At 43.4% G+C, this 72089-nt stretch overlaps 1 long non-coding RNA gene across 1 annotated transcript; it reads left to right on the forward strand.

The window, feature by feature from the left end:
- The first annotated feature begins 28622 nt into the window (after nt 1–28622).
- LOC308458982 lies at nt 28623–57095 on the forward strand. The gene is made up of 3 exons (XR_013977803.1): nt 28623–28661; nt 32775–32821; nt 56764–57095. It is a non-coding gene; the product is annotated as an uncharacterized lncRNA (long non-coding RNA).
- The last annotated feature ends 14994 nt before the right edge of the window (nt 57096–72089 follow it).

The raw sequence follows: 72089 nt of genomic DNA on the forward strand, positions 1-72089 counted from the left end.
AACTGGATTTTTAAAATGCATCAATGAATTCTACCTCATCTCTCTACATCAATCTACCCAATGCCATGTTAAAGTATACCCTGTCCATTTTATCAGGCTAGTAATTTTGGGATCACCAGATTATCACTGTTCTCATGAACTAAGGCACAGCATACGTTACCTTCCGGAATATAAAAAATGGTGCAATGTGGTTGATGCCGCAGTGCTGCTGGTAATGCGTAGAAGATGATGACCATATAAGTAGGGCTGAAGCACTTCTGATGACGCAGCAAACTAAACATTAAGAAAAAGCTATAGACAAGTGTCTGTGAAAACACAAACAATGCTTTAAACTTAACCATTATCACCAAGACTTGAGAGCAAAAGCCCATGGCCCAATCAGAAGCACCCCCAAATGCAGTGGGAGGGCCATATTTTGAAATAAGTAAAATAATTTAACATTGAAAAGGAGGGCCTTTGTGGCACCATTCAGTCCAGAATGTCAAATCACCAGTGGAACGCTGATCCATTGGGCAAGTCTATCCTCAGTTGGTCTGTTACAGAGGGTGGAACTGTCTGTCGACTTCCTCCTACTTAGTCTCAGTGTTCCCTTTGTAGATCTCAATAGAGAGGAGGATGGGGACAACCCTAGAATTAGTTGGAACTGCCTATCATTGGCTCTGGCGCCACCAACTGTTGACCTCCCTACCTGTCCCCATCAGTTCCAATGAGCACCATTCATCACTGCAAATTATCTAAGTGCACCAGTACCAAAAGGACCTTGAAATACTTTCTGCGAACTTTGTACTTTTGTTGACCTGGAAAGTTGCATTATTTAACACTTTTTTTAAACCCCTGTATACATTTCTTACACCTTTTAACAGCGCATTGCCAAGGTCTTGTCAAGCCTGAGCAAATGAGATGTGCCCAGACAGTGTGCTAGGTTCAAACAAATCTAAACCTAACCTGGAAGGAATTAAAGTCTTTTTTTTTCTCCTGTGGAAAAAAAACACAGGGCCAAGAAAGAAAGCAAAAGATAGATTAATCCTGTTCCATAGAATAGCTAGCGGCATCTAGGTACTTGGCAAGCACTCTAAAAGAATATAAAGAATTAATGCTACTGCGTTATTGACAGGTTATACACTCTGTTCGCCTTAAATATATGAGTGGATAAAAATACACAGCTAATTAGTGGTCCAAATCCCTATCATCTGTTATTTCAAATTCAATCTGGTGCATTTGCTTTGCTAAAAGCACTGCAGAGGCCCCCCCTCCCCCTCCCTCCCTCCCTCTGTGTTAGTGGTTTAAAGTGGCCACACACATAAGGAAGATGCTACATGATCTTCCTGGCTGCTACCATTGTCAATAAGCTTGTATCTGCTTCTCTGTGGTGTGCTATACTACAAAATGTGTGATTCAGCCACTAGCGCTATGCCTAAAATGTCCCCTACAGGTGCCTGTACTGTATACTCTTGAGTACCCCATCCCCCAAAAAAGGAACTGTAACCATCTTCCATCAATCAATGAGAAAAGAAATAACACTGAGAAACCATGAAAGAGAAGAGAAAAATCTGATGAAATCCATATAGGTAGGATTCAAACTCCTGTTGCTGTTGCACTTGACTTACTTTGGAGATGGTCAAGGGGTGTTTGAGAGGGTCCTGTCTTTCATGCTACAAAGCATCTCTACAGAGGTCAGCATTCTGCAGCCTGCCTAGGTGCCCAATTGATCCATCACTCTATTATGGTCACTCTATTATGGTGTCCTTAGCTGGGTTTTCCTGTAAGCACGAGTAGGTGGAGAGACTACCTCTTATGTGTCTGAGGCTTTTCACCATTTTTTAAAGGTGAAGTCTTTTTATTTTTAAATAGAACAATTAATAAAAGTTTTAGGAATAACGACTTCTCCCCACCAAATAATTATGGACAACACCAACCTCAAGTGTTCTCCAGCCAGCTTCCATGGATTCCCCATGCTTTGATGAAAACTCTGAGGAAGATGTAACAAGGCAACTTCTCCCATGGGCCTTTTTCAGATCAGGAAGTGTGGACAGCCAGGGAGGCTGCATAGTAGTGGTGAAATATTGACTGGAAAGGAAAACACACACCACCTGCAGCCACCCAGGTGGCTCAACTCCATGCCCCCAATTTATTATTATTATTATCATAATTATTACAATTGATATATTAAATGCCTTCTAAACCACAGTCTCCAGGCAATCAACACATAAGATAATTACAACAGCTGAAAATGCAAAAACAGCAAATACATTTAAAACAAGGCTAAAACCCTAACAAGCACTCAAAGACCCATTGATCCAGCTGGGAATAAAAGTATCTCCGACTGTTTCCAGAAAGTGCCGATAGTAGATGCTTGTCATATTTTGTAATAATGCTCTTCTGCAGAACAGGGGCAGCCCTGCTCTGAGATCTTTGGAACTTGCAGAAGAATGTCTCCCACAACCTGCGGCAATATACTGGGTATATAAGAGATAAGGCAGTTTCTCAAGTAACCTGGTCCTGAGCTGTATAGGACCTTATATTTCAGTACCAAGAGCTTGAATTTGGCGAATTGGCAGCCAGTGCAAATCCTGAAAGCAAGGTGTTACATACTGGCAGGAGTTTGTTCCCATGAGCAGCTTAGCCACTGCATTCTGCGCCGCTCCAGCCTCTGAACCAACCACAAGGGTAGGCCCACAAAGAGTGTATTGCATGACCAGGTGGTGACAGCTCCAGCCCCCAGGGATCTTAAGAAAGGACTAAAGACCCTGACAACGTGTTATGGAATTAAATTAGGCCACAACTTTATTAAATTTCTGAATGTAGGAAGACCTTGGCTTAGGCCTTGGGCATGTATCCCTCCCAGCCCCCCAGCCAGGGGAACTGGGACTCATCAGGGTAAATGGGGGTGCTCTGCAAGAATTAAGCGTAGCAGGCAGCCCAGCCCATATCCCCACACGCAGGGTAGTTCACTGACAGCTTTTCGGTGGAAGGCCAGTGACACCCATTATATAACCCCTTTTAAGAGGGGACCCTGGAATCAACACCGCAGGGGGGTGAGTCACCACTTCATGCCCCCCCCCCCAATTATAGGGAAGAAAGGACTAAAGGATTTCACCCAAGGCCATAAATTGTGATGAATGGCTATGGGGAAGACAAAACCTGCCAATGCAGGAAAATTTCTTCCCGGTCCTTCAACAGCAACCAGTCAAAGACCGCAGCAGTGCCCGTTAAACAGGAAGAAAAAGTTAACCTGCAAAAAGAAAACATTAAACTAAGGGAGGGGAGGGTGGGTGAATCTCCTGTGCTGACTGCCTGACTACTGCCGGCTCCATCCCCTATATATAATTGGGACTGGGTGTGAACCTCCAAATAATAACACTGAGAGGCAGGCCAGTCCCTGTTTGCCATTAATTTCCCTGGGAACTGTAGCAGCACGCATGATCCCGCAAAGGGCACCCACAATGTAAAGTGTGAGTGCTCATTACAGTAAGCCAACTGTGCAGCAAATTCAGAATTCTAAGGAAATTCTGAAGTGCTTTAAGGAAGTGGAAGAAATCTTTTGAGAAACTGGAGGAGAGGTTTAGGTACAGCACTGATGTCCAACATTATAAAAGGAAACTGATGAAGTGTAGTTCCAGCAATCAATACTGGTTTTTGGGTTTGTTTGTTTTTTAAGCATTTATATTATTTATTTAGCTACTATCTCAAATATGTGTTTTTCTTTTATGGCAATACATTTTATTCATCCGTTCATTTATATCCTGAGGGCAGGCCTCCAAGGCAACTGACAGTATGCGAAACTGGCACATAATATTAGGACAATAAGAGTTTTTTGCACGGCAATGGTTACTTATGAAGGCTCTCAGTGGGCAATGATGGGGAATGTCTTCTCTGCAAGCCCAAGATGTTGCTACTGCTGGTGGTGTGGCTCTTCAAAGGGGACAATACAAATCTCTCACCTCCATCCCCTGTCCCCAGTGTGGGCTCAGGACCAGGTAGTTCCAGATGTTTTAATCCCCAGAAAGACAGCACATCTTTGCACATGGAAAGCTGAGGAGCCCGATCAAGTTGACAATGGTGGCAAATGTCCACTATCCATGATTTCAGTTGGCAATGTGGCCCTCCAAACATTGTTAGATTCCAACTCTCACCAGTCTCATCTTCTATGGCCGGTGGCTAGGGATTATGGGAGTTGTATTCCACTAACATCTAGAGGACCCTGCCTTAGGTGTTGATGCTTCTGGGGGTGGTGTGGCCATTTTAGCTCCCTTAATTTGAATAAGGAGCATTCAGAATATTGGGTTATATGGGACTGAACGATTGAGAACCTCTTTAGCACTTTAACTTACAATGCAATCCTATGGCATGGTTAGGAAGGGAAGCTACCATCTCTCAGCCTTGCACACACTGTAACATGGACATAATAATAATAACATAACTTCCTTGACCTGTATGTACTACTGAGATAATAGATGTGATGGGCTTTGAACACCCTAAAAGTGCTATACCAATGCTAATTTTTATGGTGATGACTGAGGATCCACAGAAGGGTTTTGGATAACTGAGCTATAGATAATCAGATCATTGCAAATTAATTTTTGTGTTAATACCATGCGGATAATATTGGCCATATGGCTCAGAGATGGCAGGTTTCCAGAGCAATTATATATCAAAATGAAACAGCAAAAGCAACAGAGCTGCACTGAAGATTCCTGAAGAGTAACAACAATGTTAGGTATAATATATATATATATATGAAAGAAAGAGCTGGTAATTGGTTTGACTACATCCATGTCCTTCATTCCCTGCAATGCTATAGACTAATTGTCAATTATAGGTGATATGGCACAGAAATCAGAAACCAAAACACTACTGCCATCTTCTGGCCTGACAATTCTTTCTCTCTTCTTTATTAGAAGGAAGAACTAAGTCTGTATTTAAGGATTGATACTGGGATCAATAATATGGTGGCCAGATGTAAAGGGTGCCTAAGCTTTTGAATATGTGCATAGAATTTGGCTAGGGATGCTTCTGGCAGTATCCTCATTCCTCCACAGATGTTGGCTGGTCCTGTTTCTAAGGTAGAACTGTCTTATTAGGAATTCTCCACTGCTCTCTGTTTTGTTTTGTTTTTAATTTCCAGGATTTTGTGCACGGCATCATGCAGCTATTTGCTGCAGATTTCCTTTCCTTCAGTACATTTTCATCCCCCCCCAAAAAAATGACCTTTGTATTGCCAGTGCATATATGTGTATTGATAACACATGTGAGCACACACAAAACAGTCTTAATGTGATGGTACACACACTATTGCATTAGGATGGGGTTGTTTTGCAACAGTGTTTCAGCATTGTGAGTCCACTTGTGAAACACTGCACCAAAAGAATCAAGATGCAGTCATAGACACAATCACACTAAGGCTGCTTTTCTCCCAGTGTTGTATCAATGTGTATGCACAGACAGCAGTGGGACATGAAGAAACTAGAGGGACTGAATCCTGCAGCCAAGAAGCAGCCAAACAGAACATCCTCCAGTTCAGGTTTTCATTTTAGAAATCCTCCTGATTCATCTAGATTTCAGAAGGACTTGGAATGCAGGGCAGAAAATAATCACATTCTGAATAACAGGGGATGGAACAGATGAATTGTCTCCTACCTAATTATGTAACCGTACCTACTGAAATTCTGTCTTACAAATGCTGTTATTAATGGTACAGGAGCTGTGTCCTCTTGATCCTCTGGCTTTCATATTTCAAGACATGCACTACCATTAGGCACAGTGAAGCAATTGCCTCAGGCGGCAAATGTTGGACGGCAACACTGTCAGCTCCCTAATCATTCCTTCTGAACATCCTGGCCATTCCCTTCTGCCGACAGAAGCTTGGTATATAATACATGGTCTCTCCTGCACCACCACCCCAAGCTGCCAAAAGAAGGACAGATCCCGTTGCTATTGCTGAAGGAGGATTGAACAACCAACTCAGACAGCTTCTGTATGTGGAAGTGAAGGAGGGATGCTCTTGCCCTTTGCTCCAGGCAGAAGCTGTCTTGGTTTGGTCCTTCATGGACATCTTAAGGGAGGCCATGAAGTTTCAAAGAAGGGTGGGATCCTGATGCAGGTGGGGACTTCCTCCTGCCACTATCCAATATCCTGAGTGGCCTGAATGCTCTAGAGAAGAGGACCCTCTTCAAACAACATTGGATATGTCACTCACTCCAACCTTCCTGCCATCATCCCAAAGTGATTTGGTGCTTTGTTCTCTGCTCTCCTGATCAAAGATCCTTTTCACTCGAGAGGCTATGGGTTCAGGGTGGGGTCTTCAGCATGGAAGACATCTGCTCTTGTACTGCTCATTATCCCCTAAGTCAGAACAGCACAGGGCAACTAGTTTTGGAGTACCATTAAATACCCATACCAAATAATAAGTTATTTAACTTGTTCATACTCTGTTATTTGCATGTCTGGCAACAACCTGGATTGAGCTATCTCTGCCTCAGAGGCTATCAGACATTGCATGACCTAACACGGGACTGGATAAATTAAATAATCAATCTGTTGTTGTTTTTCATGAAAACCTCATCATGAGAAGCCACTAGCCAGAGGGCAGTGATAGGGCAGCTACATTAAGTTGTCTTCTTTAGCATTATCACCATTCTCACCTGAGTCTCAGCAGATCAAGTCATATTTACAGACTGTTAATGTATACTGATGGGTGTTTAGGCCAAATAAAAGTGTACTCTGTGAAGCTCAGTGGTTTATGGGTTGTCCATTCTGTGACTGCGCTGTAATTAGTGCGAGCATATCTAAATGTCTGTTGTTAGGGGAGAATTCCATTTGCAGAATTGTGTGTGTGTGTGTGTGTGTGTGTGTGTGTGTGTATGTCCCCCCCCCCCCCCGATTCAATCCATCCTGGGTTTATTTGTTCCTGTGAGAGGATGACAGCAAAAAGGATTGAAGGCACTCACCTCCTTGGGTTGATTTGGGGTGAGTACTTTTGTGCAATTGCAAAGCACTGGGGAAGGGTAACGTTTTTCAGTCGGAGGTCCACATTCCTTTCCAAAGGCCACATGCCAGAGGCAAAGGCGGATGTACATAATGAATGCAAAGAATGCCTTTGTGCAGTAGGCCAGCTCCTACACACACCCATTTCTACCCTCCATTCAGGCAGTATCAAAGTTCGATGGCGGAATGGACTCCCTCGGAAGGTGGTGGTCTCTCCTTTCTTGAAGGTTTTTAAACAGAGGTTGGATGGCCGTCTGTCAGGGATTCATTAGCGGTGATTTCTGCATTGCAGAGGGTTGGAATAGATTACCCCTGGGGTCTCTTACAACTGTACAATTCTGTACAGTTCAAGAGTTCTGTGGAAGTTCAAGATCACATTAAAGACAGGCAAACACACTTGAGGGAGGTGCAAAGCAGGGCTTGGGAGGGGTGTGTTCTAGGGAGAGTCCCAAGGGCCAGAGGCATTCAGACCCCAGGCCTGAGGTTCCCCACCCCTGACTTAGGGAACAGACACATCACACATTCACTAATACAAGTCAACATTTACACAGTGTTTCAGAGGGGTCAAAGCACTTCTCATATCTGAGTAGTCCCTTTAACAACCCTATTATTGCTGTGATTGGCACTTTTCTGTATAAATTGAGAGCTAATGCTTGTCTTCCTTGATATATTTTCTTTAATAACATCTGAAAATTGGAGAATATGTTCTTGTTGCCCATTCATGCTTCGTGTGACAGATGCCTGGAAATCAAGAGCAACTTATCACCAGGCAGACGGAGAGCACAGACTGTACACTGCTCTTGAGAAGAGCAGAGAAGACGGTTCCAAGAGAGAGGGGGTGGGGAGATCGCTTTTTAAAACAATGTTGGCATACATATTTAAAGAAGGTCATTGGAAAACATTTTCACAGCCTCTCTCTTGGAGCCTTGAGAACTCTGGAAAAGGAGAAAGGAAAAATACACCATGGGTACATTTCGGGTTTGAAGTCACATTGAAGGTGGGGTGTGCGCAAGGGTACAACCTACGGTTTTACCAAAAACATGCCCGTAGCATTTTTGCTCACGATTTTCTCCTCATTGTTCCTGATGTGGCAACACAAAGTTACAAAGAACAACCAGTTTGTGTGTCAGATCAATGGTCTACAAATTCAGAGGCCTTCAGCTTTCTCAGAATGAGGACCCAACCACTTTAATTTCAGGTACTAGCTTGCCTACTAATTTATACCTGCAAATGCCCCCCCCCAAAAACACACACACCTATTCCTCCCTTTAAAATTACAAGACAAGCATAGACAACAAAGAGTACTGTGCCGCTATAAAGATTAACACATCTGCTGTGGCATCAGGGGCAGAGGAAGGGGGGTGCGGTGGGTGTGGGTCACTGAGGGGGATGACAAAATGCTGGGCAGCACTCACCACAGGGCCCGCAGCACGCCCCAGCCACACGTCTCTCCTGGGAGAGACGCGGTGGCTTGGACGCGTGCAGGCTTCGTGCTACCCAAACGGTCCTCCTGCTGCCTCCCCCCCCCCAGCTGTAGGGCGGCTGAGTGGGAAGAGGCAGGCAGACTTGCCCCACCCTCACCTCACCCCTATGGGGCACTGCCCCAGGCACCCAAGCAGTTTCCTCCGCCGCTGTGTGGCATAAGCTTTCTTGAACTAGTGTCTAGCCATGGCTTAAAGGTAAAGGTAAAGGGACCCCTGACCATTGGGTCCAGTCATGGCCGACTCTGGGGTTGCGGCGCTCATCTCGCTTTATTGGCCGAGGGAGCCGACGTACAGCTTCCGGGTCATGTGGCCAGCATGACTAAGCTGCTTCTGGCGAACCAGAGCAGCGCATGGAAACGCCGTTTACCTTCCTGCCGGAGCGGTACCTATTTATCTACTTGCGCTTTGACATGCTTTTGAACTGCTAGGTTGGCAGGAGCAGGAACCGAGCAATGTTAGCTCACCCCATCGCAGGGATTTGAACCGCCAACTTTCTGATCAGCAAGCCCTAGGCTCTGCGGTTTAACCCACAGTGCCACCCACAGTAAATGTGTGAGGTCTTTGAAGCACTCCAAGACTCTTGCTTTAGCTCCAAGACAGCTACCCCACTGGGAACTAGGGACAGGGAATGAAATCTGCAGTTTAATGAGCAGCTGCTTAAGTTGCACTTCTTTAACCAATATACCCACCAAAATACAACTATGCTTTGAAATTTGCACATCCCTGAATTTTGCAGTGCAATTCTCCAACCAAAGAGTGTGCACAAAAAGCATATTATATTGATGAAAATTGCTTGCAAAAATGTATAGGCTAGTCGAAACTGCATACAAAAGAAATTTGCACTAAAGCACTGGCAAATATTTGTGAGGGTGCCCCCCCCCCCATCACAAGCTACTGCAGAATTGTGAAGAACTGAATTTCAGAATGGAAAAGTGAGAAATGGAGAGAAACTGAAACTGAGAGATTCATCCACTCCTGCTGGAAACTTAGAGAAGCTCAGTGCTGGGAGCCCCATCTTTAACATGTACTGTGCCATCCTGCCTCAATATAGCTTGTTAATGTGGACATAAGAAAAGTAGTCAAATTGTCTGTTCTACCGTTTCCTGCATTATTCAATTGAAAAAAGTACCACAATTTACTTTTTTTTCTTTTAGTGTGTGGAAAGTCTAGGATGAACCATAGCTCAGTGGTAGAACATATACATGTTACACTGTCAACCTATAGTTTGGTGTGAATGCTCAAACATGTGACCACTTCACTCCTCTCTAGTAATTCTACAGCTGAGCCACAGTTTGGCTCAACATTTAATCTAAACCCGGGCTCATGATTTGGCTTAGTCATCCCTTATAGACAGTCTGGGGAAAGCTAAAACAGCAGCCTGGATTGAGACGTTGTGCTAAGTGAACCCGTGGTTTCGCTCAATGTTGAAACAGCCAGGGAGAGGTGTAGTGGCCATACTCTGCTCTCCAGGAACCTGCATGCTCTTGTATTTTTGTTAAGCGATGGCTTGGCCTAGCATGATCTATGAACTAGGCTTCTGTATGAGGAGGTCTCAAGTCCCATCCACAGCATCTTCAGTTTAAAAATGATAAGGTAGCAAGCGATGGTGAGAGATGTGGAGGCCCTGGAGAGCCACTGCCACTATCCATTGACAATACTGGTCCAGATGCACAAAGAGTCTGACCTAGTATAAGGTTCCCTCCTAGATTAATAGCACTGCAATGCACTGAGGAGTTTTCTTTTTGGCAGTTATCATTGGCTGCAGCAGTGCTGGGGACTCTCTGGTACTGACGAGTGCTTTTTTTCCTGGGGGGACACAGGGGGACACATACTCCTAAACATTTTGTGGATCTTTGTACTTTTGTTCATTTACTGTATTTATTTACCCGATTTGAACTAGAAAATGGTGATTTTCTTGAGTCAAAATGAGAGTACCCCTAAACATTTTTTTAGAAAAAAAGCACTGGTAATGACTCTCAAAAAGATACAAACAGTGTGATCCTGAAGAAGGCTATCAAGGTATGCACCAAGTCTGACCTATTTTGGACTGTAGCCCGGAAAGAGAAACGGAAGGAAAGGAAAGTGCGACCTAGCTCAGACCTTCCTTTCCTTCCATTCTTCTTTCCGGGCTACAGTCCATAGTTGTAACTTTGGACTCTGAGTGAACAGCAATACTCACCGTTCTCATATCATCTCAGTGTTATGTTTTTATCTCAGTTGTAGACCTTTCAGCATCTGACCACACTACTAAGCTATTTCCTCTGAGCAACGCTGGCTCCTCCGTTGTTATCCATTTTTCATTTCCAAAATACCAAGAGGAAAAACTTGCACAGAAGGGCTGACATTTCCCATTCTCCAAATCTTCCTTCTGCAAAAGCTTGTCTTTGCGCCAAGATACATAGGAAATCTGTAGATCCCGTCATGGTTTGGTCTGATTTGTTTATTTATCTTGGCATAGGGAAGGTGTCTCCATTTAAATGGTTGGCATGGGCTGCCCCGAGGCAACAGTCTCAACGTATGCAGATGCCGATAGCTCTTCTTGTTGGCTTGACTTCAGAATTACACTTAATTATTTGCTTTTCTATTCATAGGGCGCTTTTGCATTCTTGCCTTCCTTATTTACCATGCCAGTTACTGCAATAAGTAGGCTAAGCTATGACATACTCAGTTGTAAAAATATAAAAATATAAGAATCAGTCCTGATGGACACAGACCCAAGATTTATTGAGTCGATGATATAAAATCATGCATGAGGGGAGAAAGTGAACAGAAATAAGTGTTTCTCCCCTCTCTTCCCGTGAAGATGAACCGTGGAAGATTCAGAACAGCCAAAAATAGCTACATCTTCACACAGTACATAACAATGAAATTAGAGCCCAGAAGATGCAATGATGATCACCAGCTTGGACACCATTTATTCACAGAGAATAAGACTATCAATGGCTACTAGCCATGTATACCTTCACTGTTGGAAACAGTATACTCCTGAATGCCAATTGCTGGGGAACAAGCATGAGAGAGTGATGTTGAAATCATATCTGAGTTGTGGGCTTCCTATAAACATCTAGTAGACATCTAGTGAAAACTGAACTTTGGGGCATTCGGCCTACATTCAGCAGGGCCACATGCAGCTGCTCTCATTTCGCTGATTAGAGTGAAGTGTTTTAGGGAGAGAAAATCAGTTCTAAAGGGAAATGAGGAAATAAAAAGGAATATACTGTACCTCCTATCTCTGGCAAAATAAATAAATCCCACTGTCTCCGAACTGGAATACACCCTACGCTTTAGTCCTGCATAACAACAGAAGAAAATGCAGGCACTTATCAGTTAAGCAAAAAATGAGTACTCACAGTTCCAGACAGGTAAAATTGGATGCAATTCTTTTATACGAGTGTGAGTCTTTCATTGTGAAAGTATATTGTTCAGAGGAGCTGTACGATCTGTGGATTGGCTCCAGGTTTAATGGCATAATCTATATTGGCTCTGTCTAACACAGGAGAAAGTCGGGAAGGGATGCATTCCGAAGAGTGCTAGAAACATTAACATGTTATTGGTCCAGCACATTGCTTCTTTTGGCGCAGTAAAAAGCATAATACTGTGATCTCTAGTATGCTCCAGGTTAGGAAAGGGGAGCCTCTGGCCCTCCAGATGTTGTTGGACTGTAGATTCCATCATCCCTAACCGTTGGTCATACCTGCTGGGGCTGATGGGATTTTGAATCCAAGTTCATCTAGGTCAGGGGTAGACAACCTAGGGCCTGGGGGCTGGACGCAGCCGATTGCCTTCTCAATCCAGCCCACAGACGGTTAGGGAATCAGCAAGTTTTTACACAAGTAGAATGTGTCCTTTTATTTAAAATGCATCTCTGGGTTATTTGTGGGGCGTAGGAATTCGTTCATTCTCCCCCCCCCAAAAAAAAATTATAGTCCGGCCCACCACATGCATCTAGCTGAAAGATAATATGTGGTAGGGTTGCTATATGTCCAGAATTTCCTGGACATAGTTGAGACTTGGCTATCTGTAGCAAGGCCTGGGCGGAAATCGCTTAAATCCAGATATATGGCAACACATGTCAGAAGTGTAAATTTTGGTGAATTTCCTTTGAAATAGCTCAAAAACTTTGGGCCAAACTGAAAATAGACCAACAGCGTTGGTGTCTGGATTTTCACCTTTTTAAACATGTGGAGATCTGCATTGATCGTTGCACTGCATTCTTCATTATTATTGCTGTAAGATGATTGTATAATCTTAGAAGGTTGTGGAATTTTAGAAGGCTGTGGAATTTTAGAAGGCTGTGTCTCTCATGAAGGGAGCCTGCACATCTGAGTTTGCCACTACGCTACTGATCCAAAGGGGTCAATAGCAGATTAGCTTCTATAGAACAGAGGTGGCAAAAAGACATGAACAGGAAAAGTAATATAGCTGGAGGAGGAGAGGTAGAAAACTCATACTCCTGGGACAAATACAGCAACAGCTGTCTAAAGCAAACATTACATTTCTGTCATTGATATCGATGACAAGAAGCTGTCAAAAAGGCGACAGAGCATACACATCTACTCATCCCATTGTTTAAAAGCTGACAAACATTCAACAGCTACAAAAGGCAAGAGTCCCCATTGTTTGTTAGGAGCAGCAAGCATAAATCTGTCTTGGGCTGACTTTAACTTGATCTGAGCAGATGACTAATGGATTGGAATTATTGAACTGCTGCGTTCGGTTAATAAATAACAGGCTTTCCTTTAAAACAACCCACATTTCTCTGCTGTTACGTAAAAAATAAAAATGCAGAAAGATGGTACATTAAAATGCCAGAACCGGCCAGAACCGGCCTCAGGGCAGCTAACATAAAAAAATATATGATACGTTAAGACATAAAATTCAGCGATCGACTGAAATACAGCTTAAAATCGGATTAAAATCAAAAAAAGATCAGATGGTACCGGCAAATTATAACTATAACTATAACTATAGGGGTTGGGAACCTTAAGTACTCACCAGGCTCAGCTATTTGTATGAGCCGGTGAGAAGAGTTAGAGAAGCCATTTATATTCAGGGTCTTGTAAAAGGAGAGGGGTCAGACTGAGCCCCGACCAAAGGCGTGGCGGAACAGCTCTGTCTTGCAGGCCCTGTGGAAAGATGTCAAGTCCTGAAGCCCTAGTCTCTTGTGACAGAGCGTTCCACCAGACTGGGGCCAGGGCCAAAAAGGCCCTGGCTCTGGTCGAAGCCAGTCTAACCTCCTTGAGGCCTGGGACCTCCCAAGAATATCGGATAACATTCTTAGTAAATGCATTTAGTAGTTAATGAAACTAATGGGGGATTTTATTGGTATTAGGCTGTTTTCCTATATATACACTTATGTGGGCTTAAGTTCCATTGAACTCAGAAGGACTCACAGAGCAATCCAGGCCTATTCATTCTTCCACTGGGCTTGAGGGGTTGGAGTGAGTGAAGGTGTCCCTCCAACCAGTTCTCCTGGCTAGGGCAGTTGCCTGCCTTTCACTGACAGAATGATGCAAGCAATGCTTCATTGCCACTGCTTCACCATTCCACCAGCTGAATATGTGAGTGGGTGAGTGCAGAGCCAGACCACCAATTAGGAGGGTTGAAGCACCTGCCTCAGGTAGTGGAAGCACAAGAGGTAGCTCCCGTTTCATTGCTGCTCTTCTTACCAACCCTTGGGTGGAGAAGACCACCTATGAAGCATCTATGCCTTGTGGAACACCCCAGATCTCACTGAGTTAGGGGGGCATTTTGTTGGTGGAAGGGGTGGAGGTGGGGTGCAGAGGTGGGGGGATTAATGTCCCCCTAACACATATGAAGGGACGCAGGTGGCGCTGTGGGTTAAACCACAGAGCCTAGGACTTGCCGATCAGAAGTCGGCGGTTTGAATCCCCACGACGGGGTGAGTTCCCGTTGCTCGGTCCCTGCTCCTGCCAACCTAGCAGTTTGAAAGCACATCAAAGTGCAAGTAGATAAATAGGTACCGCTCTGGTGGGAAGGTAAACGACGTTTCCGTGCACTGCTCTGGTTCGCCACATGACCCGGAAGCTGTATGCCAGCTCCCTCAGCCAATAAAGCAAGATGAGTGCCGCAACCCCAGAGTTGGTCACGACTGGACCTAATGGTCAGGGGTCCCTTTACTTTTAACACATAGGAAGCTCAGCCTTGTCTACCATGACTGACATAGATCTTGCAAGTGTCTCATTTTAAATGGGAAATCCTGGATCAAAGAAGTTAATCCCAGCTTCTGCCTGGATCACAGAATGTCCTGTTTATCCTTCCAGTGCTCTGGGATGACCCTGCAGAGATGATCGCCTGAGCATCAGACCAGAAAGCATGCCCCTCCTGATGTCCAAGTCCTGGGGATGAAAATGTTGGAAGGTGTGCTGGCAGAAGCTCTTCGAAGTTTCAGAAAGGTCTCTTCCCCAGCCCTGCCTAGAGATGTTAGGGGCTGAATGTGGAGTCTTTGGCCCTTATATAGCAAGTTTTGTATGAGGAACTCACTTGACGATGGCTGCTCACAACATTCCAAGCTCAGGCCTGCTTCCAATCCTTGCCTCATCCCTAGCCTGAAGTGGTATAGCCCAGACATAGATTTATTACCTCAGTGGGAACTAAGCTGCATTTAAGCTGGCGTGGTGCGGATTTAGGTGTCTGGTGTCTGTCATATGCAACCAAAAACGATCTGGTGAATCTACAAGCTGTTTATTGCAGTGTAAACAAAGTGGTGAAGGCCAGGCCACAAGTCCCCGATACAGTCTGTCCCAAAACCTCCTCCTGTCTCCTCAAATCCATCATGATTACTTAGAACAGAAAGTAATTCCCCCCAAAATGTCGACATTCCATGCGAGAGCAGAGGCTTTGGGCCCAGGTCCTTGGGGCATTTCTCAGCCTTCATTCTCCATATTCCATAAGAATAGTAACAACTTGCGGCAAGGCTTTCCACTTACTCACAGCGGCCAAGGAAAATATTTTGCAGCAGCTGCAAGGCCTATTAGTGCTTCACCTTTTTGCCCACACTCATTTCTACAGGAAACTAAAACACAATGATACAGCTGAAGCTTAAGTGTATTCAGAAAAGAGCAAGTCAGGTGAGCTGGAAAAAGCAATATAATACACTCTGGTGTCAACGCTGAGGTATCTAGCCTTATTTTCTTCACAGCCCTACCTAGAAGACTCCAGAAGCGGGTTAGGGCAACTTGAGGGGAATCAGGAGAAAAGCCGAAATGGAGTGTGTCACTCCATCCAATTCAGTGCAATGGGTCATTACTCTGAGAAAATGGCTGGCTTCTTACTATGTCAGCTGAGCCCCTAGACCAACTGCCCAGTTTCTAGTCAGCACTCTGAAAATAGCCCAGCGATACGTATCTTGATGGAAACAAGACTGGCAGCAGAATTCTATGGATGTTCAGTTATGGCCTAAGATCTTCAGCCTATTGTCTGAATATTTTTCATTATATTTTATTTTAGAAAATTGGGAGTAATCCTGATCATGTTCAGAAGAAAAGAGTGTCAATGGGCAATAATCACCCCTCCCGTGTGCATTTGGAGGCACATGTATTCCCATAGGTTCTCAATCTGGAAAGTAGTATATACCCAAGGGCTGACATCTGCATGCAAATTTCCTTAGACAAATAAAGGCAAATGTGTTATAATTCCCCTCACAGAGCCACAATTCCAAGAGTTTCCTGTGAAGAGAAATTGATGGTTAACCCACTTTGGGAATGACAGCTCTGTGAGGGGAATAGGGGGTGTCCTATCAACTCCCAGCATCCTTCACAAACTAGAGTTTCCAGGAAGCTTTGGGGAAAACCATGACTGCAATTGCTCTAAATGTATGGTCTGGATGTGACCTAACTCGCTACCTAATCAATCTTACTTGTTATGAGCATAAAGTGTGTGTGTGTGTGTGTGTGTGTGTGTGTGTTGGAGGCAGGGAACCATGTGTACTGCTTTGAGGTCATTGGAGCAAAGGTGTGCTTAATGTGACTTAGTGTGGGGATCGTGGGCAATTCGATTGATGGCAGTTCAAAGAAAAGGTAAGGGAGAAATCTGATGCAGTTCACATATGAAGTCAAGTCTATTCAATTTGCACTTTCTGAAACAATATGAAAACTGGAACACAGACACTTTTCTGAATTTTGCAGTTCTCTTCTCCAACCAACCAACATTTACAAAAAAAATTGCATATATTTGGGGAAAGCTTGCATAAAAATGGAGATATTGATGAAAATGAAGATAGGAACGTGCATTATATATGGGTAAAATTGCTTGCAAAAACAGGTGCATTAGTTGAAACTACATACAAAGAAACACTGGTGTGCTTTTTAATGAGGGCTTAAAAAAAATCAACATGAATCGCTGCAGAGATGTGGAAGACTGAATTTAAGACGGAAAAAAATGAGAAATCTGAAGAACCAAACCTCATAGACCCTTCCATCCCTAGCACCAGGCATCCTGCCTGATCACTGTACTACTGCTATGGGCCACATAAGCCCAACAGGGCTCATTGATGTAGCATGGATCCATAGGACACCACCTCAGGGCTTCCTCAAATGTGGCTGGCTGTGTATTTGTCTGCATGGATGAGTTGTCTAATCCTAGAGAGTCAAGGCAGGTAGAAGGTCCCAGAAACATAGCTATAGCTATAGCTATAGCTATAGATATAGATATAGCTATAGATATAGATATAGAAAGATGGGCCTAGGGGTCTCAACTTTGATCCCAGGCATTTCAAAGCACAGTTGGAAATGTCCATTGTCTGAAAGTCTGGAGAGCCTCTGGTGCTGTTAATCACTGTAGAGAGTACTGAACTAGACAAATCAATGGTTTAAGGCAGGCTTCCTCAACCTTGGCCCTCCAAATGTTTTGAGACTACAGTTGTCATCATCCCTGACCACTGGTCCTGCTAGCTGAGGATCATGGGAGTTGTAGGCCAAAAACATCTGGAGGGCCAAGGTTGAGGAAGCCTGGTTTAAGGCATCTTCCCAAGGAACTGAGAAGGTAGCAGACCAATGGGAACTTGAGGTCCTGGTTCAAGATTGAGAAAGGTAGTAGTCCGGGGGAATGAAAGGAAGAGGCCGATGGGAGGAGTTTGAGAAGAAAAGGAAAGGAGCAGCCAAGGAGAAGCTTCTTTGCAGAGAGGTGATCAATCACCTTTCGATTTGGAAACAGCCAGACATATCATTGGGTAGAGGCCTCAAGTTGTTTGGAAAGTGTGAGTTTGCCTCTGAAGGATTCTGGGGTCACCACAGAGAGGAAGCTACTCCTTCACGGTATCTGACTTGTCAAACTAAAAATACAGAAACACCACATGGAAACTCAAGGCTTCCATGCTAGGTTTTTTTCCTCCTCCTTTTTTTTTTCTTTTCATGCTTCCCTTGGCAGTTTTGTTCCTTGGTTTCACTCCAATGTTTCAATCCGCAACCGGCTTGCCAGAGCAAATGACAAGAGGCTTGGTGGGAAGACAAACAAGTTTGTTCGAGCCTTTTCGACATGTTTCTTTTTTTAAGCTTCCTGTTGGCTTAAGCACATTGTGTTCCTCTGTATCACGGCCCTTCAGAGCCATATGTGGAAGTAATAAAGTGTCGCCCTGCTTCCCAAGATATGGGAGCGTTTGTTTAGCCAAACCGACGAAAGAAAATACTATGGGCCCAATTAACAAATATGGTTATACGCAGCCACTCAGGGAGCAAGCTGCAGCCCCAAAGCTCAGGAAATATTAGTCAGCACAGGCAATGAATAACCGTCCGTTACAGATTGTCAGGGTTCCTTGCCAAGACAAGGCCAGCAACAGGTTAGATGGAAAGCAGAGGAAGCTTGCCAGCAGTTTTTCTTCCCCTCTTTCCACTAGGATTAGATTTCCAGCTGCAGAAAACGTATGCGTACAGACCAAACGGTCACTGGCTCCGAGCACAAAAGACCCTGTTTTGTCTTCAGCGCAGAACCTATGGCATGCTTCAGCTGGCACCCCAGTGGAAAGGAAACAAAGCAAGATGCTTCCAAGCGATGTGTTTTACGTCCAGCGGGCCTGTTCTCCAAATTCAGCATTACATAAAACTTTTGCCTTCCATTTACTTTGAGGGCATAGTGCCATCTAAAGGCTGTAGGAAATAATGTATTTGGTGTGTTGGAGGAATCTTCTGGGGGAACTGCTGCCATTTCACTCTTCCCATGTTTTTAGCGCACACCAGTCTGGGCAAATGTGTGTTTCTATATTTGGGGAGGGGAGGGGAGCGGGGGTTTTTGGCAGCCAGTGTCAATGCCTCAAACATTTCACTGCTAAATTCCTGGAGATCTTCAGGAGAGGCTGTTCTCTGCATCCCAGCAAAACCAGAGTTGTATTGGGCAAATCGTCCAGCCCCCTGCAATGCAGGAGTTCTTGAGAATGGAAGCACCCAAACTCTGGAATGCTCTTCCTGGAGAAAGCCACCCAGCCTTCTCTCCAGCAGTTTGTCACTAGCAGATGCAAACCCTTTTTGTGTGCAGGTCTTTGGTTTCCCAAGTTAATCATATCCCCCTGAAGTAGGTTGGTGGTTTCAGCTTAGTTCGCTGATGTTCTTCCCTGATCTTATTTTTATCTGCTTATTTTATATTGTCTGTTATAGCTGTTGTTAACTTTTTAAAAGACTCTGTTTTATTATAATGCAATTGCATATTTTTGTGGTTGTTAAGTGGCTGGGCTGCTCAGAGGATTCCAATGAAAATGGAAACAGGAGCAGAAATTGTTGATGCTCATATATTTGTCCCATGTCCAGAACGGAAATCAATTCAGCCGATGATTGATTATATTCCCACCACCATCTGCATTGTGGTTCCTTTGCATTGAAATGAATGGGGTGGAATAATGTAATGACAAGATAATGATGTAATTTATGCAATTAGTCATGTAAACTATGTAATCTTATCACAGTGGACCACAGCAAGACAGATAATGTAGTTTTTAGCAGAAGATGAACTGGAGGGGAACAGAAACAGCCCTGCATGTGACAAATAAGGGTGAAATGGTAAGCGATGCCACCTTATTTTTAAGAAGTTATGAGTCAAACGCTATCTGATTTTAAAATCTTCACACAGAGAAAACTATGCGGTTTTCTCCCACAAAATGCCATGAATGCCAAGAACTTGGGTGGTTTTAAAGGAGGACGGGACAAATTCATGGTAGATAAGGCTTATCAGCTGCTACTAGTCACAGTGGCTGTGTGATGGAATACCAGATTCTGGGAACCACAGGTGGGGAGAGAACTTTTGCACTCATGTCCTGCTCAGGGGCTTCCCATGGGTATCTGGTTGGCCCTTGTAAGAACAGGATGCTTGACCAGATGGGCATTGGGTCCGATCCAGACTCTTTTAATTTCTTAAGAAATATAAGCTCCATTTTGCTTGCAGCTGCTTCAAAACGTATCCATTTCCAAAACTACTTTGAGTACTATTGCCTGCACCACAGAACTAGAAAGTCTGTGGCACTAGATTTTGCTCATTGCTCCCTGCTGATGACCTATAACTTTCCCGTGTTTCAGCTTCTTAGCTTGTATGCATGGTGGAAGGAATGCTATTTTTATATGACAGAGAATTGCCCTGAAATGTTATAATTATGGTGATGGATGCTGAAATGTTTGCAATTGTTTTGCACTTATATCCTCAGTCTTACAACTGGGACGTTCTAATATTCAGTGAAGAGGTGTTGGAAACTATCATTATTTAAGCCCACAGGAATTTTTCCAATCTTGCTAGTTAAGCTGAAGGTTACTATGACAACTACATTCCTGGTTTTTTCCCCTTCTTCTTCTTTAAGTGCTCTTTCAACCATCTCTGTTTGGCTTCTTTGTCCATATGCATTATAAGATCCACTGTTTCATGGCTTGACTGTAATACAGCTTTTTCCTTTTGTTAGTCACTGCACAAGATGGACATGAGACCAAAGAGTGACTCACCACTGGTATGAGACTGCTTTGATCTGAATAACGGTTGGAAGTCATCCTCTGCTTGCAGGATAATTATATATTTGGGTATGGGAGAAAGTTGCCATCTCCCTGATCAGCCCTAGAAGTTGATATGTGTGTGTGTGTGTGTGTGTGTGTGTGTGTGTGTGTTCCCCCTTGTCTATTCTGCTGCTGTGTGCCTCCTCTGATCCACTACTTCAGAAGCAAAAGTGTCTGTCGCTGATGATGTTAATAATAGCATTTGACACAACTGGGGTCTGCAACAAAGTGTTGCAGTGCGGCATGCTGCCATTTGGGATTCCAGCCCAGCCAACAATAAGCCAACATTCCATAGCCACTGAGCATGTTCAGTCCTCAATGGGGAGGTTCTTGATTTACAACCAATTTGGTTTCCCCACCACTACAATAAAAAAGTGTTTGTGTTCCAACAAATCTTGATGTTTCTCCAAATCCGCTGATATCCTTCCTCCTGTGCATAGGTAGTAGACCTTGTTGGCTACATCAGCAGCAGCACTCACAGCCTGAGAATTGGTAAAATGTTGGAATTTTGGGTGCAGCTCAGCTTGCAGAAAGGGGTTTGCATGGAGCTTAAACAGATAAGAGTGAAGGAACCTCCAGATTCCCAGACCACCTTTCACCTCCATGTTGACCTTTCCCTATCCTTTGAAGTTTAGACTGATACATCTTAAGTTGCATCCTGTTTAAAACCTCCTCCTCCTCATACTTTCTCTGAACCTTGAGGGACAAGGTCTTCTTGGATGCATCTTCTAAGAACAAGCATGGCTTCTTTGTTTGTCCAACTAGTTAGTTAGTTAGGACTACAGATCTCCTCCCTGTCGAGAACGCATTTCCTTCAATAAACATAAGCTCTCTTATTTTATACTAAGTCTCAGTCTGCATACCTCTCGACTAAATGTGTACTCCAAGCAAGGATTCATTTGTCTACAATTAACTTCTGCTGTATATACAAACAAATAATGGGAACGATCTGTGCATTTTATCTATTGATTTCCTCCCTGAGTTGCTTCCTATTAAGCAACCCAACGCTAATTAACAAGAAAAGCATCAGCAGTAGAAACATACCTAAAACTGTTTCATATGGAGAGGCAATTTCAAGTCTGATGTAGATACAGATTGGGCTAAAAAGTGTTGATTTAAGAGGCTAGTTGAAACAAGGAAGGTTCTGAAAACCTTCAATAGGTGCTGAAAATGGAGGAGGTGTTGTTGTTGTTTAGTCATTTAGTCGTGTCCGACTCTTCGTGACCCCATGGACCAGAGCACGCCAGGCACTCCTATCTTTCACTGTCTCCCGCAGTTAGGTCAAACTCATGCTGGTAGCTTCGAGAACACTGTCCAACCATCTCATCCTCTGTCTTCCCCTTCTCCTTGTGCCCTCCACCTTTCCCAGCATCAGGATCTTTTCCAGGGCGTCTTCTCTTCTCATGAGGTGGCCAAAGTATTAGAGCCTCAGCTTCAGGATCTGTCCTTCCAGTGAGCACTCAGGGCTGATTTCCTTAAGAATGGAGAGGTTTGATCTTGCAGTCCATGGGACTCTCAAGAGTCTCCTCCAACACCATAATTCAAAAGCATCAATTCTTCGGCGATCAGCCTTCTTTATGGTCCAGCTCTCACTTCCATACATCACTACTGGGAAAACCATAGCTTTAACTATACGGACCTTTGTTGGCAAGGTGATGTCTCTGCTTTTTAAGATGCTGCCTAAGTTTGTCATTGATTTTCTCCCAAGAAGCAGGCGTCTTTTAATTTCATGGCTGCTGTCACCATCTGCAGTGATCATGGAGCCCAAGAAAGTAAAATCTCTCACTGCCTCCATTTCTTCCCCTTCTAATTGCCAGGAGGTGATGGGCCCAGTGGCCATGATCTTAGTTTTTTTGATGTTGAGCTTCAGACCATATTTTGCGCTCTCCTTTTTCACCCTCATTAAGAGGTTCTTTAATTCCTCCTCACTTTCTGTCATCAAGGTTGTGTCATCTGCAAATCTGAGGTTGTTGATATTTCTCCTGGCAATCTTCATTCCGGCGTGGGATTCATCCAGCCCAGCCTTTCGCATGATGAATTCTGCATATAAGTTAAATAAGCAGGGAGACAATATACAGCCTTGTCATACTCCTTTCCCAATTTTGAACCAATTTTGTAATGAGAGGGAGTTCCAAACAGTAGATGCCACCACAATAAAGGCCAAATTCCAACAGGTGGCATCTCCTGCTGAGCTCAGTGTTCAGATATGTAGGAAGTGTTCCTATACTGTATAGTGCTTTCAAGAGTTCATTGTACTTGTATGTGCATTATCTAGTTGTAACCCCTACAACAACCTATAAGAAGCCAGCATTACTATCACCCCATTGTGCAGGTGGGGAAACCGAGACTGAGAGATCATGGTTTATCTTAGGCTGACAGCTCATTCCCTTAAACACACTGCAGCTCCCACTCAGATTGGGAAGCTCAGACACCTTCCAAACACAGTGCAGACAGTGACTTGCCTCTTAAAATTGCATAAGGATAGCTTTTACCAAACTATTTAAATTTTTCAGCTCATTAATCCGTAATGAGGACTAATGCTGTTTAACATAGACATGTCAAAGTTACACAAGAGCTGTATTTATTTATTTTAATTAAAATCTCATTTATATTCCAAGTCAAATTATATATGCTGGAAGTAATGTTTCTATATAAATGGTTTTAATGCTCACTAGCTGCTACTTTCTTTAGCAGAAGAAATCCAAATGTATATTTTGAATGGTCGTAGGAAAAATGTAAAAAGTTCAAAATGCCAAAACATGAAGAAATGTCAGCATAAGAATGCCCAGAACTGGCATTCAAGATAAATAACCGTCAAATGGCTGGGATAAGAATGAAGTATTTGCCTGGCACCAGGTGGGTCTCACTGGAGAGAGCATTCCACAAACACAACTGAAAAGGCTGTCTCTTGTGTTTCTACCCCCAGACAACTCTCAGAAGAGGCCCATAAAGAAGGGCCTCAGATAATGAATTCAGGCTCTGGGTAGTCTCATGTCAGAAGAGGCCTTCTGCAATGTAATGGGATCCTGAGCCACATATAGCTTTATAGGATAAAATTAGCCCTTTGAACTGGGCTCAGAAACTTATGGGTAGCTAGTGTGGCAGTGCCAGAATTGAAGACTTCAGCAGGTATCCCATCAGGTCCACTGGCTTTGTTGTTTTTCATTTGGTCAACAACTCTCCCAGATTTGGAGATACTGCAAGCTCATCTCTAACTTGTTTTTGTGGAATTTGTGAGAGGACCTCAGCAGCTAGGGGGAGAGTTGTGGTTAAGGAGATGCTGGTAATGTTCTTTCCAGCGCAATGAAATAGCTTCTTTATCTTTTAGAAGTGTTGTACCATCTGTTGAGCGTAGGGGGCGTATGTCATGATTTATTGGCTCATAGATGGTCTTTGTAGCTTTAAAGAAACTGTGCATCATGAGTGTCAGCTAAGCGCTGAATCTCTTGAGCTTTATTTATCCACCAGGTGTTCTTTAGTTCTCTGGTTCTTCTTTGAATGAGTTTCTATCTCTTTGCCAGATCTGAAAGGCTTTCCTTTTCTTGTCAATAATGCATTCAGTCTCACTGTCATTCTCATCAAACCACTCACTTACGGACTCACTGTTAAACTGTGTTTATGGAAGACAATCTTACTCGGCTACAAGTGATCGCTAAAGAAGAAGAAGCCAGAACTGATGTAATAAGGTCAAACTAACTGATCCCTCTTAACTGTCTGGCTGCTGCATTCAAAGGCTAACCATTGCAGTAATCTAACCAGAAGCCTACCAGAGCATAGACTGGTAGAGCTGAAACTGGTAGGAGGCTCCAGAACCCACAAGCTACAAACCTGCTCCTTCAGGGAAAATGTGACCTGACCAGACAAGTTGAAATCTTCTTTTCCAAGCAGTGCAGCTTGCTGTCATTGACAGCTTGGTATCTCATGACGAACTTTCATGTGATTTCTATCCCAGGACATTAGCAATTATTCTGAAGGTTACTTTAGCTCACAGAGAGACTCTTGATCAAGAAAGATGTTATTTTTAGCTTTAATGCCAGAAAATTATAGCGAGATTGCATGCTATCATGCCAGTGTGGTGTAGTGGTTAATCATTTTAAAGCTTTGTAGTTATATCATCTCTGCATTTCACAGTGATATTAATAATGTGCTTTATTTTATTATTATAGTTGACCTTGTATTAAATCTCTGCTTTGGTTTTAATTGGTTGCTTTCATAGATCATAGACTTTTGGAAGGGACCCTGATGGTCATCTAGTCCAACCCCCTGCAATGCAGGGATCTCAACTAAAGCATCCATGACAGATGGTTCCCCCACTGTTTTTCTTTACAGTTGCGGTCCTCTTTCCTGATTATTGTTTTTTTAAAGTTGTGACTTTAGATTATTTAAGTGTGGGAGCCAGTGTGGTGTAGTGGTTAAGAGCGGAAGTCTCGTAATCTGGTGAACCAGGTTCGCTTCCCTGCTCCTCCACATGCAGCTGCTGGGTGACCTTGGGCTAGTCACACTTCTTTGAAGTCTCTCAGCCCCACTCACCTCACAGAGTGTTTGTTGTGGGAGAGGAAGGGAAAGGAGAATGTTAGCCGCTTTGAGACTCCCTAGGGTAGTGATAAAGCGGGATATCAAATCCAAACTCTTCTTATCAGAGCCTTTTATGTTAAAGAGGTCCAAAGTATCTAAGGATTTCCTATAGACCCGTGCCAGCCGTCTCAAGGAGCTCATTGGCATAAATGTGTACAACAGTTAAATGTGATATACTTGGAAGTGAGTGCTTACCCTGACAGAGCCAACTCCTTGACCAGTTTCTTTTCTCAAGGTTTTTCAATATAAACAAGACCTTCTAAATCTTTCATTTTTTGTGGCAGGATTGTCGATATAGCATGCATAATCTGTGCCTGGCATATCTCAAAGATACAAACAGATCCTTGAAAAAAGCTGCCAGCCTGTAATGTGTTGATATAAATTACTTTTTATTCCCCTCCCCTCCAAAAAAAAAGATTGTTGTGAGTGCGGGCGCGAAGGTTGCTGGCTTTTGTAATGAAGAAAAAGATTCTAGGATTTGGCCAGGGTCTTTGGGCAAAGCCATTCAAACAGCGGGTAGAGCCCAGGGTGAGTGTATGTGTGGGATTTTGGTGCACTCAGGAGCCTAATTCTTTATGAAGATCCTGGTCAGGAGGCAAGCCAGCTAAACTGTGAAAAGCGGGAGGCTTGCAGCTAATAGAATAATGTCAATAACAGTATTGACCAGGGATACAGGAAACAACATTGCTTTAAGCAGCGGATCATTTTACACCCTGAGGGCCACATTTCTTCACAGACTACCTTCCAGGGGCCACATGGTGGGCAGAGGGCAAGAAGTGGGTGGGACTCTTAGCACTGTACAACAGATTATGTTCCAGCCATGCAGAGTCAGAGGTTTCTGCCAGCCCACAGACACACCTCGATCCAGGCAAGGAAGAGCCACAATTATATTGAAGGACACCTTCCAGCCAGGCTCAAGCCATACAAAAGCACTTAAAGAGATAATGGAGCAGGGCCAGTCAGGGATGTTTCCTGAGGTGTGTGTGTGTCTTTGTGTGTATCCTGGAGAGAAGATGCAGCTTGGGAAGAGTCCTGGGGGATGGGTGGAAAAGCCTGTTCCTGCATTTGACCTACATCTCTATTGTAGAGGCTGGGCAATGGATATATAGACACTGCCCCCCACCCCCTTTCCTCATGAGCTTTGGATGCTGCGGTTTTGGTAAGCACATTTCACACATCTCCAATCTTCTCTACACTGACATGAGGCTGAGCGATCTACTCTTCAGCTGAGAAAGGAAACCTTAATCCAGCCTCAACAGTGACGGTTCACTAGGATTCGACATCAAGTCATGCAGTTTCCAGATGGCACATTGTGCATGTGGTATAACAGATGTGTAGGGCTCAATTGCACTGATAAAACCCATTGCACACATAGCTGTGCCCATGCAGTATCTACATTTTTATACAGAAAAAGGTGAATAAAAATGTGCAAATATTATTATTAATAATTATTTCAGTTGTAATAATAATAATAATAATAATAATAATAATAATAATAACAATAACAATAATTTCATTGTCAAAATAAAAAAATCCTTCCAGTAGCAGCTTTAAGACCAACTAAGTTAGTTCTTGGTATGAGCTTTCGTGTGCATGCACACTTCTTCAGATACTTCTTCAGATTCTTCAGATACTTCTTCAGGTATCTGAAGAAGTGTGCTTGCACACAAAAGCTCATACCAAGAACTAACTTAGTTGGTCTTAAAGGTGCTACTGGAAGGATTTTTTTATTTTGACTATGGCAGACCAACACGGCTACCTATCTGTAACTGAAATAATTTCATTGTAAAGGGGGAAAGACTAAAGTATCGGCTCACCTGAAAAAAACCAATGTGTGACAAAGCGTCCCAAGCATATGAGCTAACAGGGAAATACGATGTAACCACAGGATGGCTGAATCTTGGCTATATTAGGAGAGCGAGCCGATTATGTAAATACTCTTCTCCCAAAGCTGTGCAGTGTATCTAAAGGGCAGTTTATAGCGTAATAAATATTTATAGGCTTGGAGCTATTATTTATACTTCCAAGGACAGGGTAAGAAATATTGCATATGTATGCTTTCTCTCACTGTCCTCGCCAAGGCGACTAGGAGTTTTGCCTAAATGCATGCTTGAATGGGTTAGGATGCAGGCGCTGGTTACAAGAGCCTTCCCCAACCTGGTGCCCTCTGGAAGTTTTGGACCACAACTCCCATCAGCCCCAGCCAGGGTGGAAGTTGTAGTCCAAAACATTCAGAGGGCATCAGGTTGGAGAACACGGGCTTACAGGAGCATTGATCCGAAGTGTCAGGGTGTTGTGTATCCTTTTCAGCACTACTGACATCCTTTTCAGATTTTTTTGAAATCATGATTAATCAAGGCAAGTAGGAGGGAGTGGTATTTCATCTAGTTTCTCCACTTGCAATTCCTTTACATCGTATCCAACCATAATTCTACTTTGGACAGACCTACTGCTTAGCTGACTATAACCCTCTGTGTTGATTGTTCCACGTGTAACTTAACTTAGTTGAATTTATCTCCTAAAGGACTTGGGTCATAGTTAGCCTTTCCCATTGATTTCTATGGGACCTAAGTATGTCTCACTCACAGCATAATCCTATGCATGTCTAGTCAGAAGCTTGTTGTGTCTTGTTGTTTCCAATGGAGCTTACTCCTAGCTGCATGTTTTATAGGACTGCAGTGGCAGTCTGAATCCATCCCAGAGCCTGCCTGCACAATCTTAATCCACATGATTTGGTACCGATATATTTTTCAGGTTACCAGAGCAGAGAGAGAGAGAGAGAGCACGTATGCATAAAGAGACCATGTACAACTTAGACACATGGATGCTCTCTGCACAAAAGAAAATGGCAGAGGTGTGGGCCACAATTTCCTCTCCAATCACCCATTCTTCATGGTTTAGAACTGGGATAGCCAACACAGTGCCCTCCAGATGTTGTTAAACTCCAACTCCCATCAGTCCCAGCCAGCATGGTCAGTGTTCAGAGATGATGGGACTTGTAGTCCAACAACATCTGGAGGTTACCACTCCTAGTTTACAATGTCTGGAAAGACACCTTGAATTACAGTGTTTTGCAGGAGCATTCCAAGGTACAGAAAGAACTTAGAGCACAGGTCCATGGAAGAGGTTTGCACTAAAAATGCATATAGATGCTTTTGGGGAAATTTAGGTGGTAGGTGGCTGGGGTCTCACCAACACTGGTTTTCCTCACTCTGACAAATAGTAGGCCAGTCCTGCATTGAAACCAGGTCCTATGTAAGCGTGCCTAAGGCTGCAGCCTTGATTATTTCCCCTGCCCTCAAAACACTATGTAATCCAAGCTTACATAAGGCTCCACTATTCAAGCTTCTGTGTAATGATACACTTTTTATAATGAAGCTGTAAAGTGATGGAGACTTCCCTACACCACACCCAAATCTTGAGCAGAGAAGTCAAAGAATGATTATACACCAGGAGTTGGTTGTGATGCGCTAGGAGGCTGCCACCGCGGGAAGGGAGTGACAAGAAAGTGGTTTAGCTGTGGTTGGAAACAGTAAGCAGCTGGGTTTTCTGAATCTGGTAGTATTTTTTGCACCAAAAAGCTCAGAGTATTCGGTGGAGGATATAATCACAGAGTGGATTGACTGGGGCAAGTAAGGTAAGTGAACTTAACCATATTGTTAGAATCCTCACTAAACCTTGGATAGCTCAGTTGGTTAGAGTGTTATATAATAATAATAATAATTTATTATTTATACCCCGCCCATCTGGCTGGGTCTCCCCAGCCACTAGGGCTTTAAAGGTTTCCCCAGCCACTCTGGGCGGGTTCCAACTGAATATTAAAAACAGTACAGCATCAGACATTAAAAACTTCCCTAAAAAGGGCTGCCTTCAGTTGTCTTTTAAAAGTAAAATAGTTGTTTATTGCTTTGACATCTGCTGGGAGGGCGTTCCACAGGGCAGGCACCACTACTGAGAAGGCCCTCTGCCTGGTTCCCTGTAACCTTACTTCTCGCAATGAGGGAACCGCCAGAAGGTCCTCGGCACTGGATCTCAGTGTCCGGGCTGAACGATGGGGGTGGAGACGCTCCTTCAGGTATACAGGACCGAGGCCATTTAGGGCTTTAAAGGTCAGCACCAACACTTTGAAATGTGCTCGGAAACGTACTGGGAGCCAATGCAGATCTCTCAGAACCGGTGTTATGTGGTCCCGGTGGCCACTCCCAGTCACCAGTCTAGCTGCCGCATTCTGGATTAATTGCAGTTTCCGGGTCACCTTCAAAGGTAGCCCCACGTAGAGCGCGTTGCAGTAGTCCAAGCGGGAGATAACTAGAGCATGCACCACTCTGGTGTTGTTCTGATAATGCCAAGGTTGCAGGTCCGATCCCCATATGGAACAGCTGCATATTTCTGCATTGCAGGCAGTTGGACTAGATAGTCCTCAGGGTCCCTTCCAACTGGAGAGCCAGTGTGGTGTAGTGGTTAAGAGCGGTAGACTCGTAATCTGGTGAACCAGGTTTGCATCTCCCCTCCTCCACATGCAGCTGCTGGGTGACCTTGGGCTAGTCACACTTCTTTAAAGTCTCTCAGCCCCACTCACCTCACAGAGTGTTTGTTGTGGGGGAGGAATGGAAGGGAGAATGTTAGCCGCTTTGAGAGTCCTTCGGGTAGTGATAAAGCGGGATATCAAATCCAAGTCTACTCTTCTTCTTCTTCAACTCTAAAATTCTATGGTCCACTGGTTATAGCAGGAGTTGAACCTGTATGGCTATGAAACCCAGGAACAGGAATTTAAACCAATATGGAACCACATATAGTAATCTACACCCTTCTTTCTTGATCCAGTCCAGTTCAGGGATTGTGTATAAACCAGTATCTAGGTGGGTGGGAATCCCTCACATTGGGAAGACAGAGGGAATGTCCGGTAACTGTTAAAAGTTCATTGTGTGGAAGCACCTGAGCCAGGTCCAAGCAGGGAGATGAAAGAAGAGGGTAGGAGAGACTAATCACTGTTATTGACACTGTTTTTCACTGCCAAGGGGACAGAGGGATGGACTGGCTGCACCGGACCGAGTCAGCATGGCTCAGCATTGAGGAACTGCTGGCTTTTCAGTGCTGTATGAGGTTGCCAAAAGGATATGACATGGAGGAAGCAGGAGATTAATTCAAGGCCTGCATTGCAGTTCTCACATTCTTTCATGGGCAGCTCATAGCTAATAGAGTGATATGAGCACTATTGGCCAGGAAAACAGGAAGTGGCATTGCTTTAAGCAGGGGAGACTTTTCCATCCCAAGGGCCACATGCCACCCCAGACAACCTTCCAGGGGCCACATGCAAGTAGTGAGTGGAGGCAAGAAGGGGATGGAGGAATGGAAAAGGTTCTTACCTTTGTGCAATGGGCTACGTTCCAGCCACGTATAAACCAGAGGTATCTACTATCACATGGACATTCAGGCAAGCAAAAGCCATAATCACATTCCAGGACACATTTCAGCCATGTTTGTGCCATGCAAGAGGACTTGAAGTGGACATGGAGCAGAGCCAGTTAGAGGTCTTTCCTGGGAGATGGGGCATGTATCCTGAGGAGGAGACATACCGTATTTTTTGCTCTATAAAACTCACTTTTTCCCATCTTATGGAGCGAATGCAGGCTGCGCAGCTATCACAGAAGCCAGAACAGCAAGAGGGATTGCTGCTTTCACTGCGCAGCGATCCCTCTTGCTGTTCTGGCTTCTGAGATTCAGAATATTTTTTTTCTTGTTTTCTTCCTCCCAAAACTAGGTGCATCTTGTGGTCTGGTGCGTCTTATAGAGCGAAAAATACAGTAGCTTGGGAAGAGTCCTGAGGGAGGGAGAGACCTACAGAACCACATTTGACCCCCAGCCCTGAGGTCCTGCAACCCTTCTGTGGAGGCAGAGCAATGGACATAGGCACATCCTTCCCTTCATCACGAGAAGAGCTTTGGATGCTGTTGTTTCAGTAAGTGCATTTCACATGTTCCCAAGCTTCTCTCCACCACCAGCGATTCACTTTCCAGCTGAAAACAGGAAACAGGGATTGGGTTCAACACTAGGATTCCACACCAAGAGCATGTACCCTACAGCGCTTTTCAAATGTTACATTGCATGTATGCAGAAGGGAATGGTATCATACACGAGTAGGGCTCCATCACAGGCGAAAAAGCCCTATTTTGCCATATTCGTACCATACATTTAAAGCACTATGATACCACTTTAAACAGCCATGGCTTTCCCCCAAAGAATTCTGGGAGCTGTAGTTTGTTAAGTGTGCTGAGAGATGTTCTGAAACCCCTCCCTTTCCTTCTGAACTACGGTTCTTGGAGTGGTTAAACCATCAATCCCTCTTCACAGAAAACTTAGGGAAGAGGGGGGGTCTCCTAAGCATTCTCTGTATCCTTAACAAATTGTAGCTCTCAGGATTCTTTGGGAGAAGCCAAGATTGCTTAAAGTGGTATGACTGTGCTTTAAATATGTGCTGTAAATGTGGCCTATGTGTACGGTTGTACCCAAGCAGAATCTAGGATAGAAAGGATTTGCATTTTGATGTATACAGAAAAATAGATGAATAAATCAGTTAATCGTCATGGCTTGGATAGCACCATGCGCTGTGATTATACCACAGCAGTACTGGAAAGGAATATCCCTGTCTGCTGCTGCTGCTGATAATGTGCCTAACATTGTCGCCCCAGGAAGCCTGCTACAATCCCTGGGTAGCATCCTACATCAAATGTCCCTTGAGCAAACATGTGAGCACTCAAGTCTGCAGAGGATGGTCTGAGAAATCTTTTAACTTTCAGCAAAAGAGATTTGAAGCTTGAGCTATTTGCCAAGCACTTTACTCAATTAAACATCTATGGACATCTAAAATAAACAGACCATACAGCTCCATAGCAGAGAAGCCGACTAGAAAATGAAATACAAATTGAGCTTCTAGAAATGCAAAGGGGGGCAGTGTGTGTGTGTGTGTAGAGTGCTCAGCTCACTCCCACAACCTCGTAGATGCAGATTTAGGAAGCCTTTCAACAACTTCTGCATTTTATGATAAGTTTTGTATTCTGCCTCCCTCCTTCCATACACTTTCTCAATTTCTTTTTGAGTGAGTTATCTCCTCCGGCTAGCTTTCTGGCCTCTTTCTGCTTAATATAGCCCCATTTGCGCTATACATTTAAAGCAGTATCATTCCATTATAAACCCTCATGGCTTCCCACAAAGGACCCTGAGAACTGAACTCTGTTAATTGTGCTGAGAGTGGTTAGGAGTCCCCTATTCCCCTCATAGAGCTACCATTACCAGAGTCCTTTGGAGAAAGGGATTGATTGTTAAATCACCCTGTCAAACTCTGAAAGGTGAAAAAGAGCTGTGTGGAGAGATTTGCAACCAAAAAGCATAAAAAGAGGAAAGAGCCTTCTCCATCCAACAAGCACGAGTCTTCCTCTTTACTTTGCCTCTCCTGTGGCGGCATTTTGTAGAAACAAATGAAAACACAAGAGACAAGCAATACCACCAGTCTGTTGCTTGGCTCCAAGCTAAGGAACTGCTTTTCAAGCAGAGAAGATAACTATCCATATAGGGAGGAAATTAATTGTCTAGCTGCAGCAGAAAATGCTTGGCAGTGAAATTTCAAGAAACTGATATAACTAGGAAAGTTAAGGCATATTTTGGGCTTGTGAATGTTATAATGTGTTAAAACAGCCACTCAGGAATTTTCTGCTTTGAATGTTTCTGAATTGTCCATTCTGGGTTCCTGCAGAACAGAGCTTGGGGAACCTAAGGCCCTTAAGATGTTGTTGGACTGAGGTAAGTCTGGAATGATTCAAATATACCCACACAATATTTAAGGATTTTTCTGGGGAATCTGCACACCCCAGGTCATTTTCTCTAGCCTAATCAGAATGCCCCAGCTTCTGTCAAAATCCCATAGTTATTACAACTGAGGAAGAATTTCCACACTCATTTTGAATTTCTGAATGTTGCTTCAGGTGAAATTTAGTCAAAACACTTGTTCCACATAACTTCTGCGTGGGAAATTTTTTCAGAGTTAAGAAAACTTCTGCATTCCCTTCAAATGCCTCAGCTAATTGGCCTCTGAAGAAACATTAAATTTTACTCTAGGAGACATTTCAGCAGCAACATGTTTATTATTGGTCTTTGGGACAGAAGTTCTGGATGGAGAAGTTTAAGATGCTTGACTAGAATGACTTTTGACAGGATTTGGGGAGCTAACTGCAAGCCACCAAACAAGGATGAAGATTGTGAGAAACTTCTCACAAGTTCCCTGTGGAATTCAGCTGTCTGCGCTACATTTGCAGCGGCAAAGGAGGCATCTGCTGTCAGTATTGCTTACTGACAAACTTCTCCCATTCTAACCTGCTGTTCTATCCACACAGCATCTCCCTCATTCTTGTTAGTGAAAGCCAGGACATCCGGTGTCCAGGTTTGTCAGTTCTGCAACATGGCCCCCAAGAGCAGTTGAAGTACTGACATAGACAGGTGTGACTAAAGGCTTGGATTCACTCCAGGAAGCTACAGCGTCCTGCTGACTACAAATAAAATATCCAAAAGCTTAAGCATCCTGTTAAGCTGGACAACTGCATGCTCAAGAACCATTGCGATGCAGCAGGCTATGGCTGCAGAAACCCAGGTTCAAATCCTCACTCAGTATTGAAGCTTATTGGGAGGCATTGATCGAGTTACTGTATTGCAGCCAAATCTGCCTAAAAGGGTTGCTGTGAGGAAAATAGGGGGAGGGTCTTGAATGTCACCTTTAGCTTCTTGAAGGAAAGGTGGAGTAAAAATGAAGCAAAATGTGGTCAAGAACAACCAGTGCCAATTCCAGGGGGATCCACTTCACCAAGGTTAGCCTTCATCCCTCTGGTGTCCTCCGGATGTTTTGAATCACAGTTGAGTCACCTCATACGTGCATGTTACTTATGCAAATTTAGCTTTATGCGCTCAGATGCAGCTCCATTCCAGCTTTTTTCTTCTGACTGCATCTCTTTCTGCCCACCTCTATCCACTTCCCTTTCACCAGTCCAAAAATTCAGCGCAGTTTTGAAACCAGTGGTTAAGAGCAGTGCAGTTTTGAAAGGTTCAGTCCGCCATCTTGAGTCAAAATGGTGTCAAGTTGTATCAAAATATAGTTAGGAAAAGTGTCCTTTAATCTCAGGAACCATCATGGAAAACTTAGCAAACCAGAATATATGGTAGATATTTTTAAGTACTCATTTTACTTGTATATATATTTTAGGTGAACTTGTTTTTAACTCCTAACTTATATTGATAATTTTTAATGAATATTTGATGTTCTACATCAATTGCTAGGAGATTTTGACAATTAAGCAGTATACCATTTTCATTTCACTTCATTTCTATTTATGTATTTATAAATATGCTTCTCTTACTACAATCAATCCTCAAAATATTGTCACTTTGATTAATTAAGGGAGCGATAAATTAAGTGAGTGACCAAGTTTCTTCGCTGAAATGCGTTCTATTTCCTTCTTCCTCTGGCAACCAGACAAATTTAATCTTCTTCCTCCTGAATCCCTCCCACTCCCAATATTAGTTGTCAAAAATCAGCTAAAATATCTCTTCTCTGGAATGCAAACCTCCTTGGGGTTCAACAGCTGTGTTGGGGCTTCTTGTTATGGAGAGATCAACACCACCTCTTGATTCCTGCTGCTATTTTTACTAGTTAGTTCCCCCCTCCCCCCCCTTCTGACATTCAGTGAGCACACAGCTGTCTATGTGGGAGACAAAGCAGCATGCCCCATTGTTTCTCTCCCATTTCCTCCTTTTCAGTGACCGAGGGAGTCAGAGCCTGTTGGAATCAGACTCCCCCACCCACACACCGGTTGTTGCTTTATTTAAGCGATTGTACGAGGCTAGTTGAGGAGTGTACATGGATGGGTTCAGGATCTGGGGAGAAGCGAGGAGAGACTCAGTACATGCAAGCAGCAGATGTTTGTTATTAATTAAATGCATAGATTTTGCGAAAAGGAGAAAGTACGTTCTGTGCCGATAACAAGGCAGATGGCTTCTCAGCAAGAGATCCCTGTGTAGATGGCAATGCACCAGGAGCAACACCAAACCATTTTGCTGTGCATCTAAATGCAGGCTTTTATTTATTTTAGGGATGCACAGAATGTTTGCTTTCTTCTGTGTGAAAATAGCATTTGCAGGAAACATAGAATCACTCCCCTCCCCAACCCCCCCAAAATCTGAAAGGTAACTTTTTTTCCCTTTCCCAAATGCGTTCACAGCTATTTGGAATCGCTATGCTTTCTTTCCCTCTGCCATTCCTTTGATGCTATTTCCAATTCTCAGCCTTTCTGAGCCAATGAAGGATCATGCAGTGAATACGATGCATGAGCATCCCATAATTTGATCCTCTCCCCTGCCACAAAGGGCCCCCATCCCAATTCACCGTGGGGAAAAGATGCTCCATCCATAGTTATCCTTCTTCTTACACCTAGATGGCCTCACAGAACACAGTCACAGGCTGGTAAATGTCATTGGGAGACCAGAGTACCCTCCTTTGTGTGTCAGGTTTGACACAAGAAAGGCCTGACTGGTGGTTAGACATTATGCCAGCATGAGAACTCCTAAAAAGATCCTCATAATATTCATGACCTCCTCCAATCTGATTTCCATTCCCTGTACTCCTGGGACCTTGCTGATATCATAGATGATCTTCTCACTGCCAAATCCGAAAGTCTGTCTTTTTCCTCTTGGCGTCTCTGCTGCCTTTCATTCAATTAGCCATCCTCTCATTCTTTCCATCCCATCTCTTAAGATATCTGTGCTGTTTTGTGCCCTGTTCAATGTTTCCGCTAAGTTGGGGCGGAGGCCATTCCTCCTCTGTCTTCAGCCTCTCTCCTGGGATCCCTGAGGTTCCATTCCTGAGCTCCTGCTGGTGTCTCTCTTTGAATCTCGTGGCTCTTGGTCAGAGCCTGTCCTAAACATTTGCTGCCTGAAGCAAATGATGAGAGGAGGCCCATTTCTGTAGATTCCCATGTGTGGAAGCTGACTAGACCAGCAGTTAAAAATTACATACTGTATTTTTCTGTGTATAAGACAGTGCTTTTTGCTTTTAAAAAATAGGCAAAAATTGGGTGTTGTCTTATAGATGGATAGTGAATGCAGAGGGGGGATGTGCGATTAATGGCAGGAGTAAGCAGGAGATTGGCAGTGGCGATTGGGCGGATGATTGGTGGCTGTGGCACGGCCTGCTGCCAATTGGCTGTGGCTGCGGCGATTGGGCAGGCAATTGGTGGCTGCGGCAAGTGGGTGGGTGGGCTGTTGGTGGCAGCGAGCGGGCAGACAATTGGCGGCTGCGGCGAGGTGTGCAATTGGCAGTGGCTGTGGCAAGTGATTGGTAGTGGCAGACAGGTGGGTGAATGATTGACGGAAGTGACCTCCCCCACCCCACCCCCAAAAGCTAAACAACTTAATTTCTTAATTTCGGGTTAAAAAAAATAAAGGTCATCTTATACATGGGGGCGTCTTATACATGGAAAAATACAGTAAAAAGTAGGAGAGCCTCCTTCACCACACCTGAGGTGCTATATAGTGTGCACAGTACTGTCCTCCAACAGAAGGGAATAGCCTGGGGGCTTAGACAGAATAGACCAGGGGATCCCACCACTGCCCCCAGCATTGACTGCCTGAGGCAATTGCTCCACTTTGCCTAATGGAAGAGCCGGCCCTGTGTTCTGCATTGATATACTGATGACACCCACATTGTCCCATCCCACATCTCTTTCACCCCATCTGGTATATCTGTCTGGATGCCTCATTGCTGTTTCAAACTCAGCTGTAGAGTTGTGCAGAGCCCCTCTCTCCTGACCATCCACCCGACCCTGGATCGGGTCCAGAATGAATTTGGTGAGGGGGAAACTAAGGTTTCATTAAGGGGTTTAAAAGCCCTTAAGTAATATCTGAAAGATTTCCTCCATCCCTTAGGTAGATGGGGCGCTCTGGGTAGTTCTTCCACCATCGGATGGGCAGGGAATGGTGCCCCAGGACAGGGTTTTCTCTGTGGCAGCCTCTAAATTGTGGAACTTCCTCCCCATAGAGATGTGTCTAGTATCTTTGCTGTATGGTCCCTGCCAGATGCACCTCTCTACACACAGATTTCTCTGCCCACCACAGTACCATGTCTACTTTATTTATTGCTCTGCCAAAATCAGTTACCTTTTACGAGAAGGAAAAAAATTGCTGGGCAGAGCTGATGTACAATGATCTCTCTCTCTCTTACACACGCAGAGACACTGACACACGGAATCCCATATTTTTTGTGATTCGTGATTGGTTGGGATTAATTTTGGGAATAAGTTTCTAGTTTATTCTGCTGTGAAAATTTCACCACAGCTGCATATCATGGAAAGAAGCAGGTGATGGACAGCATGCAAAAAGGGTATGTAAAGAGGTGGGGTGTTTCTGAAATTTTGTTCCTTAAACCCTCCTTTTTGCCCTGAAAGTGTTTATGGACAAAACCACACAGACCTAGTGTTCATTTCAAAAGTCACTAAAAACTTTCTTACAAACACTAGTAGTTTAGGAAACTGGAAAATCTTACAAGGACGAGTTAAAAGCAGTCCTGACTGACTTTCAGCCAACCTTTCCCCATGCAAAAAAATTTCCAGTTACAAACCTCAGTTTACAGACTCAGTAACTACAGCCGCTCAAATGCTGGAGAACCTCACAAATGAATGATTTCACAAACAACCTCGGATAGACAAATAACAACATTGTTTACTTGAATCAAGCTCTGGTTTAACAGGTTTCAACTCCTAGCAAAAATTTCCACAAGCAAACTGTCTGTTGGAGCTTCGGATTGCAGGGTGGGTCATGTGATGCCTCAGGTTATATCCACTTTAAAATATCCATCTTTATATGTGAGCCACCGTACTGTGGCAAAACCCAGGATGACTTTGCTTAAGGTTGCAGAGATTTTGCATAAGAATGTTGATAACCAGCTTATTTCTCCCAATGTCATTAAATCAGTAATTGCATTTTCGCCTCTCACCTGTCCTCCAAGGAACTTGGAGCAGTACAGTGGTACCTTGGGTTAAGAACTTATTTTTTTCCGGAGGTCTGTTCTTAACCTGAAACTGTTCTTAACCTGAAGCACCACTTTAGCTAATGGGGCCTCCCGCTGCCGTTGCGCCACTGCTGTGCGATTTCTGTTCTCATCCTGATGAAGCAAAGTTCTTAACCCAAGGTACTATTTCTGGGTTAGTGGAGTCTGTAACCTGAAGCATCTGTAACCTGAAGCATCTGTAACCCAAGGTACCACTGTATACTGTATTAGCCTGAGAAACAGTGACCAGCCCATGATAAACATTATAATTTGGTTAAGTATCCAAAGCATTGGCATAATCATTCACCCTATGAGTTCTGCCATTAATATAGATATTTATCGTGGGGATTAGCTGGAGGCATGAGTACAGCAAGTTCTCTACCAGTGACCTGGGGTAAGACGCAAACATCACTGTCACCAAGGAACCAGTTCAGCAAGATGAGAATGCCTTTTGGATTCAGTAGGAAAGTCCATGTGGCAGGCTGCCATTGCCAACACTTCCATCACTCCTCAACATTGACCACCTGAGTTGGCCTCCCCATTCTGCCTAATGACAGGGGTAGCCTACCCTGTTGAAGAAGCATTTGGTAACAGTGAGTTCCTCTGTAGTGCTACTCGCATCATATTATCCATTAAACTATGGAACATGCTTCCACATATTATTATTATTTTTTCAATTTATATACGGCCCTTCAACTGTGGATCTCAACATAAAAAATACAATATAAAAAACACAAAATACAAAATGAAAATAAGAACAAAAACAAACCGATGATCCTCCAGCAACACATTCAAAAGGGTATCAGATGTGAATCAACCATCCACTTGGACGTCTGTGAAAGTGGATTAGACAAATTCATGGAGGACAAGACTATCAGCAGCTACTAGCTATGAGGACAGTGTTCTTCCTCTGCTGACAGAGGCATCATGCCTCTGAATACCAGTTTCTGGAAACCACAGAGTGTTCCTGTGGTCCTACTTGCAGGCTTCCCACAGATGTCTGGTTGACCACTCTAAGAAGAGGGTGCTGGACTACATGGGCCATTGGCCTGGTCTAGCAGGCTCTTCTAATGTTCTTAGTACAAGAGAACATGTGCATCATAGAACCTTTGGACCTCTGTAGTGTAAGAATGTAATGTTCTCAAGAACACAGCTCATTCTCCTTTGTTTAACATGTTGATCGAGTTACCAGCCATTTATATTAACAACACGGAACAGCTTGATGATGTGATAAGGGATATTGGAGATCTTTCTGTCTTGGCTTATGCTGTTGCTCTTACAGGATTACCTGGATCTCTAAAATGGAGCAGGTTGGGATAACAAAAATATCAATGTGACCAATCCAGAGGATTGGACTAGATGACTGTCATGGTCCCTTCCAACTCTAGAATTCTGTTTCTAAGATGATGAAAAGAACATATGGACGTAATAACGATGATGAAAAAACATATGTACTTTGTGATAGCCGCCAGATGGCAGTAGAAGCCTTTTATATATTTCAAAAAACTCACAGATTTTCTTTTTAGTACTTCTGAAAGCTGTAGGTGAAACATGTAATCTCACTACTTTCCTGCCCAAGAGAGTGAGGTTTTTCCCTCACTGCTCTTGGGGTGGGGGTGGGGGGTTAAGAATGATCAAGAATTAAGTTTTCAGAAAAGTCAGAAACTCACTTGCAGTCTTTTTGCAAGCAGTTTGGAACACTTCTCTCTTTCAGCTTGTATTGAAAAGTGGTTAACTACTCCCTGACTTCCAGGCATGTACACTCTGAGTTTTTGCTTTCTGGAAATTCAAACTTCTTCCTATATATATGAATTCACTGAAATTAACCCACCTCTTACACGCTGATCTGGAAGTAAGCAACACTGAGCACTGTGGTATTTACTTCTGTGTACAAATGCACACACCTGCTCTGCTAAAGGGTAAAGCAGATCTTTGGTCAGCAGATCTGTCAGGCTCCTTTGCTTCCACGATGGAAAATATTTTAGTCATCTGTGGTGAATGCTACTGCAAGGTCTCGCGCTAACTTCGCTGGGGTCCCTCTGAGTCTCTCTCTCTCTCTGGCCCACAGAACTGTTGCTAGGCCTTCCTCCAAATCCCCCTTGTCTTTGCCTGGCTGAAATGTGTCCCTGAATCATACGCACCAGCTTCTAGGGGCTGAGGCACTTTGCCCCCTCCCATTTTATGTTGAGGGAGTTTGTTGTTGTTGTTTTTGTTGTTTAGTCATTTAGTCGTGTCTGACTCTTCGTGACCCCATGGACCAGAGCATGCCAGGCACTCCTGTCTTCCACTGCCTCCTGCAGCTTGGTCAAACTCATGCTGGTAGCTTCGAGAACACTATCCAACCATCTCATCCTCTGTCGTCCCCTTCTTCTTGTGCCCTCAATCTTTCCCAACATCAGGGTCTTTTCCAGGTAGTCTTCTATTCTCATGAGGTGGCCAAAGTATTGGAGTCTCAGCTTCAGGATCTGTCCTTCCAGATCAGAACTGATTTCCTTAAGAATGGATAGGTTTGATCTTCTTGCAGTCCATGGGACTCTCAAGAGTCTCCTCCAGCACCATAATTCAAAAGCATCAATTCTTCGGCAATCAGCCTTCTTTATGGTCCAGCTCTCACTTCCATACATCACTACAGGGAAAATCATAGCTTTAAGGGGTTGAGGGGGTTAGCCCCCTCAATGTTCAGATGGCATTCGGCTCCACTCCCTGGCTCATCGAGATGTCAGGCATATGTTGTCAGGACATTGCGTAGGGCCCATTCAATCATCTTGAGAAGATGGCACCTCTGCCCTGAACTGTGTTAATGCCTCTTTCTTGCCTGGAAGAGAGGTGTGTTTGTGGGGGTTTGTAACTATGAGGATAAATGTGAGTATACTTGTAAGGAGGTTAGGCCCAAGCTAAAGGAGAGATGACCTGTTCGTATCTGAAGAAGTGTGCTTGCACACGAAAGCTCATACCAAGAACTAACTTAGTTGGTCTTAAAGGTGCTACTGGAAGGATTTTTTTATTTTGACTGTTGTATATAGTGTGAGATGTGATCCATGAGAGGCAGTCAAGTACAACATTCATTTTAATGCTAGAGAAGACATGCGAGGGAATGTTTCGTCCAGCCAGTCGAAACTTCCTGTTCCTCCTGGCTGGAGCATCTTCCTTTTGCATGTGATAGAAGGTGGGCATAACCTAACCTGTCCAGGTAACAGAAGGACGAGTCACACAGCACACCTGTCTCTCTTTGCCTTCCTTCTTCGTTTGACCAGCTTCTCACTTGGACTGCTCTGCTAGCTCAGCTAGCAGAAGCACTAGGATTATTCCCCCATATGGGGTAGATCCACATGTACATATTTGTAACTAAGTCTGCCTTCAGGGGTCCATCTGTGAACTGATGTAAGTAAACTTCTTTTATTGACTTTGAATAAGATTGTGGCATCTTTATTCTTTTAAGAGGGATTAAAAGGAATTTACCAGGAACGTACAATTCAATCTGAGACAGATTGAATTGTATAATAGTAAGAAGCTCACATGAGCTTGCAACCAGCTATCTGCTGTGCGTAAATGGGGAATGTAATTCTGCTAAGTAAAGGAACTTGCTAGCGCAAGTTAGGAAGGATATTAATAAACAATATATCCCCTCCTGCCACCCTGAACATTCCCACATATAGTACTATAATAAGCATATTTCTTCTTCAACTCCTCTGATCTGCTCATCATATAAAAAGAGAGCAGGACAGTAGTCTTCTATACAAGGCTTAATAATCATTTCCACTTAACTGCCCACTTTTGCCTCTGGCCATAGCCAACACTGCCATAAGCACCTTGAGGTGCTCTTGGCTCTACCCAGCCCAGTGCTTTGTCTACTTTTAATAGTCCCCCCCCCCCCCTTTTATTAGCTGCTGCCATCAAAATCAGCTGGGTCTTTGTAGGGAGTAGACAACAAATCTTTGGAGATTGGATTAGACCCCAAAACTGGGTGCCCTGCACCTCTTCTCCTCTCAGTTGCTTAATGCCATATTTGTGCATCTGATTATTCCTGTCTAAGTGTAGAACCTCATGTTTGTCCCTACTGAGACTCGATTTTGTTAGTTTTTGCCCAGTTCTCCAATCTGTGAAGGTCATCTTGAATCCTGGCTCTGTCTTCTGAGGTATTAGCTACCCCTCCCAGTTGGGTGTCATCTGCAAATCCAATGGGTGTCCCCTCAATTTCTGCATCCAAGCCATGCCTAAAGATGTTGAACAACAGCAGGCCCAGGGCAGAACCTTGCAGCACCTGACTTGTCCCCCTTTCCCCCCACTCAAAAATACTAACAGTCTGGGAAGCACCTCCTATTCCTGTACTTTTCCTGAAACAGAATAATCTGAGACGAATTAAATTCAAATTATCCTACTTCTGGAAACAACAATTAGGAGACCATTTGCTTCCCTGAATGCACGACACACTAATTTACCATTGCCACATCAGTTAACGTGACAGAACATTGCGCAGAACAGCTGACGTGACGGAACGGTGCTCACATATTATTTTCTAGGAAGCAGAGTGACTTTCCATTTTTATTGTTTCCACATTTTAACCAGCCACAGCAAACTCTGAATTAATTTACGGCACTCATAACTGATTAGCATGCTTATTAACATCCACGAGTTAGCTTTCTATCAATCAAATTGTAATTCAGCGGGAACTGCCCTGTTAAATTCAAATTAAAATGTGAGTCGGAGGCACTCAGCTAGCCTCTCTGGTTTCACGGCAGTCCTCTTCCCTCTACCTACCAGCCACAGAAGCTGCATTAAACTGCCGCAATTTTATGGCTCATTAGTGATGAACAATGTTAGCTCACGGCTGGTGGCTCTCGCTCCACAGGTGTACACAGCCATTACAGCTGTCTCGGGGGAGAGAGGGAGGGAGACTGACATGGTGGAATTGCTCCTTGCTTCTGGAGCAGTTAATCGCATCAGTAAATAAGAGGTGTTTCAGCTCACTAATGGGCAAGTCAAGGGGGATAATTTATGACGTGCTGGGCAGAACTGCAGGGCACGGTGCTCCCTGGGAAATGATGGCAGGATCATGCTTAAAACAACATTAGTGCATAAGCAGGATCTTGACCCTGTTTTTGGTCTGTGCACAGCATAGATTATTAAATGCACTTTGCATTTAATTGATAGATTTAGGAACTCCGCTAATGCAGGGGCGGGTAGCATGCAACCATTTCCTTTTGTACTGCTAGGGTCTCATAGCAGTGAGATGTTGCCCACATCTTCACTGCATCCAACACCAGATATGGGGCTGCAACCAGAGACCCCCAGCTAAGGCAGGGATGCTTGAGGAATTCATGCTTTGCTAATTCCTTTCCGAAATGATTTTGCAACAACTACATAATAAGGACTGGTTTGGCAATAAAATGCATGCAAATCACTTGGAGCAGGTGTTCCAAATGTGTGTGTGTGTGAAAACGTACACACATAAAGGCACTAAGAATTCAGCAATATAAGGCAAACAGTGGCTGGTTAAAATCACCCGAAGGAGTACGTGAACATAAGCAAACTTTTCAGACTATTTCAGGGAGGAAGCTGGGTCCGCTGACTCCCATAAGAACAATAGAGAAGAGGTTATTCTCACTTTCCCTGAGTGGGGAGAGTTCCACAACCAGGGTGATGCTCCTGAGAAGACTCTGCACCACATCCCCACCAATTGCACTTCTCGTGGTGGCGGATCACAGAGCAGGATCTCCAAAGATGTTTTCAGTTAATGGACAAGTTCATGCAGGAGAATGCGAGTCTTTCAAATACCTCGGTCCAAAGCCAAGGGATTTGTAAGTAATAATCCAGCACATTAAATTGGACCCAGGAACAAATCAGAGGCTTGTGCAAATTAAACAAGACCGATAGCCAAAAAAGCAGACCCTAGAAATTATTATGGCAACAGCATTTTGCTGTAGCTGTAGCTTCAAAACACTTTTCAAGGTCAGACCCATGTAGAATGTGGTCTACATGGCATGTCTAATTTTGGTCAAATCTGCTTTCTACAGGAAGGAATGCTCAGCCAAAGTTGAGCAAGGGACTCCTATGAACCTAGGAGCAGTGCTAAATCCAAAGGAACTCCCTAACAGTGAACTTGGCCATTCAGTGGAAGTGCAACCTTGTCCAGAGAAGGATGGACTCTGAAACCTCAGTCAGCACTTCTACTGACCTGTAGTCCTTCAGTCTGGGATTTAAGACTGAATGTGTTAGTCCACACTGAGTCCATCACTATGCTCAGGCCCAGTTCACAAGGTGTGGAATCCACCAAGTTTCTCATATTGCTGTCTTCCCCATTTTGAACTACTAGACAGGTGAGAGTGAAGAAACTTCTACTCCATTTATCCACGGTCTGACCAGGCTGTTGTTGGATTTTTAAAAGTAACGAAAGCAGAACAAAAACAAATTATCTGTAAAAGTCAGTATGAGCAAAAATATCACCCCTCTCTCCCAAAGCCAGTCCTAGACTATGCAAGGGAAGAATCTTATTTCCATCAATTTAGTCAGAAGAAACAGATGGGACTATACAAGAAAACATTCAGTAATGGATATCATGGTAAGATTTAAATTTAACAAGCTTTAGTGGAGGAAACACCACAGTGAGGCATTAAGGACTAACAGGGAGCTAGTTAAAAGTTTGGGGGTGCAAGGGGAGAGAGACATTACTATTCACTACTAAAGCTGACCCTGGAGAGTTATATAAAGCACATTCCTTGGAAAACTGAACAGAGCAGAAGAAACATAGGAACAAACATAGGAAACGTGTATATAATCAGTTCCTGGGTCAAGGAAAAGTACTTGAAGAGTTATAATTTTTTATTTTATTTTATCATGTTATCATTTTATAAACTGCTTTGGGTGGGTGGGTGTGGGTGGGTGGGTGTGTTTGTGTTACAATCAAGCAAAGTACGAATTTAAATAAATAAATGGGAATGTCCTTTGCAGGTGAGTGAGGGGAAGAAGGCTTTGCGGGCCTGTAGCCTAAAGGAGTAAGCAGGGCTTCCTGTCTATGCAGCTTTAAATAAATCTGTTCACATTTGAGTTTACCTGAGTTGCTTGGAGACTGTTGCTCAGAAAAGCAGCTCTGCTGAGCAACAACACTTATATTAAGCCAGATGACTGGTCCATCTATCTCAGTGTTGTCTAGAGTGATTCTGCCATGCTTTCTGTGGATGTTCTGAGTAGTTCAAGTGCCAGGTTTAGAGAGGTGGAAGACAAATGATTCCCACTCATGGCAGAGAGGGCTATTGAGACATACTAGGCATGATCGTGATGCTCAGCATCCACAGTTGGAGGCAGTCGTGCTTCTCAAAAACCAGTTGCTGGAAGAAAACAAGGCTCAAATTCTGATTACAAGTTTCCCAGAGGGTGGCCACTGTGAGAACAGAATACTGGACTAGATGGGACGTTGGCCTGATCCTGCAGGCTCTTTTGATGTTCTTTCTGTCCCCACCTGCCAATCCATTACCTTATAGTTCTCCCACTCGGGACACACAATGGTGTTTATTGTGGAAGGGCATACTGATCTCTCATTATAATTCTTAAATGTTGTTTATAGTGGACATCAGTTCTGACTTCCTTGTTGCAGCCGCCACAGGGGAGACTGCTGGAAAAGCTTCTGAAGCCCTGGTTCAGTTCCTTCTTTCTGATGAATATCTGTGTGAAATTTCAACCGGTCTTAAAAGGCAGGATCCTGATGGAGAAATGCCTCAGCAGTATGCAGCATAATGAAAACCCACAAAATAGTAACACCTTCCCAGGCCTGGCATCAGAATACCACATCTTGGGCAGCTGCCGGAGGTCCAGAACCCCAGCAAATCCCTTTAGCAGAATGCTAAAGAAGTTGAATATTAATTTGGAATTTGTCACTCCATCAGGGCCTTGCAGAGCCAGGCAGAGGCCCGGGCCAGGTAGATAATGTCCCCCCCCCCCCTTTTTTTTTTTTACCCTGGGGATAACTGGAGTCTTATAAATAAGTAAGTATATAAATACTTTTCACAAATGTTATGCTGACAAATGATTTTATTTCGAGGCTTGAACTGTATCTGCATATAGAGACAAAATGGAAAATATAGATAAATATGCTGACTGAGGCCCTCTTTGGAATCAGAGGCCTGGGCCAAGTGGCCCATATGCCCCCCCCCCCCCCCGGTCTGGGCCTGCACTCAGTGCTTCAGAAATGTTATTCTAAAAGTCTTTCTCTTGTTTTATTACAACGTGGGGATCACTTGGAAGCACCCTAGGCCCAAAAGACCCAGGTTTACACAGTTGTCATGGCTACCCTCTTATAGGCAAAGCTGACTCTTTGGACAGAGCACCTGTTTTTAATGCTAAAGGTCGCAGATTCAATCATTGGAATCTCTAGTTAGGCCTGGGAGCGTCCCCTGTCTGAAACCTTGGAGAGCTGCTGCCAGCTTGTGTTGACAATATTGAACTAGGTGGACCAGTAATCTGACTCAGTGGAAGGTGCCTTCCTTCTACTTTTCCAGACCTGGGCAATTTATGCAGAAATGAAATAGTGATGGCCCCGGTGCTTTATGGTCCATTCCAGCTAATCTGAAAAGAAGCGCAACCAGCATTTCCTTGGAGCAGTGCACATAGTGGTTTGAGGGGCATTCTCCTCAACCGGCTCTGAAGTGATGGCCATGTGGAAAGAAGAGAGCAAAAAGAACCAACAACGGGTGTTACCAACTGATAAAAGAGGCCCAGAGTGCTTTCTTCTATGCTACTAGAGTGAGCAACAGAGTTCACTCTTGGTCGTTTGTTATGCAAATGGAAGAATGCTGAAGGAAAAACGGTTGTTGCTGAAGCCAAGATGGTTTAAGTTCTTTGTGATAATCCAGGGACAGAATTGCATGTACACAAACGAATCCGCCAGACCCTTGAAATCATCTACTCTGAGCGTAGGATTAACAGGGAACCAGGACACCATGCTGTTTTCCCTCTCTTCTCCTTTTCTGGAGCGATATGCATATGCTGTCTGTAGCTGCTGCAGATTGACCTTCCAGTGGGCTCTCTCGGTTTCCAGGCCTCTCCTTTGTCTGTTCCTTGTAGCAGTGATAAAACACTGTGGATACAGGAATTGGGACTTCTAGGATTCTTTGAGTGTTAACCTGTGTCGCCACTTTCTGCTTTGTAAGCCTGTAAAAAAACTAAAGGGGACATAGGTAGTCTCACGGCTGACACCATGTAATGTTAACAGAGAATCAAGCCATGCATGTCAGGAGGTAGAGGTAAAATGTAACTAAAGTTAACTAAATGTAACTTGCAAAACAGCCTCCTTCCACAGCACCCATTGGCTCTTGTGCTTATACTACTAACACCACACTAACCAGCTGTGGTTTTGTGTTCCTCCATCACATAGAAACAAACTCCTAGGGACCAAGTTCCCTTTGGCACTCCCCAATAAAGTGTTTGAGGGGGCCACCCCCCACAAAGTGCCATTCAAATGGTGTGTGCACTGCGTCTTGTGATTGATTATGTGGGGTGCTGCTTACCTGCCCCCCCCCATATTTCAAGTTGGCACCCCTGCCCCATCATTTGAAGTTCAGGAATGAAGCACCCAGGCTTTTCTTTGCACCCTAAAGGCAGTGGAGCGCCCTGCTGATGGAACTCAACCTAAATGCATTATAGCGCACTTTTTGACAAGCAGCTAAGACTTTGATTCTTTCTGTTGCCTAACTTTAAGGATGTCTATAACATTGTAAAGTAGCAGTTTCATTTTCTACTGCATTGTGTTTTGCGCTTTCTTTCTTTTTTTTAAGTGTTAGCTACAATGTCTATGCTCTGCTTCTGAATAAAGGTAAAGGGACTCCTGACCATTAGGTCCAGTCGTGGCCGACTCTAGGGTTGCAGCGCTCATCTTGCTTTATTGGCCAAGGGAGCCAGCGTACAGCTTCCGGATCATGTAGCCAGCATGACTAAGCCGCTTCTGGCGAACCAGAGCAGCACACGGAAACGCCGTTTACCTTTCTGCCGGAGCGGTACCTATTTATCTACTTGCACTTTGATGTGCTTTCGAACTGCTAGGTTGGAAGGAGCAGGGACCGAACAACGGGAGCTCACCCCGTCGCGGGGATTTGAACCGCCGACCTTCTGATCAGCAAGTCCTAGGCTCTGTGGTTTAACCCACAGCGCCACCCACGTCCCTGAATAGCCATTGCTAAAAATGGCAATTGTTTTTTGTTGCTTTTATAGTGAACAGCTTTTCATCGTTTGTACACTTTTCTCATTTGTTGGTTGTAACTGTTTTATTCGTTTTGCAATTGCCTTTGGTAAAGGCAGGTAAGAAATCCAATACAAATAAAATAAATAGTCCAGTTGTAGAGCGCAAGCCTTCAAGCCCCTGGTTCAATTTTTGGCATCTCCAGGTGGGGCTGAACCCCTGGAGGACCACTGCCTGTCTGTGCAGACAATACTGAACTAGGTGGACCATTGGCCTTTCTCAGTAGAAGGCATCTCCCTGTGTTCCATGGTGCAGAGTGCAATGCACTCTCTAAGCTTTTAAATATACCGTTTCCACATGGCCTTCCTATGAATTCTGACTGACAGCTTCCACTGATCTTTGCAGAAAACAAGAAACCAGTTCAGCAGGATTGTTATTAGTTGCGCCAAGTGTTACTTTAAAAAAAAAGAAAAGAAAAGAAAATCAACCCAGCAAGTATGAAAAATAGTCTAGGGCAGCCAACTGTGGTTTCCATGTCACTGAAACTTTAGGGAAAGTTTCCCTTTCTTCCCCTGCTGATTTTGTATTTTAATGATAGTTGCCTTTTGCAGTGATGACATTTGCATTTTCTAATGTGAAATAATGAGGGGAAAGGGAGATGGGAGATGAACTGGCTGCCTCTCACCTTCCTCTCCGGAGTGCAAGGGCCAAGCGCATTCCTCGCCATCTGTTTAATTCCATCTCCTGATGCTTGTAAAGAACCTGGCGGCATCAGGCAGATGGAGAAAACCGGCAGGAGCCATCCTTGACTTGTAACAGCCGCCTAATTTGTTCGCCTTGCCAGGAAAGTCCCCAGTGGTCAGATATTTCATATTTAGGGAGAGCTATTAAAAGAGCTCAAGCGAAGCAAGTTCTTCCCAGCATATGTGTGCGAGAGGTGAAGGCTCGGGATACTGCCTGGCTTGAAACTGCAACAAAGCTTCCCAGAGCTGCTTAGCAGAATGTAAGAGCCATCATTGCTGACCTTACCTGGAAGGGCAGTATTGAATCCATTTTAGTGCGAAGCAGGTTTCTTATCAGCAAGTGCCATCTGCTATGGAATTTATTTATCACTGCTCAAAGCACTGAAGAAGACGGAATTAATGGAAAAGGCTTTTCTCTCTATATTTCAACAGTTGATTTGTCTGGCAGCCAAGAGCTTAATGTGGTTTAAGTATATAGCTCATAGGTATGTGGAGGCTTACTAAGTGGTGTTTATGCACTCTGGCTTTCATAATATGTATTGAGAGATGAACCTGTTCAGGACACGCATAAGCACTAATTACAGGTAGGTAGCCGTGTTGGTCTGCCATAGTCAAAACAAAATAAATAAAAAATTCCTTCCAGTAGCACCTTAGAGACCAACTAAGTTTGTTATTGGTATGAGCTTTCGTGTGAGAATTTCTATGAACAATGCCTGTTCCTCTGGCACAAGGGTGGGGAACCTGTGATGTTGCTGGACTACAGCTCCCATCATCTCTGGCCATGTGCCACACAGATTGGGACTGAGGGGAATTGTAGTCTAAGAACATCTGGAGGGCCGCAAGGTCCCTCATCCTTGATTCTATTGCAAGGGTGGGAAATCTGTGGCCTTCCTGATGTTAGAGACATGACCCCTTCATAGCCATACTGAGACTGAGGGAGTACATTATTCTGAGTGGCTGCAGTTCCTAGGATGCTCTTTAAATCATACTGCAGTGTTTTAAAAATAGCCGTGATTTAAGTGGGGCATGTTTAATCAACAGTGGGATGGAGAGCTTTGAATTCTGGTGTACAAGTGAAGCAGGGAGGTTTTGCTCCTTTTGAGGACTTTGGTAGGAGCTGATGATGGGGCTTTGGAAACATGGTCCCTCAAATCTAATGGGAACGTATAAAAGTATCTCAAATTTTTGACAATTGTGAAAGTGCTGTGAATTGGCATTTAGATATCCAGTTTTGGAAGGGATCCAGTGCATAACCACCCACTTCTATGTATCTTCTAAGGCAAGATATGACCTAATTAAAGTTTCCATGGTGGATGCATTTCCTTGATAACATTCTGAACCACAGGGCATTCTTAAAACTATTTTTGCTGTTCATTTTCTTCTTTTTTTTTAATGATATTTATTAAGAATTTTAGAATTACAAAAAAAAAACAAAAAAAGAAAGAGAAAAAAAAACAAAAGAAAAACAAACCACAATCCAACAATACAAATTGATAAAAATCAAAATCAAAAAATAACACAACACAATCAAAAGACAAAAATAAGCCACAAACATTTTAAAAACAAATCCAATATTCTCAAATCCTTAACTGTCATTACCTTCTTTCATTGACCTCCTCACTCCTCCCTTTTTTTGTATCCTAGTTGTTAATTGTCACAGCAAATCCTTTCCATTTTTCATAATATTCTGTCATTACATTACATTAATCTATTTTAATCTTATCTTACTATAAAAGACCTTAAAACTTGAAACTTAGATCTTACTTATACCAATTTCTCATAACCATAATATTCTTACATAATTCTTTAAACATTTTTACTAAAGCCAAATAATTTCGTTCCAACATTTTTCTAGCATTCATCAATTTTATAAAAAAATCCTAATAAATTTTTTTTTCTTCCAATCTTCATCCAGCGTCTCTTCCTCCTGGTCCCGGGTTTTGTCAGTCCTTTCTATCACATCAATCTAGCGCATTAACCTGGTAATCTTATGTCCGAGGCCCTTAAGTCTCTTCCATGTCCCTTCCGCGGCTCTTCTTCATATTTATACCTGTACTTTACTTTGTCTCCTGCTCCTTTCACTCGTGGGAACTCCAACTTAACAGTGTTTTTGACCCTTCTCGACAAACAGCCCCTTTTCCATAGTCCACATTGAACTCCATTTGGTATTTAAAAACATGTTTCAAAGTCCCTCCAGAATTAAGAGCCCCCACAACCCCAAACATCTCACGGCCCATTGCCAGACTTGAAAAGTCCAAACATCCCTGCATAGGGGGGTCTATCCAACCCCCCATTTCCAAACCAAACTTTATCTTTCCAAATCTGGCTTTTTCCAAGTTCATTTGTCAGATCCAAGAACTCATGTTCCTGCTGGGCCACAGCTCCCTCCATCTCTGGCGCCTGAGGTTCAGCAACATCCTCTTCCCTCATCTGTTCTGTCAGAGCACACTCCTGATTTGATTCCTGGGTGGGCTCTATATAGTTTCCCACTACCTGTCCAAAATTTCTGATCGCAGCAGTCATCACGTCCGTCTTCTCATATAGCTGTTCCAGTAGGGCACTTGTTTTGCAGAAAGCACGCACCAGAGCTTCTGAATACATTGTTCTGCAAGGTCAGAAGTCTATTCCCACGATCGTAATCTGTTGCAGCTGCAAGCTCCCCGATTCAAAATTGGTAACAGTTTCACAGGCTCCCTCTAGGGGAAGAACTTCTATTTGTTCTTTTCTTTTAGAAGCAGATCTAACAACAAAGTTTCCTTTTTCAGATATTTTGTCAATATTTGTTCCTTTAAAATGCGAAGGGGAACAATGGAATCACTATGTTTCTCTTCTTTTAACTATCTGTCAAAAACGTTTGTCTCTGGTCAATGAGCTTCAAAGAACGTCAGTCCTGACACCCCGCTCCCAGGATCAAGACGGTGGAAAATTACTTTGCTTTACACTCTCTTCTGCAGGTTTAAACAGTCCGAAAAAAATCCCCCCTCTTCTCCTGCTTCCGAAGGGGGTTCAACAATTTTAAATGATGAAAGTTAATCCTTACAAGCGATTTTCTGAACTCCAGTTTGCCATGTCTTTGCTTTAATCTATCTACAAGAAACGGATGGCTGACTTCCTGTTTAGACCTTCCAGTTTCAGTGCCAAATTGGGATAAATTTCTTAGTCCAATTTTCCTTTCTACTCGCTGGTCATTATTTAAAGTCCAATTGTCTGAAATTTAAGTACTCACGGGTAATTGTTTTAAAAGCCAAATTGTCCCAGGAAAAAGGCAGCGCTCTCCGGCAACGGCTGTGTGGCTTCGCTCCACGGAAGAAGCAGTTGACTCTCAGCACCGCGCCACTTCCCCCTCTTCGCTCCGGAGCCCGTAAGTGGGTTCCTTTACGGGTTGGGGGGGCGCTAAAGGTGCCCGCCGAGTCCCATGGTCACAGGCTTCATCCGCCTGTGATTTTTGAAAGGGTCCCCGCTTCGCCGTAGCGGGAAAGACCCGTTTTCTGTGGAGCTGGTCCCTCCGGATCAGAGGGAATCCACCATTACCGATGGCGCCACCCCGGAAGTCCTATTTTTGCTGTTCATTTTCGAGGGACAGCATAACAATGGATGCTATAAACTTTGGGCTGGGGGGGTCTGTGTTTTGCTTTGTTTTGTTTTGTATTTTAACCAAACATAGTGTGTGTGTATCCTTGGGGGGTCATATTTGTAGCAAAATACATACAATTATAGTCATTCAAAACATGCCAACAGCAGAAGTCAATGTTTTGCACTGTATGTTGTTTCTGTATATGTATTGGAAAGGAATTTGATCAATTTCTCATTTCAGGCGTACTTTCTGAAACAACTCATGACCTGAAATGCAGCCACACTTCCAAAATTGCAGATCTCAAAAAAATTGTATTGCAGTTCTACAGCCAGGTAATGTGTACAACATACATATACTATGGTAAAGTGTGCATTAAAATGCACACGCTAGCTTTGCAAAATTGCATTTATTAGAGAAAATGCATACAAAAATGTGTATATTCAGAGTTTGCATTAAGATACTGATAAATTTTCATGAGGGCTTTTTTTTTTAAATGCAAACTGATGTGGAAATGTGGGGTGCTGAACTTAAGACTGATAAAATGAGAAATGTAGAGAAACCAAAATGTACAGCTTCACCCATCCTTATGTCTGTATTGCTGCCTTCTGGAATAACATCATGGGTGTATACTTAATGCACTGAGCTTCTGTCTCTTAAGGAAATTTGTGCTCTTGAATCTAGGGTGTCAGAAGCTGAAAGAAACTGAGTGGCCCATAGATGAGACCTTTCAGGGCATGGTGAAATGCTGTGCTCAGAACAGCCCTCCTCTTACAATATACTGTGGGCAGGGTCAGATTTAGGTTTGATGGGGCCATAAGCTACTGAAGGTAATGCGGCCCTTTATATGTCTAGCTGTCCTTTGTTGACAACAAATTGTCACTTTTTTCTGTTGAATATATGCTATATGATAATTTATGGACCTAATAGGTATCTAAAGCCATTTGCACATAACAAAATATGTATTTTATCAAAGTAATTGTTGAACTGAAATACAATTAAGTAGAAGTATATTAATAGTGAATTACAATTAAGAAGTATATGGGGGGACAAGAGAGTGGGGCCCTAAGCTATAGCTTGTTTAGCTTATACATAAATCCAGCACTGACTGTGGGTCTCAGGCCAAGATGGTCTCATTTTATAAACTGCACCCTGCACCAAGGACGGGAAACTCAACCTTTCCCGTTGTTGTTGCATAGCTGTCAACTTACAGATTTGAAAATAAGGGACCAGCAGCCTTGAAAATAAGGGACCAGCAGCCAAAATAAGGGACCTGCAGCCTCACCTGTTCCAGGCACTCCAGTCTTCCTATCCTCCTGCAGTGTGGTCAAACTCATGCAGGTAGCTTCGAGAACACTGTTCAACCAAATTTGTAACCAGAGGTTCAACTGAATAGAATCTGAATCACATGCACCACAAGGCCTATGGAGCCTCAACTTAAGATGGCTCCCCGGCCTGGCTTTGCACTGCAAAGTTTGCAGCAGCACATGCAACAAAATGACGTCCAGCATTCAAAAACCCCCTCAGCTTGCATTAACTAGCCACACACAAGGCATGCAAGCTCCACCCCCCAGTCATTCTTAGACTTCTTATTGGGTGAGCAACACAGCCAAGCAACACAGTTGGAGCCTCCCTCCTCCCTGGCCGGCAGGGAGGGAGGGAGAGGAGCTGCTTCCTTTGAAATTTAAGGGACATCATTTAAGGGACATTTAAGGGACATCTATCAATAAGGGACAGCAGCGGGACATGGAGCTGGAATAAGGGACTGTCCCTTCAAATAAGGAACACTTGACAGCTATGTGTTGTTGGGTCCCATCAGCCAGCATGACAAATGATTAGCTGTGGTCCAACAACTTCTAGAAGGTCATAGGTATAGTCATCCCTGCTGGAAAACATAGTGCTTGATCTTCCATCTTCTCTGTACAGATTGTGCTTTGCAATTGTGGGGCTCAGTTCTAGATGTAAAAGAGATGTGAGCCCAGGGCATACTTAGGAATGTAGTACAAAGCTTCCTCATACTGAATCAGGCCATTTAGCTTAGTTCTGACTTTGTACTGACTTGCAGTGGCCCTCTGGGATATCTAATATAGGAGTCTTTCTCAAATGTACCAGGAGATGATGGAGATTGAGATGCTGGAGACCTTTCAGATGGAAAACATGTGCTCCACCCACTGAGCTGGGAACATATTCACTCTTCTAGAAAAGTGGTTGTCTCTCCAGTGAAAACATTATCCACATTTCATACTATGGAATGATGTTGTAATACCTCATCAAGCCAGAAGCAAGAAAACAGGTCAACTGAAAGGACTGCCAAAATTCCATGACATTAATGTTGCTTTCCAAGACGTGTAAGATTAATCTTGTATAGATCTGCCAATTGGCCATAATGAAAATATGTGTAAAGAGAAATGCATGTTATATTGGAAGAGGCACTGAATGAGTGAAATTTCCAGATTCCTCTTAACAGGAAGATTACCTTCCCCCTTGCCCTATAAATTCAGTACATTTTGTCAGGCAAACAGGGATAATATATGAATGTTAGTAAGTGGGTGGCTGCTTATATAAACTGGGTACACATCTGTGCATTGATGCTCAGCATTTTCCGTACAGAACCATTGGATTGAATTCTGGGAAGTGGGGTAAAAGGGGACTTCCCCCAGCAAATTTGAGGGACAGGATGTGAAATTTGGGGACAAAATGCGCCTCTGCTCTCACCCTATTCTTCAACCTCTTTATGGTGGTTGCAACATCCTCTTCCTCCAGTTTGTCATTATATGATGACATGGTGCTGTTCTGACAAGGGCTTTGGGGAGAAGGGGGAGAGACAGATCTGTGCTCACCCTTTTCCCCCACAATTCCCCACCAGAGCATTGCCACATCATGATGTAACATGAAACTTGGTGAGTGAGGCGTGGAGATGCCAGGAATAACTTCCACAGGCAGTATGAGGGCACTGGTGATTTTATCCGCTGCCATCCCAAATTTTGATTCCCTTAAAAAAATAACTCCAAATCGGCCCTGATTTTGAAGTCCACCAATGGGGCAATGAAATGGAGGAGGGGGGGAGAGAGACTTTTCTCAGCCTTTGTGTACATACTTTTTGTGCAAAGAGGCACCAGGTGAGATTTTTTTTTATTTTATTTTTTGCCTCCATCTGCCAAACTGCAGACAATATTTAAATGGTTGGGGCATGTTCCATGTAGGTTCCCTAGCTCTGAATTACAGTCCCTTCCACTTATTTATTTATTTTAAAAATATGTCTATAACACAATTTCATTAAATAGAATAAAAATCAAAGTAGTTTACAACAATTACAGTGCCCCCCCCCCCACAAAACTACAGAGAAATTAAAGCATATCACCAGCTAACTAGTATGGAAAATAATTTTATTAAAGGGTGGTGGCAAATAAAAGTTTTCAGCGAACATTTGAAATTTAATACAGAAGGTGCCTGCTGAATCTCTTCGGGAAGAGTAATGGGTCAATAAAGTTCAGTTATTCTTTCGCGTTGATGTCAAATGAGCCTCACCAGTTCAGGGGACACTGAGTGATGCTATTGCAGATGATATTGCTGATCAAGCTAGGATATAAGGGTTCAGGCTTGTACCCTAAGGTACCCTGCTTTGAAAATTCAAGGCTTTGAAAATTAATACAAGGACCTGACTCAGTAGTAGATGGGCAGCTAGTACAAACGTTGGTGTTAAAATTGGTGTCCCATATTGGTGGCTGTGCGTCCCCAACAGCAGTGTAGCCTCCACATTCTGCACCAGGCCCCAAGGCAGGCCCACATAGAGCATGTTGCAGCAATCCAGCCTCAAAGTTTCCAAGACATGGACATCAGTAGTCAAACCTAAGGACAAACCATGGTAGATGCTATAGCAAAAAATGCCCAAGGGATGCATGCTGTTGCAATGCATACATAGGCTGAGTGGGCAGCAACTCTGCCTGATGAATTACCAGACCCTCCAAGTGTCCCTATTTTCCAGAGTTATCCCTGATTTAGAGAAGCTGTCTTGGTTTTTATTTGATCTCGGAATGTCCTGCTATGTCCCTATTTTGATTGGATACATTTGAGAGTATGGCGTTATTCAACTCCTGAGATGTCTGAGGGCAATCCTGTATCGGGAAGGTTTTTTTAAAAAAGTTTAATGTTTTATTATGTTTTTAAATACAGTGGAACCTTGGTTCTCGAATGGCTTAGTTGACAAACAAATAGGCTCCTGAACGCTGAAAACTCAGAAGTAAATGGAAGCAAGAAGAATTAACAACGATGGAAGAATGGAGGATTAAATTAATGGACTATGCGGAACTTGATAAACGGGAAGGATCCGAAACCGGTGGGACCAGAAGTTTACCGAGGACTGGAGTAAATTTACGCATTATTTGAAAAGTATTTGCAATGACCAGACGACGTTTGTAGGTTTGCAAGAAGCTCTGTGAGGAATAATATTAGAAATATTGCAAAAATGAAGGAGGAGATGGGATATGGTAAAAACATAAAGGCAATATTAAGTTAGGAAATGCGTAAGAACTGAATAAGACGGAGATTTATCAGAGGTGCTGATGGAAGTCCAATAAGAATGTATTTGTGATAAATTGTGTGGTATGTTTTATAATTTTGTATTTTAAAACATATATATATATATATATATATATATATATATATATATATAACTCAGAAGTAAGTGTTCTGGTTTTCAAACATTTTTCAGAAGCCAAACAGCCAATGTGGTTGTCGGCTATTGTTTCCGGGGCGCCTGCACCAATCGGAAGTCATGCCTTGGTTTTCGAAAGTTTCAGGAGTTGAACGGACTTCCAGAACGGATTAAGTTCAAGAACCAAGGTACCACTGTATGTTGGAAACTGACCAGAGTGGCTGGGGCAACCCAGTAAAATATGTAAAATTAGTAAAATTATCATTATGGAATGGAACGTCCCTATTTTCATGGGAGAAATGTTGGAGGGTCTGAATTACTGCCAGTAGCCAAGGCCAGTTTCAGGTGTGAGGTGGGTCCTCATGGGCTTCCCAGCGGGCATCTCATAACCTGGTGCCCCCAAGAGAGCACTGGAACCCCCAAGATTAAAAAGGTAAAGGTAAAGGACCCCTGACAGTTAAGTCCAGTCGCAAACGACTCTGGGGTTGCGGCGCTCATCTCACTTTACTGGCCAAGGGAGCCGGCGTTTGTCCACAGACAGTTTTTCCAGGTCATATGTCCAGCATGACTAAGCCGCTTCAGGCGAAACTGATTAACAAGGTGGCAAAAATGGTGACACTATTTCTATATGCTCCCCACCCTCCTGAAAATCAGTAAACATAATAGAAAATACTCATTTTAGGGAAATGTATGCTTTGTATCATGAATTATTCGGCGGACTCACAGAAAATATGAGTGCCTCAAACTGTTGAGAAAGGTTCTGCCTTCACAGGATGATGAAGCAGTAGAGCTTGCTGTCAAACAGCACTTTTGCCCCCATGATGCTCTGCTCTCCAGTAACATTTGCTGAACTTTAGCACAGATAAACATCAAACCGGAGTACCTCAGAGGGAAAGAGGAGCAGAGCCCTGGATGGGTTTTCTGCTCAGCAAATATCCCGAGGTGTCAGTGGAGTGGATTGTTTTGAGCAAAAAGAGCAAAATTATTCCAAGTAAAATACTGGAAAGGAGAAGAGATTTAGTAAGAGTTTGGCATAAGATGTCTTGTGGGGGAAGGGGAAGGGGGAGAGTCACCGTCTTAAGTTTGCACAAGGTTTTCCGTGGCGTTATATTGCATGTCAGTAACTTTGTTACCCTGGACCTTGGGGTATTCCTCTCAAGGCCAATGATATTCCTGTGGCTAAAAACCCCAACCAAATGCAGAGTTAACTAGAAGAACGTAAATAATACAGACAGTGATGTGAATCTGGAAGCCCTTTGTGTAGAGTTATTGATGGATAGTTTTTCCCGAATGGGCATACATTTTTCAATAAAATATACCTTGACTGTATTAGTCTGCAGGCAGCATGAATAATGTTAAAGCATACCCTAAGAATATAATATGTCCTTTACATTTGCTAGTAGCATCTTCCTAGTTTATTTTTCTTCTCACTTTCACTTTTTTTAAAAGGGAGGGAGCTGTCAGAAGAAAATGTTACCGCCACTGTTGTTTTTGTTGACAGCCATTTGCAAATCTGGCGTGCTTAATTAAAGGATTTATCTCATCTTTCATCACAGAAACCTGATTAATGGATGAAAAGTGAGGCTGAAAGAGAGAGCAAGCTGTCCAGGGTTACCCAGTTAGGGTTGATTCAAATGCTCATAACAGCACATGTTACAGTAGGTTAGATCCAGACTTGGTTATGCTTAAAGAAGGCCACTGAAATCAATGGGACATGAGTTACACATGTCAGGGCTTTTTTTTTTTCAGCCGGATGTTACAGGAACTTTTGCCATTATAAGAGAACAAGGCAGGCATTCATAGTGAGTTCTGACACCTCTTTTTCTAGAAAAATAGCACTGCACATGACTGACTTAAGTCCCAAGTGTGGCCCACGATGCAATCCTAACACCTGTCTAGGAGCAGCAGGGCTGAATGGGGCAGTAGAGCCATCGCCTCATCTGAAACTCTAATGTTGTCATAATTTCCCAGTGATTTTCATGCTCATGCCACTGTCACTCGCATGATGAAATTTAAACTGGTTCCCCCAGATACAGTTCTTTCCCAACATTTAAAATTCAGCATGGCATGGTGGTATGTTCATGAAAAAGCCACATTTCTATAATGCCTCATCATAATAGGAAACTTAGAAATCAGGGCAGCGAACTAACTAACCCCATGTCTGAATGCAGTCTTATTCCCAAATAAATATCTTTAGGATCTGATTACTTCTCCACCCCACTCCCTGATATGGTTGGCTTAAAGACAAATACTTCAGCTTCACTGGGCCAAGGATCAGATTACCCCATTCAGTTCCCCCCACATGCCCATAAACAAAGTAGACCAAATCTACTTTGACTCAGCCTCTGACGTGTAAGGGAGTAATGACTCTAAAGGAGGGAAGGGGGGTAGGGACAATTTAAGACGTTAATAACTTGAATTTGATTCTAGGTTGGGTTTGAGGTTTTGGAATTTTAAGCTTTTCCCCTTCTCTAGCTTAATTGCTAGGTTTCATTTGAACAGTGGGTAAAGGATTATAATTTATCTTGCCTAGCTACCTGATAATTAGGCAATTGATGCAATTAGTCGTATTCGTTTAAAAAAATTCACACAGATTAAATTGAGAAAGGAGAGTGTGCAGAGATCTCGCGGAAAAGCAGCGACACAAACCAGATCTGGGCTGTCTTTTGGGGTCAGATATAAAGTAATGGCATTTGAACGTCCAACACAATGGGAGGAAGGAGAAACGTCTCACTGAAAGTTCCATGGCAAAAGCATAAGCAAAACATATACTAGATATGCCTAACGTATACCCAACTTACTGTTCAGACTGTCGTCATTTTGACAAATACAGCACATGAAATCAAAACACAAGTCTCCATCTGAATTTCAGATATGAATCACACAGAACTGGGTGGATTTTTGTGAGTAAGAACCAAGGACACAGAAGTCAGTGGCCTACAGACAAAAGTGGAACAAGCTTGTGGCAGTAGGCACTGGCTTCCTAAACTTTAATGAGTTAAAATTTTGTCTCTGCTGCTAATATTGAAGTAGCAATAATAAACCTGACAAGCCACACATATCCTGGTGCTAAATACAATTCATTCAGCTTCCTTGCAAGCCTGTAAGTTAGGTGTAACCAACATGGTGCCCTCCAGATGCTGTTGGACCACAACTCTCATCAGCTGTGGTCAGCATGGCCAATGTTTAGGGATGATGGGAGCCAAAGATTGACAAACGCTGGAGGGCCACTGCCTCCTCGTTCCTGGTTCAGAACATTGGACTGAAAACTGAAAACAAGCACACTTGGTGACCTTGAGCAAATCACTTAAGTTGCAATCCTATACTTACTTATCTGAAGTCCCTAAACTCAATGGGACTTACTTCTGAGTTGGCAGTGCAAAATTAACTTGAACCCATCTCTCAGTGTGGTTGTAAATTTAAAAGAGGAGAAATAACCATGGATGCATCTGAGATCTGTGGGGAAAGGGTGGGGTGAAATGTAAGAAAGAACAGAAGACATTTCCCCCTAGAACACTGGTATTTCAAAATTAAGAACAAAGCTCTAGATGGGCTTTGCAAGTTGAGGACACCCTTTTTCCTGAATAATTTGGGCAATTTTCAAAAGCATTGTTAAGCATAGATTTATATAGGTAGTTATATCATATATATATATATATGACTGAAGAGGTTTTAGTATGTTCTTGTGTCCAATTTTATTTTCTATGTGCTTTTAGCCTGCCACCCATTCTTAACCTGAGGGATGGAGGGGGAGGAGATGTCTGGAAACATCCAAAAGGTTTTCATAAAGGGGCCCAGATTTCGAATTTATATCATGGCAATTGTAGTCCCCACTCCCCCCCCCCCATAATGCTACCCATGAACCTTGACAGTGTCACAAAAGCATGGTCATTCATCCCCATTTCTTCTGATTCAACCTTTCTCATATCAAGCTTTAATAGTCTCACAAACGTACTCTCTCTTCCCAACCCCTCTCTTTGTCAATCAAATTATCTGGAGAATAGGACAGGAATAGGACTTTTCTAATGCTTTTTTAAAAAGCAAAGTCCAATGGGATAAGGTACTGTGAAATGGTATAATGTCTCAACTTGTTGGACAAGGGAGGCTGTTGGAAGTACTGGCAGAACAGTGTCATTAAAAAGTTCTCTCCCTGGTCCTCTTGTTGCTGTGGTTCCCTCACTGGGCCTGCAGTGGCCATAAAGCAGGGATGGGGAATCTCTCTAGATCAGCCTTTCTCAACCTGTGGGTCCCCAGATGTTGTTGGACTACATCTCCCACCACCCCTAGCTAGCAAGGCCAGAGCTCAGGGATGATGGGAGTTGTAGTCCAACAACATCTGGGGACCCACAGGCTGAGAACCGCTGCTCTAGATGATGCTTGACTCTATAACTTCCATCAGCCCCAACCAGAAGGGCCGGTGGCGAGGGATGATGCAATCCACCAACATCTGGAGAGCCACAGGCTCCCTATCCCTGCCACAGGAAAATATAGTCATCTGCATTTTAAGGAATTTGGTTTGAATTATTATTATTATTATTATTATTATTATTATTATTATTTATATACCACCCTCACAGAATAAAATCAAGATAAAAAACTGCAAAATACCTAAAAAAAATAAAACAACAACCCCCTCCCAACAAAAAAACACATTTTAAAAGGGCATAGGATGTCAATCAGATCAATCAAAGGCCTGGTTAAAAGGGAACATTTTTTTCCTGGCGCCTAAAGGTATATAATGAAGGTGCCAGGCAAACTTCCCTGGGGAGAGCATTCCACAGTTGGGGAGCCACTGTAGAGAAGGCTCGTTCTCGTGTTGCCACCCTCCAAACTTCTCAAGGAGGAGGCACAAGAAGGAGGGTCTGAGAAGATGATCTCAGGGTGTGGGTAGGTTCATATGGGAAGACGCGGTCCTTGAAGTATTGCAATCCTGAGCCGTTTAAGGCTTTATAGGTCAAAACCAGCACTTTGAATCGGGCCTGGAAACTAATTGGTAATCTGTGTTGTTGGACCAAGATTGGTGTAATATGTTCAAACTGTCTTGCTCTGGTGAGCAACCTGACTGCTGAATTCTGCTCTAGCTGAAGTTTCTGAACCATCTTCAAAGGCAGCCCTATGTATGTCACATTGCAGTAATCTAACCTTGAGGTTACCAGTGCATAGACAACATAGACAGGCTATCCCTGTCCAGATAGGGGCATAGCTGGGCCACCAACCGAAGCTGATGGAAGGCACTCTGGGCCACTGAGGCCACCAGAGCCTCGAGCGACAGCAAAGGATCCAAGAGTACAGTCATACCTCAGGTTGCGATTGCTGCAGGTTGTGCATTTTCGGGTTACAGACGTGCCAAACCCAGAAGTACCATAATGGGTTACTTCCGGGTTTCGGAGCTCGAGCATGTGCAGAAGTGCTAAATCACACTTTGCGCATGCGCAGAAGCACTGAATCGCGTCACGTGCGTGCGTGCGCAGATGCGGTGCTGTGGGATGAGAATGTGCCTCCTGCATGGATCATGTTCACAACCTGAGGTTCCACTGTACGCCCAAGATATAAACCTGCTTCTTCAGGGGAAGTGTAACCCCATCAAGAGCAGGCAGCCTCCCACTTTTTGGTCTAGGCAACCACCCGCTAACAGTGCCTCTGTCTTATCTGGATTGAGCTTCAGTCTGTTGGTTCTCATTCTTATTATTCAGCTTACATTATGGGCTCCAGGCTTCTGGGCATTACAAGGTTCAACAAAAAAAGAATCTGGGGTCACCTCAAGCCCTCTCCACCCCAGTTGCTGGTCTGTGCTTCACCTCCCTTGCTGAGAGGATTATTCCTTCAGGATCCACCCAAATTCATCAATTATTTTCTTTCAAGATTATGCAGCACTTGTTGGAATACTGTGGATTTTTCAATGGCTTTTAAACGATTCACTTCTCTGCTACCACCCATATATGGCTCCTTAGATATTTCAGTGCAATGAAACATTTCTATGGGTTCTATCCAATGACACTTTTTGCACCGTTTATTACAGTATGTAATCAGCATGTTATTAAAGTTTCGGAAAGACTGCATGGAGAAAGGATTGCTCTGTGATCTACTCAACAGGTGGCACTGTAGTTCCGAATAAGGTAAAAGAAAAAGAAGAAAAAACTTGCTCAATGCTCCTGTTTCTTATAGGATGATAAGGAATATGGTTGCCATCCTGAATGATGTTCTTAAAGCCTTCCCTGACACTGTCCTTTTATTAGACACTCTTTTCCAGTAAACATTCCCTTATAAGCGTGTGAATGTGTGCGTATATGTTTAATGGTTTGCAGTTACATCTGGCGATGAATCATAAACAGAGATGATTACTTTTGGAGAAAATATGTGCTGCAAACACTGTAAATCATACAATTTATGATTGCACACAGAGTTTTTCAGACACTAAATCATGTTTACGGTTTTTTTTAAAAAAAAATGTGCTTCAGCTTATCTGAATATGCAACCCTTCATCCTCCGAAGAAGCTTTCTTGGGCTACTTATACTGAGATAGATATTGTGCTATTTATTGTGCTGAGTTATAATTCCATTGTTGATGTTAACTACTGTCAAAAATGTCAAAGACTGTTTACACGACCAAGCACCATGGTAGTTAATAGCATGAGAGAACATTTCTACTGTCTGGAGCTCAAGTATGTTAGCCATATTAGGCAGCTTCATATCAGTGCTTTTCATGCACGGACTTTGGCAATTGCTAAGCTTTGGCAATTGAATGAAACTGGTTTATCCAAAGGGGTTCAACAAACAATGGACTCCACAGTTGGTGCTCATTGGACACACAATCTGTTCACACATAGCAGCTGGAAAAGTAAATCCATGTTATTGGGCTGAATCCATCCAATGGATATTATGAAAAAGAGTTCAGGCAGACCAACCCATAGAGATCCCTAGAAAAAAGTGCCCCAAATCCCTGGTTTATTGGAGTTGGGTATATTATTCTGATCATTTCAGGAGATCCTACCTAGGTGAAGAACTATATACTGTGACTGGCTTTCTGGAGCGGCATTGCATATTACTCAGAAACAGATGAACACACATTCACCAGGGTTACTGTAAAACATGGAGCTTTCTGAAAGCATCTCTGTGAAATAGTTATCAATATGTCTACCACATGGTGGCACTATGTCACTGCATACTTGAGCGAAGAAATTCGAGGATGGCCACATCACAGGGAGGGCTGCAGGAATGTTCTATTGGAAATGGGGAAAGCACAAGGCCACATCCCCTTCTGAATTGGCACTATTGATTGGGAAACATCAATAGCAGACTAGAAGTTCATTCATCATTGATACAAAATTGTTACTTCAGGTCAGTGACTATGAGGCGGGAAAATATTGCAGTGTTGCAGGACACTGGGTTTAATGTTTCCGGTTGTTTCTGTACATGGGACTTTGGCTCAGTGCAAGTAAAAAGTTGGACACAGCCCCACTACTATGTGCGCACATGTAAAAAAAGGAGACAACGTTTAAGACAACAAATTACAATTTATTTATGATCTTTATGACCTGTCTTCTATCTTTTTGTAAAGTAAAAAAGCAACCGATTAATAATAATAATAATAATGAAGAAGAATAGCAATAATAGAACAGATGGACGAGGCAGCTTCTTGAAAGGTAGAACCTAGGGAAAGGCATAGCCTTTCCAACTCCACATTTGCCAGCTGGATCTGGAACAAGATGTCATGAATACTAGTAGCCCACTGAGGAGCTGTTGAATGAGTCATTGCTACTTGCATTACAGCCTGTTCCAGCTGGCCACTGTAGAGCTGGAAAGGGGCAGCCTGCCTTGGTATAGATCTGCTGAAATGGCATCGAGGCTACGAACATTTATGGCACACATGTCTGATAGTCTTTAACATGCTAGGCTCTCTGTTGTAAAAGCAGTTTTGTTCTCTCCGGTGAGTCAGGTACACAGACATTTAGACCCAAACTGATGCACAAATGACCATTAAAACAGGCTATATACAACATGCACCCCAGCTGCTATAAATGACATGTCAGCTTTGATTCTGTTGAGCATAGTATCCCTATGGGGTGGCTCAGAGGGTTGGGGGTATCTGAGCTTCATTGGTTCCACTGCTTCCTCCAGGGACATTTCCAGAAAGTGGACATAGAAGACTACTGTCCATTGTCATGGGAGTTGTGCTGTGGTGCCTCTCAGGGTTCCATCTCATCCCTCATGATATTTAACTTCCTCATGAAGCCACTGAGAGCTATCATTGAGGGTATGAATATGTAGATGACATGCAGTTCCTTTCTCTTTCTTTCAGTGGAATCAGGAGAGGCAGTTGAGCTGTTAGACCTACGCTTGACGATGGTGATGGGTTGGATGTGGGCAGATAAACTCAAGATGAATCCTGAAGAGACAGAAGTGATATGTGTCCCAAGCCCTCATTTTGAGAGATGGAACTGTTCTCCTTTTCAACAAAGTTTATTCTATTGAAATCTATTAAAATGATGCCTTGCCTAATCATGTATTTTTGCAATGTACAACAACAACTATCTGTATGCATGATGCTTGAAATTGTACTTGCCCCCAAGAGATAATGTTATAAATTTCCATCGTGAGGTGAAGAAAACAAGGGGGAGGGTTTGAGAGGGTTGGGATGACAGAAGAGGGAATAGCAAGTAGAGATGAATGTGAAAAAAATGCTTTTCACCTATTCATCACCTTAGACAAGGTCGTTCAGTGGTCAGAAGATGGGATAGAGCAGAGTTATCTGTTAGAGGGAGCTAGCTATACATAACATATGACCATAAGAGGAACTTTGTTGGATCAGGTCAAAGGCCCATCTTCTGACCAGTGAACCAACTAGATGCCTATGGAAAGCTCTCATGCAGAACCCAAGTTCAACAGCTGCGCAGTAGCAATGCAGAAGGTAGTTTTTGTTGATCATGCTCTACAATGCAACATTTTATTACCTGCTTCACTTCTAGTTCCCAATAGGTTATGAAGAAACTACTGATTTACCCACAAGTTCATCCTTGAAGGCCCACCTGAAAATGAGGCAGCCCCACTTTGGGAGAAAGCCTGGCTATGAGTCTGCGGATTATTGCAGGTGTGAAGTTCTGGGCTGATACTTAAAGATGTATGTATTGAATGTATTTTAACGGATAGAAGCAGCGCATGAAAAACCCATTGCCCTGACAAACCACCCTGTCGAATGTCCTGACAGAACAAAACATTGTAAGCTTATTCTTATGTTTCCACATGGGTGAACTGGGCTCACCCAAAGAATTTTCTGTCATGTTCTCCCCCTTTCCCTCCCACCCCACCCCATTTCTCCTTCGCTGTTGATATAGAGTCTAAATTAAGGCGCCCTGAAGAAGATGAGGGAAAGCCCACCTTTCAAGCAAGCAGCCTTGGCAGCAGAAGAAAGTGTTTGATTGTTCCTCACACAAACGGTCCCCATTAGAGCTCAAGATGTTCTTTTCCTCCTAATCCTCATTTGTACCCCTTAGCCATTTGTTTAGAATTAAATTAACTGCAATTTGGGAGATGTGGATGAAAGGTAGTACATTGAGTAGATATCACATGTTTTCTGAATGGTGCCTGTCCTGTCCCTTTCACAGCCATTGAATGAGCTTGAAAGGGTGCAGTGTGTGAATTGTCCGACTGTCACTCTGTGGTGAAGCCTACTAGCCAGTATCGCCATGGAAACAGCAGGAAAAAGACAATTAACAAAATGGTTCTGATTTCTACCACCCCCTCTATTTCTTGGAGGGGAGTGTGTTCATTAGTGATTTTTTTTTTTTTGTTTTGGTTTTCCTGGAATAAGAAACAACCAGAGGAAGGGAAGAGCCCTCCTCATTAAATTAGATATTGCCAGCATTGTGGGACAGAAATTTGCGCTTGCCTAACAAAATATGTGGGGGTTTTTTGTTTTGTTTTTTTAAAAAACACCTCTGTTGTCTAGTCTTAGCCCTTTCTTTCTTCATTTCCATCACCAAAAAGAATTATCTCAAAATATTCTTAGGTGAATGACTGTTAATGAGCAGAGCTTGTGAGTTTAACCCTCACACATTCTCGGGTCTTTTAATTAGCTCCTCACAGAATCATTCCTGTGACAGAAACACAATGTAGGCTGGAGTGTCTGAACCAAAAGGGGTCTCTCTATAGATTCCCCCCTCCCCTTAGCCTTAGTTTAAAATCAAATTGGAATGAAGAAAGGGGGTATTGGCTGCTGTTAACATCAGATTTGTATGCCTGAAGGAAAGCCCCATCTCGCGCATTCAGAAATAGAGCCTCGAAGGAATGTAGCATGTTACCAAGCCACAAATAGCCAAAGGAAGAAGGGGAAGTCTAAAATTGGATACACCCTGCTTCTTTTTAAATAAAGGGTTATGGCATGTGTACATCGCTTATGCTATATGACACACAGTAAATCTCATAGTATGAGGTCTCGGTGTTCTATAAAGAGGCAACAGCTCCAAACCTCAAACCACTCATATTGGCAGAATAAGAAGCATTGCTCTATGGTAGGTGAAGTTGCCTATCTTGCCAAATATGCTATGGGCTTCAAGATCACAGTCTTCTGAGAATACAGGTATGCTGAATGTATAGGTTGATGTTAGGGGCACGATCAACCAGTTAAGGTGGCCTGCTTCCAAAGTCTTCTGGAACTGCTTGGATTCCAGAATGCTCTGGAGGAATTTGTTGACTGATGATGATCACGTTAATGGCCTGGTAGACCGGTGGATTAGTAGGTTCACCCACACCAATGGTGCTGTGGTTGCCAGGTCTGGTATTCTGAGGGACAATAGTAGCTGCTTTAATGACTATGTCACATGACATAGGGGGCATTTGAAGAGCGATGTTGTGATGGTGTCAAAGGAAGGGCTTTGTATTTTCTGTTGCCACTGCATAGGTGAGGTTCTGCACAAGAAACTGTTTTGATAATGCATGGCCTGGTTATTCTGTGTGGAAAGTGTGGAAAGTGGTATCACATTCTACGACCAGTCTGCTAGATACTTTAGGCAAATGTTTCCCATGTTGGGAAATTGCTTTTGGCAATGGCTACGACTGAAAGTCAATTTTGAACCTTGTGAAGGATCAGCCTTCCAGTCTGTGTTCAAAGCTACGTTTGGAAACTCTGTGATGTGGAGTCCTGGATGGGGCAGATTGCATCGGTCTTTCCTCTGGTCTACATTAACCAACAGTTGCTCTCCACAATTTCAAAGAAGGTCCTCTCCCAGCCATATCTGGAGATGCCAGGGATTGAACCAGGAGCCTTTGGCATGCAAAGCAGTTGCTCTACCACTAAGCTAGTGCCTTTCCCCATCCAGGCAGCTTATAGGACCAAGCTGCTTAGCTTCAGCAGAAAAATTGCATCAGGTGCCTGTAGACATTAGGTTTCTCTTTTCACATGTGGAAAGCCAAAACAAAACAAAACAAATAAAAACTGATAGATGAAACTCCACATACAAATCTGTTTTAAAAGTGGACAATGTAAACTATATGATCAAGTTTCCCTGGTGGTCTTGTTGCACATTTTCATGCACATACTGTACATTTTCTCTTTTGCTGCCTTTTTTGTCCAGTATAAAGTCCCAAATAAACTAATTATTTGGTTTCTTACAATGCCTTCAAGTTGGAGTAAAGTAAACACCACAATTTGGGAACATGGGAAGATTACTTAGGGCTGCAGGAGATCTAGATTATCCTGAGATAATCACAGCATGATTGTTTGAGAGTTCACAGCAATTATCATGATGGAAAACATATAGAGGCCCACAAGGAACAATATACTAAGTGCTTCAATTACAATTAACCTCAAGAAAAACAGATGCAAATGAGTAATAAAAGCTGTAAAACCATCATCATTAAGTAAAGACTCTACTTCATTGGGACAAAATAGATACAAACCATGTGTCGGCCACTGAGTCAATCCTGATCCAAAGAAACATTCTTATATAATTATTTTTCCAATTAAAATAAACCCATTATAACAACAACTGAAGCTGCCATAGCCATTTGATGTTAAGGGAAACAAACTTGTCCCAGAAGAAGAATGAAGCAACATCTGTTTTGTCTCACTTGCTTTCTGTCTTTGCTAGACTAGTTAATTGGATAATGTGGTGTGGGGTGTGTGTGTCAGGTCTACCACCTCCTGGACCCTGGGCAGTGGTTTGGGGCAGGGTTTCCCAAATTTGCTTTTGAACTACAATTTCCATAATCCCTGACAACTGATCCCTGGTCCCTGGTCCTGCTAGCTAGGGATGATGGTACTTATAGCCCAGCAACAGCTGGAGACCCAGGTTTGGGCAACCCTGGTGGAACAATTCACTTCCAAGTGCTAACCATAAACTGAAGTTAGATGACCCACCAGCATTCAGTACCAAGGAGGTGTCAGTAGGCAAATGTGAAGGCAGGATGGAAGAGCCAGTTGGGAGAAACAACACTCACTAAGGCCTAGGAAACCATGTTACTCAACTGATGAACCACTGAGACAGAAAGCCGTCTTCCTACTTCTTCCTGCACAGGCAGAACCAATGGCCAACCTGAGTGGGTGGAGCCAGTCTAGGTTTGGAAGGTTCTTCTTCGAGTGGCTGGTTATACACCTTGCCACATGGGGCAGAAGTCAGCAGTTCATGACAATCTGAATTGCCATCTGCTCACACACAACCTCTCCTAAAAGTCTGATCTCATGGAAAGGACAGTGAATAGTAAGTTGAGGGAGGCTCCGGTGAAGGTAGGAGAGGCCTGATGGACCAGAACTTACACACTGACCATCTTTTCTTGCTGTGGATTATGGATCACCAGAAATAGCATCATTTTGTACCAGCAGATACCTTTGGGCTTCTCCAGTTATTGCTGGATTTTCCCTCTACTAGTTTTCAGTTTCCCCCTTTCCCAAAGTGGATCTTTGTTCCTTTTTGGAGAGGGAGGGAGGTAACAGTAGGTGGAGTATGCTTGGCATCAAGTCCATGAAAAGCCATGCCACTGGATAAACTGCTCTTGTACTCTGGTGGAGTAAGTGAGAGAAGGTACTCATCTAAGTCCCATTATAGCACCCTCTATAGGACTCAAATGGGAAAAGGGAGAGAAGGTAGGAGAGCTCAATCAAATCCAGGGCTTTAGTCAAACCATAGCCTTCTAAAGCAGCTGGGGGGGGGGCGAGCTGTCACATAATATAACAGGGCAAGGCTCCCTCTGCCTCTGTGGTGATCTGGGGACAGAACATGCAGAACAAGGTGCGCACTGGTGTTTAGCTTCTGCGAAACAAAGGACAGCAATGCAACCAGTGCCGATGTACAATTTAAAATAATATTAATGAAATTGCCATGCACTCTTTTTTTAATCTAAATATCCAAATCTGCAAATATGTGTTTAACTTATCATTTCTCTCTGCCACAGACTCTCCCATGTCACTAAGCCCTGTTACCTCTTCAGCTTTCAACACCTCCTCCTCCCAGTCTTCTCCCTCTTCATTGCCCCACTACCAGTCCCTGGCCTTTGAGACCCTTGGGGGTTCCCCAGTTGGTTCCTCCCACCATTCTTCTGTGCCCAACCCATCCATGACACCCACACCGTAAGGACTACCAGTAGCCACTGGTGCCCACCCCTGGGTCATCCTCACCCTGCTGGTCCTGGCATCCCTGTATCTCCGTGACAAAATGTCACATAAGAGCCAGCCCTAATTCTTTCAAAATTTGAGAAAACAATTTGTCTTGTGATGGGGAACCCCATTATGAGGTGTACTTTTTTTGACATGGTATTTCAGATTTCTTTGAACTGCTGCACATGGTCTGCCAAATCAGCCTAGTGAAGCAGAATCAAGGAGGTGCATCAAGAGTGCTCACCTGTACAATAAGGCAGTTGCTATCATATATTTATTTATGAATCACCTTCTACCAGTTTTTTACCAATATACCATCAACACAGCCGGAAATAGTTTAAAACAAAACCAAAAAAAGTGTAAAAAACAACAAGACCTGAAGATAGGTTTAGAAACAGCTGGAGAAGCTTGTCAAAACCAAAATCTCTTCAGTTGTTCCCGGAAAGTACAGAGAGTGGGGCACCTGTCGAATCTCAACAGGGATACTGTTCCACAAAACAGGAGCAGCCTCATTGAAAGCCCCACTCCGAATTACTGTAGAGCGGGCTTTTGATATGTTAGGGACTTGAAGGAGAGACTCTCCTGCAGAACACAGCAACCTCCTGGGTATATAAGGGATAAAGTGTTCTCTCAATTAACCTGTTCACACACAGGATCAAAGTAAGTGACTGGAAGAAAGTTTCATATTGTACTGAATACACACATTGGAGTCTTTAGAAAATCTGAAGGCTGTATCATCCAAGGCTCATAGGAACTAGGGGCCAACAAAGAAATACTGCTGTATTAGTGCAAAGATGAAACTTGGCTGAAATTGTAAGCAGAGCTGCGCCGAACCCCTCTCATCACCTTTGAGCATTGCTTTCTCCTCTCTGACACAAAATAGATCCTTATTTTTTTATATACCTCTTTTGGAAAGGAAAGAGTGCACAGGGATTTTGCACTTCCCGTAATAAGGCTACAAGGTGGCCAAGGTGGTGTGTGTGTTCTCTGTTTTAAAGAAAGAAAGACAATTCTTATAAGGTGTTGTGCAACATTCCCGGCTGCCCATACTACCTGGAATATCCATGGGAGGACACTGAAGTCAGGGAGGTTGCCTGTGGAGATCTTTTTAAAAGTTTAATTCTGTTAACTAAATAATAATAATAATAATAATAATAATAATAATAATAATAATAATAAAAAATCTCAACACTCTCAGGTCCACTACAGGCAGCCTCCTCACCTGTCATCAGGTTCTACTGTGGCTGCCTGTAGTGC

Source organism: Podarcis pityusensis (genome assembly GCF_964106645.2).
Source record: "Podarcis pityusensis genome assembly, chromosome: 12".
Classification (NCBI taxonomy): Eukaryota; Metazoa; Chordata; class Lepidosauria; order Squamata; family Lacertidae; genus Podarcis; species Podarcis pityusensis.